The sequence below is a fragment of the Pygocentrus nattereri genome, chromosome 26 (assembly GCF_015220715.1).
Source record: "Pygocentrus nattereri isolate fPygNat1 chromosome 26, fPygNat1.pri, whole genome shotgun sequence".
Taxonomy (NCBI): domain Eukaryota; kingdom Metazoa; phylum Chordata; class Actinopteri; order Characiformes; family Serrasalmidae; genus Pygocentrus; species Pygocentrus nattereri.
Genome location: NC_051236.1, coordinates 8,572,456 through 8,643,446, shown reverse-complemented (window position 1 = coordinate 8,643,446; position 70,991 = coordinate 8,572,456). Strand labels below are relative to the sequence as shown.

At 41.0% G+C, this 70,991-nt stretch overlaps 6 protein-coding genes across 7 annotated transcripts; all 6 read right to left on the bottom strand.

Moving 5' to 3' along the window:
• Positions 1 to 1,060: 1,060 nt before the first annotated feature.
• Positions 1,061 to 8,057, bottom strand: LOC119262489 (adenosine receptor A1-like). The gene is made up of 4 exons (XM_037534751.1): positions 8,000 to 8,057; positions 3,280 to 3,556; positions 2,859 to 3,120; positions 1,061 to 1,276 (listed from the first exon to the last, which is right to left on the bottom strand). The coding sequence occupies exons 1-4, from the start codon at positions 8,055 to 8,057 to the stop codon at positions 1,061 to 1,063; spliced, it is 813 nt and encodes a 270-aa protein (XP_037390648.1).
• A 4,559-nt stretch (positions 8,058 to 12,616) lies between these two features.
• Positions 12,617 to 21,789, bottom strand: LOC108415695 (adenosine receptor A1-like). Its single transcript, XM_017688744.1, has 2 exons — positions 21,458 to 21,789; positions 12,617 to 14,935 (listed from the first exon to the last, which is right to left on the bottom strand). Exons 1-2 carry the CDS (start codon positions 21,787 to 21,789, stop codon positions 14,350 to 14,352), a joined length of 918 nt encoding a protein of 305 aa, XP_017544233.1. The 3' UTR covers positions 12,617 to 14,349.
• Positions 21,790 to 29,778: 7,989 nt separating this feature from the next.
• Positions 29,779 to 31,517, bottom strand: LOC108433660 (adenosine receptor A1-like). The gene is made up of 2 exons (XM_017708375.1): positions 31,102 to 31,517; positions 29,779 to 30,873 (listed from the first exon to the last, which is right to left on the bottom strand). The coding sequence occupies exons 1-2, from the start codon at positions 31,431 to 31,433 to the stop codon at positions 30,261 to 30,263; spliced, it is 945 nt and encodes a 314-aa protein (XP_017563864.1). The 5' UTR covers positions 31,434 to 31,517; the 3' UTR covers positions 29,779 to 30,260.
• Positions 31,518 to 40,997: 9,480 nt separating this feature from the next.
• Positions 40,998 to 47,999, bottom strand: LOC119262498 (adenosine receptor A1-like). Its single transcript, XM_037534781.1, has 2 exons — positions 45,937 to 47,999; positions 40,998 to 45,738 (listed from the first exon to the last, which is right to left on the bottom strand). The coding sequence occupies exons 1-2, from the start codon at positions 46,266 to 46,268 to the stop codon at positions 45,063 to 45,065; spliced, it is 1,008 nt and encodes a 335-aa protein (XP_037390678.1). The 5' UTR covers positions 46,269 to 47,999; the 3' UTR covers positions 40,998 to 45,062.
• A 1,837-nt stretch (positions 48,000 to 49,836) lies between these two features.
• On the bottom strand, positions 49,837 to 52,576 carry LOC108433674 (adenosine receptor A1-like). 2 transcript variants are annotated; one of them, XM_017708392.2, is made up of 2 exons: positions 52,160 to 52,576; positions 49,837 to 51,961 (listed from the first exon to the last, which is right to left on the bottom strand). In XM_017708392.2, exons 1-2 carry the CDS (start codon positions 52,489 to 52,491, stop codon positions 51,286 to 51,288), a joined length of 1,008 nt encoding a protein of 335 aa, XP_017563881.1. In that variant the 5' UTR covers positions 52,492 to 52,576; the 3' UTR covers positions 49,837 to 51,285. The 2 variants fall into 2 exon arrangements, with proteins under 2 accessions (XP_017563881.1, XP_037390679.1); XM_037534782.1 differs by having other exon boundaries at positions 49,837 to 50,190.
• A 9,880-nt stretch (positions 52,577 to 62,456) lies between these two features.
• On the bottom strand, positions 62,457 to 64,175 carry LOC108433661 (adenosine receptor A1-like). The gene is made up of 2 exons (XM_017708376.2): positions 63,786 to 64,175; positions 62,457 to 63,188 (listed from the first exon to the last, which is right to left on the bottom strand). The coding sequence occupies exons 1-2, from the start codon at positions 64,115 to 64,117 to the stop codon at positions 62,543 to 62,545; spliced, it is 978 nt and encodes a 325-aa protein (XP_017563865.1). The 5' UTR covers positions 64,118 to 64,175; the 3' UTR covers positions 62,457 to 62,542.
• Between the last annotated feature and the right edge of the window lie 6,816 nt (positions 64,176 to 70,991).

Sequence of the window (70,991 nt, the reverse complement as noted above, 5' to 3'; positions counted from 1 at the left end):
CTATCACGTCATGACTCGCCAGTGAGCCAGAGGATTAAACAATCGGATTGAAGGACTACTACAAACATCAGCTGGTACCAGCCATAGGCAACTGTATTGCAAGACAAACTATGTCTATCTCTCAATGTAATTAATTGCATTTCATTTTCACATGTTTGGGGAAAAAAAGGATGGATGCTCTACAACTTCAGCAGCACACCGTCTATCAACTGTTGAGCCCTGATGTGCACAGAGTCTTAAAAACCGTATTTTCAACTCTGAAGCTATATTTAGCAACATCTGAGGCCATCCCATTTTAATGCAGGACTCCTAGATGTGACAGCACTATACTGAAACTACTTTGTACACAGAATCAAAATATGGTTGCAAGAAAGAGAATTTGTATAATTAAGATAATTGTTTTTAAAGTAAAGATTTTTCTTTCCGGTAATTATTCATTTTTATGATTTGATTACTGTTAAACATTCAGCAGCAACTCTGATGTTCAGTACACATGTTATTAATTAATAAACAATAGGTGAGGCTTAGAGCGCACATATAAAGAATTCCAAAAATGTTGAAAATGGGGCAAATTCACAAATTCTGAAACAAACTCCCATGAATTTAATGAGTTTTCACAAGAGTTTTTTTTTTTTCAAGAAAATCCATAAAATGAACGGGAAGGGATGAGTTCATATGAAGTGACACAAAATTCATGATCTTGTTACTCAGTATAAAACTTATTTTGGTAGAGGACAGCACATAAATGACCTAGACTGTGTGTCTGTACAGCAGGGGCCACTCTGGACTCAGACGTGTCTGAAAATTACAATGGCTATAAAAGCAATTCTCCCACAGGTCAATAATGTTAATGCAGAGCAGATCAAGACTGACAGACATTTACTGCTGTAGCCTTAATTACGGTCAGTGCAGATCTCTCCCAGACCTTTCAAAATTACATTACACCCTAAAGAAAAGGGATGAGAGCGCACAGCCCTGTGGAAATCCAGTATTGAGGGTCCGGGGGTCTGATGTGTGCTTTCCAATCCACACCTGCTGTCTGTCAGGAAGGCCGTGACCACTAACAGATGGGATCTGGCACAGACAGTTTGATCTGCAGCAGCTCTGGTGCTGTGGTGTTGAAAACTGAGCTGAAGTCCACAAACAGAACTCTAATGTAGGTTCCAGGACTGTTGAGATGCTGTAGCATGAAGTGCAGGGCCATGTTGACCACATCAACAGACCTGTTAGCTCTGTATACGAACTGCGGAGGATCCAGCAGAAAGTTTGTAATGGCCTTCAGGTTTGCAAGGACAAGGGGTTCAAAGATCTTCACAGACTACAGAGAGGTCAGGGCTACTGCAGATCTCATCATCAGACCTTTCAAAATTCCATTTCACCTTCATTGCAGCTCTTTTGATGTATTAGTTAATTTTGTTTTCTCCCTTTTGACCATTTCATCTCAACATTCTAACTGACTAGTTAGGTCCTAACAAATTCTCACACATCGCTTCCACTGTATGAAGCAGGATTGAAAGAGTCATTGTTTTTATATCAAAATCACAATTTGAAAGATTATTATATCCTATATTATGAACAGTGGTTGTCTTAACAAATGAAAAAACAACCTAATAACAAGTATACCCATATGCAGAGTGCACAAATCGATGTGCTGGTTTTCTTGGCCAAATATAAAATAAACAGACCTGGATCTCAATTTATATAAAATATAATGGCAGTTAAAGTCAGAATGTTGCAATTGGATATTTTACCTAAATCTTTCAGTCCTAACATGAAGAATGTCATTAATTTACATGTAATGAAATAATATAGAATAAAGAATAACAGAATGTCACAAGGATTATTGTTCTGTTGACTTACTGTTTGATGTTCAATTAAAATATAAGCAGCTAAAGTGTGAAAAGTTGTGACATTTCATAAAATGCAATAAAATCAAGAATCTATGATTTCTTAAGTCTCTTATATCTTTATTTAACTGACAAACCTACAAAGAGAAGACTTCCAATATTTTAGAACTTAATTGTATTTTGTAAGCATAAAGAAATGTAGAATTTGATGTCTGCAACACACTCAAAAAAGTTAGGACAGAGGCATGTTTACTACTGTGTAATATCACCTTTTCCTTTCATTACAGTTTTAACTGGAACTGAAGATACTGATTTTGCAGTTTTGCAAGTAGAATTTTGGCCAATTCTTGCTTGATTCAAGACTCCGCTGCAAACAGTCTGCGGTCGTCATCTGATTCTCCTCTTCATTATTCATGACATACATTCCACACATTTTCAACAGTGGTGAGCTACAACTGGTCTTTGCTTGCTGAGACTGAGCCTTTCGTGGATGCTACTTCTATACCCAGTCATGATACACTCAGCTGTTACCAGCCTGCTAATTGTGGAATGTTTAAAGACTGTGTAACTTCAATATTCTTTAAACTTTTTGCTATTAATTTGCCCTGTCCCAATTTAAAATTTTACACTCAGTGACTGAAGGGACGCACAGACCCCACCAAACACAGAGTATCTTCCCTGGTGGCACTCCACCGACCTGAAATGCAGCTGTTTTCACTCCCTGCTTCTTAATTTGCCCTGTCTGTATTTAAAATGTGTTTGTATTTACAAAATATGATTAAGTTGATCAGCCAAAATATTAAACCTTGATTTCTATGTACTTTTTTCAGTTTAATAAAGGTTCAAAATAATGAACAAATCACAGATTCTTGTATTTATTGCATTTTAAAAAATGTTCCAATTTTCTGCATTGCTTTTTGTGTTTTTGTTTGTAATATTCTGTGTGTTGTTCTGTTCAATCTGCTGCTGTTCTCTGTCATGATAAACTCTTCTCCACAGATTTCTACACGCCTCTTTTATCTTGGGGATCTTAAACGCATAAACTATGGGGTTAACTACTGGATTAGCATGAGACAGGAGGACACCCATGTCAATGGCAACAGAGGACACCTCAATGTTATGACCATATAATCTTACAGTAACCGTGAGGAACAGAGGGAGCCAACAGACAACAAACAGAACCAAGACCAGAACCAGTGAAGCAGCCAGTCTGTGTTCTCTTTGGTAGTATGTGTTGGACACAGCAGCCACACCTATATTTGCTCTTAACAGCCTTCGAGTGGTCAGGAAGATGTAACAGTACAAGCCTGTCATGAGAGCCAATGGACGAAGGAGTTGTTAAGGTGTAGCACAGTATGAAACGGAAATCTGAAGTTATTTATCTGCAGAATGGTTAAATCTCCTTCAGATATAAGGATATAAAACTACTCACGTCAGAGGGATGTGCACACGCAGAAAACGGTCCACTGCGATGGCCAGGAGTAAGACGACAGAAGCCACCTCTAGCATTATGATGACACAGCACATGAAAAGGCAGCCATAAAAGGAGGTGGTCATACCAATGTCCACCAACACAGTTATGGGGATGGCCACCAATCCCACAAGGAAATCAGCCACAGCGAGGGACACAATGAAGCAGAAGGTGGGCTGCCTGAGGGCTCCACATGTCCATACTGCCCAGATCACCAGCGCATTGCCCAGACAACAAGCTGTTATGTTAATGGCAGACAGTGAGTGAGCACGAAGGAGACCAGTACTCGGGTTAGCAGTTTAGTAACTCACGGGTGATTTATTTCCCTCCAGAACAGGCAGTCTGTTACCCATAACATAGTCCGTGCTACAACTCTCTGCTGTGCCTTACACTATTCCGCTTTACAGAACACCTCCCCCTTTTAGTAAGACCCCCCTCTCATTCTTCACAATAACTCAACTTAGAACTCTGCTGAACTTTAACAGCTTAAAGGCATTCTAACCTTTCAATTACTCTTATTTACAGATAACAATTTCTTTTCTTTTATTTTCTGTTACAAGTCCAGCCTGTCGGGAGGACGTGACACGCGTCCCACTCTTGTCACGTATGGCACATCAGTCCCACATGTCTGTTCTCGGTTGTCTGTATGTGTTGTGACTGTGTTACCTGGATTAATAGGTGTGCTAAGTGTAACTGGTGGTGTTGGCTGTTGTGGCGGATCAACTATGCGAACATGTGTGCGGTTTCTTCTAACCTGACCTTCATCAGTGTCAATAATGTAAGATCTAGGTGTTGTTGCCTGTTGCACTACAGTCCCTGATTTCCTCTCCTTTGCCAGCCAGACGTTTTGGCCAGCCTGAAGTGGTGGTAGATTTCGTGCCCTGTGTCTCAGGTTGTAGTTGCGCTGCTGTTTCTCCTTAGCTCGAGTCTCAGCCTTTCGGAGTCCTCGGATGTTTGGCCAGTGTGGACGAAGATTTGCAGGCAGCTGTGGTATGGTGGTGCGCAGCTGTCTCCCCATGAGGAGTTGTGCAGGGGAGTAACCACACTCCAGAGGTGTTGCTCGATAAGTCATCAACGCTTTCTGTTTCTCCTCTCCTCCTTTCCACAAGCCTTTCACAGTTGCTACAGCACGTTCAGCCTCTCCGTTCGCCTGCGGATATCTCGGGCTGCTGGTGCAGTGTGTGAACCCATACTCTTCAGCAAAGTCCCTGAAAAGTTTGCAACTGTATTGTGGCCCATTGTCTGATATTACCGTCTCGGGTATGCCATGCCGGCTGAACACATCCTTCAACGCTGCTATAACTGTCCCAGCTGTGGCAACACTGAGGTGGGCTACTTCAATGTAGCGTGAAAAATAGTCCACTAGCAGGAGGTATGTCTTCTTCTCCCAGAAGAATAGATCTGTACCCACTCTTTGCCAAGGTCTATCTTGGACTGGTGTAGGAATCAGCGGCTCTCTGTGTTCTGCCCGGTGTTGTGAGCAGATACTACAATTGTCCACCAGCTGACTTATATGGACAGACAAACCTGGCCACCAGACCGACTGTCTGGCTCTCGCTCTGCACTTGACTATCCCCTGGTGGCCGCTATGAAGGTTCCGGAGAATGTCTTTTCTCATGCTTTGAGGAATCACAATTCTCTGACCTCTCAGTAGCAGCTCTCCCGCCATAGACAGGTTCTCTCTCTCTGGCCAGTATGGACCCAGATCTGGATGGAGTGCATGTCTTTCTGGCCACGCTGTTTGACAGTACTGGATTAGCTTTGCACAGATGGGGTCTGTTTTCTGCTTCTCTTGGATCACCTTCAGTCTTGCTTCTGTAGCAGGAAGGCTCTGGACAACTGCATCCACAAACACTTTAACATCTGCCTCATTGTCTTTCTCCTCTCGTGTGAGAGTGTGCTTCACAGGAGCTCTCGACAGTGCATCTGCTGTTATCAAACACTTTCCCGGCACATGGACAATGTCATAAGTGAATTTTAACAGTCTCAGCCGAAATCTCAGCACTCTGGGTGGGAGCTCGTCTAGTGCCTTGGAGCTCAGTAGCGGCACTAGCGGCTTATGATCAGTCTCTATCTTGAACTGTAGACCCAGCAGGTAAGGTGACAGACGTTCACATGCCCACGTCACTGCCAAAGCCTCCTTTTCAATTTGGGCATAGTGTTTCTCAGCCTCGGTGAGACCCCTAGAGATGAACACGGTCGGTCTCCACGTTCCATCTTCCTGCTGCTGACTCAAGACGCCACCTAAGCCAAAGGAAGATGCATCTGCTGATACACACGTTTCTGCCGTTGGTGAGTATTGCGCCAGCACACGTGGTGAACTCAATTCATTTTTCAACCTCTGGAATGCCTCTATCTGTGGCTTTTCCCAGCTCCACTCATTCTTCTCGCTGAGTAGCTCTTTAATTGGGCGTGTGTAGGATGCCAAGTTAGGTAAAAACTTCCCCAGGTAGTTGGCCATACCCATCACTCTCCTCACCCCTTCTACGTTTTGTGGTTCTGGCATCTCCATGATGGTTCTGATTTTGTCCGGATCTGGTGTCACCCCGTCTGCTGTGACTCTGTGGCCCACAAACATAATGCTGTTTTTTGCAAACTCGCATTTTTCGTTCAGAGTGAATCCCTCTTCTCGTAGTCGCTGTAGGACCTTGTGCAGTCTTGCATTGTGTTGCTGCATGTCCTCACCATACACGACAATGTCATCTGCATGACATACGGCACCTTCACAACCCTCCAGCATCTGTGACATCCGACGCTGGAAGTGCTCTGGGGCTGAGGAAATCCCAAAAGGAAGACGATTAAACGAATATCTTCCGAAGGGTGTAATAAACGTTGTGAGAAGTGAGCTCTCCTCAGACAATGGGATTTGCCAGAAACCAGATGTGGCATCCAGCTTCGTGAAAACTTTTGCCCCCGCCAACATGGCCAATGTATGGTCAGCTGCAGGAAGAATGTGTCTCTCTCGCCGCACCCACTTGTTCAGGTGTGTGAGGTCAACACAGAGTCTTAACTTTCCTGGCTGTGCTTTTGGTGCAACAACTAGTCCTGCGCACCATGGTGTAGGTTTCGTCACCTTCGAAATCACCCCCATGCTCTCCATGCGATTCAGTTCAGCTCTCACTTTGTCTCGCAAGGGCAGTGGTACTCGGCGTGGTGTTGACAGAGCGTATGGAACCGCCCCTGGCTCCAACTCTATTTTGTAGGGCTCCTTTAATTTCCCCAAGCCAGAAAACACTGTGGGGTACAGTGCCTTAAAATCTTCTTGCTGGCCCTGCACTGCATGGACCCGCTTTATCAAGGCTAGAGCTTTTAATGCTGGTAGGCCCAGTAATGGTTTGGCTAGACCTCCAACAACATAAATGTCCTGTTCAGTCACTTTATTATCAAAGCTCAACTTGCCTTTAAACAGTCCTTCGACTTCTAGCTTGTGGTTTCCAGGACCATACAGCACTTTTCTGGACGACTGCAGTGTACCGTGACTTTTGGCAGAGTAGGAGCTGCTTGGAATTGCTGTGACAGTAGCTCCTGTATCCAGCTTGAACACAACTTTTCCACTGTTTAGTTGCACCATTTCGCACCACTCCTCCTCCCCGTCAGAGCACATTTCTCCCAGGAAAGCAAAATCCTCCTCACTGCTCTCTTGTGCTGCCTCTGTGATATTATGGACACGCCCACTTGACCTACATTTCTTGGCGAAGTGTCCTTTTTTATGGCATTTTCTACACTCAGCTTCACGAGCAGGACAGTCCTTCCAAAGGTGCTTTTTCGTGTGTCCACACCTGCTGCATCCAAATGGCTGTGTGTCACTTTTCCCCTTTTCTGCTTTCGGCCGTTCACTGCTCTTCTTAAACACTGTTTCAACTCGCCCCGGCTGCTGCTCTGTCCCCCGTAACACCGGCTGTTGCCTTTTCACTGCTGCACTCTGTCTCACTCTCGTCATAGCTTTCTCTAAAGTCAACTCACTGTCCAGCTGTAAACTTTCCGACAGCTTAGCATCTCTTATGCCGACTACTATTCTGATAAGCTGGTCTCTCAGAGGCCCGAACTCACAGTGCTCTGCCAGCGTGTGCACCGCTGTGATAAAAGATTCCACACTCTCACCTGGCTCTTGGCTCCTCCGGTTGAAGCGTGCTCTTTCGAAAATCACATTCCTCTTGCTCACACAATGCACTGTGAACGCATCCGTGACTGCCTTATATGACTTTTTCTGTTCCTCCGTTAGCGGCAGCACGTTTAAAATGTCCTCGGCCTCATCCCCGACAGCATACATGAAAGCATTCACTTGAAATTCGTCTGATTTCTTGTCCAATTCAGTCGCTATTCTATAGCGCTCATAGCGTTTTAGCCATCTCGGCCATTCATTAGCATTGGTAAAGTCGAACTTGCGCGGTGGTGCTAACTGCGGTAGCGTCACTCCTCCGTCTCTGTTTGCATCCATTTTCCGCCGTTTATTTGCCTTTAGTTTGTCTTTACTTCTTCTTTGTTACTTCTTTTTACTTCTGACACCATGTTATGTTAATGGCAGACTGTGAGTGAGCACGAAGGAGACCAGTACTCGGGTTAGCAGTTTAGTAACTCACGGGTGATTTATTTCCCTCCAGAACAGGCAGTCTGTTACCCATAACATAGTCCGTGCTACAACTCTCTGCTGTGCCTTACACTATTCCGCTTTACAGAACACAAGCTACAGCAATGATCATCTCAAGAGCCAAGAAGACCCACACAGCACTGCTACCCATTGGACGAGAAAGAGACCAACCAGTACAGATGGTGATGGCAGAGTATGAAGAAGCTGGCTGGGGCTAGACCTCCTTGCGAGCTTGAATAAAAACTTGCATGTCATGTATTCTACGTTAATTTGTTACACAATGCAAAACCACACCAGCATTACGAAACATGCCTCAGTCTATTAAAGACATCCGCTAAATAATAATTTTTGTGGTGTTCTCCCCCCCAGGCCACACTGCTCTGAGTAGCTTAGGAGGTGTAGACATGCAAGGTGGCTTCTGGCTTAAAAGGTTATCGCTTTGATTTGCTCATTTCTAATCTTGTCCATCCTTGTCACTCCCAACGAAAATCTCATCATCTTCATCTCCGCCACTTCCAGCTCAGCCTCCTGTCTTTTAGACAGAGCCACAGTCTCCAAACCATACATCATAGCAGGACACACTACTGTCTTGTAAACCTTCCTGCTGCGATTACTGTTGTTGTTGATTTTATTAGTGTAGTTGCATGGCTTGGAGTAATTGTGACCGAGGAGGGTGGGTTTATATGGAGTAAGATTACTGTCAAAAAAACTTGTACAGAATAAATCACACAACATAAAGCTGTGTGTGGTTTGTAAGAATACAACTGTGAAATTTACAACTATAACAATTCATGCATACAACCTAAATGATTATGGTGCATGCACCCTCTCCAGCGTCCTGTTCTCAACTGTTTGTGGGCAGCAAGATGAGTCTGTGAGGAGTCTGTGGAAACTCAGCTGTGTCTCAGGTAAGTTTCAGCATTTGTTCTTCTCACTGATAAGCACATCTGTTTTAACAATGATTTCTTTCAAAAAGTCAAATCAAATTGTTATAGTGTAATAGTGTAAAGTACATTGTTGTAATCTTTGAGGGCAGCAGCATTATATGGAGCTGGCTTAACACAGTGGTGTCATTTGGTTTCTGTTAACCTCTTAATTTGTATTGACATATAAAGCCCTACATGGCCTTGCTCCTGAGTACCTGCAAGACCTTATTTCCTATTACGAGCCATCACGACTACTCAGATCACAGAGTGCTGGCTTATAAATAGTTCCTAGAATTCATAATTCATAAGGCTGCAGCTGGGGGAAGAGCCTTTTCTTATAAAGCCCCCAAACTCTGGAATGATCTTTCAAAGAAAGTTCGGGACTCAGACACAGTCTCAATCTTTAAGACTAGGCTTAAAACTCACTTGTTCAGTTTAGCTTTTGGTAGGTAAGGTTCCCCCTTAGATAAAGGCAGCAGATCCAGGGGTCCATGGACACAGGGAATTATAGTAAACTGAGACGCTGGTGCTGTCGCCCCGCTGCTCGCACGTGGTCACTCAGGTTTGTGGACGGTGGAGCGGAGGGATGCCAAACTGTTTCAGAGTGCTCTCGTGTCTGTGTGTCCTTCTGGTTCTCGCCTTTTAGTTAAGATCTGCTGGAGTCGTTAGCCACACTCTGGAAACGTTCACATTCCCTGTTTTACGTACAAACAGACAGAATAAAACTAATTCCCTCTCCCTGCTTTTTTTCAGAGTATATGACCGCCCACATGTCCGGCCGGACACTGAAGGACGACTGACTTTCGAGCCCTCCTGCTACCTACTTCAGACCAGCTGCCCACACCCCAGCTACCGCCACCTACCTTGGACTAGCTGCCCACCCTACACTGATGTTTTCATAGACTCCTAGCTATTACTACTACTAATACTACTGCTATTAATATTAGTAGTATAATCACTTGTAGGTAGTTTGACCAGAGGAGGATGGGTCCTCCCCTGCTGAGCCTCGTTCCTCCCCTGGTTTCTTCCTGAGCTCTGAGGGAGTTTTTCCTTGCCACTGTTGCCCCTGGCTTGCTCACTAGGGGGTTTTTACATTCTTGTTAAAATTTTGTCTTTTCTGAATTCTGTGAAGCTGCTTTGTGACAACATCCATTGTAAAAAGCGCAAAACAAATAAATTTGATTTGAATTTGATTAATTTATGGATTTGGTATTGAGAGATTCCCATAATCTGCTTGTTGATCATATACTTTACTGCTTATCCCGTAATTTGTTTTGGACTTTTTTTTCGGTTAACTGTCATTAGTGATAATGCAAATATTCATTACTTTAATGTTATGCCAGCATCAAGCTAGTGGTGGCCCTTCACTGTTTATTTTAACTTAGCTTTAACACGGACATTTGAAGCCGGTAGCCATGGATTGTAAAATGGGGAAATTTAACTAATATAGTAATGACTAAAACGTCCTATTATAACCGAGTTTCTGCGTAGTACGTGTGTCGTTACCTTTAACGTTTAAATGAATATTTTAGTGGTTCCAGAAGGCTTAACACCTTTTGTCCTTGGCTGATCAGTTAAATCAGGTGTCTTGGTGCACAGAAAACACTAAAATGTACAGGGCAGGCCTTCATTTTTTCTCAAAGCAGTTCAGAACCACGGCTGGCCATCAAGGTGTGTAAAACTGTGGTACACGCTTCTCTTCTAACCCCTTTTTTAACCCCTTTGCTCAATGTTTTTAAAAGGAAAGTTGTTTAAACTTTTTTAAAGCCCTTTTATATAAGAAGGCTATCAGTTGCTTAAGCTACATGCTGCTGTTCTCCCTTCTCTGGATCTTCACACCCTCACAGAGGGCTGGAACAATCATCCATTACAATCTGAAGGTCAACTCACCCCTAACCAGCTGTGGGTTCTGGAGCACATGCAGAATTCTTCTGGTGACTCTGATTTGCAGATTTGTATTAAATCACGTCAGCCTGTTATCTAGTACATTTTCAATATTTCTAGAACGGTATGGAACAGACTGGAAGTCATTTGATGGTGCAAATGAAGAACTTTTGGAAATCAGGTCCCACAAATTGAGAGCCCACTGACTTCAGCTGAGATGGAAACAGTAAAATCGATGATCGTCCTCTTGCAACATCTGAATGAAATGGCAGGGACAGTTACATATCAATGGTTCGGTAAGTTGAAAGCCTATGGAGAACAGAAGGAACCCTCTGATGTCGAATATGCAAATACAGCTCCTTGTAAATATTTATTTTAAATGTATTGTACAGACTTGCATGTACATTGTACTTTGGGTAACACAGCAAGTGAATTTTACAAGAGAAAGTCTGACATCATGAAAACTGAAATATAAGTATAATATTTCATTTTTATATTTCAACAAAGTTGTCAAATGAAAAAGTGTGCATAAAAAAATAAAATGGGGAAGAACTACAGTCAATCATTTTCTTTACTAGTGACTAGCACCCTATAAAAAGACTCCCCATGACATACAGCCAAGGTGATGACTGCTAATAAAAGCGGCAATGACGTGACGACTCTAATAAAAACGGCAGCGACGTGACGCAGCTGCTAATAAAAGTAGTTGCAAAGTGACTGCAATGTGGTGGCCACTAATAAAAATAGTTTCAGAGTGACCGCAATGTGATGGCTGCTAATACTGATAATGCTGCTTTCAAGTGCACGTGTGATGGTTGTTTTCTCTGAGGAGAACCCTGTTTACCCAGCATGCACATTCATGTGGTTTATGAGATAAACAGAACACTGGTTTTTGTAATGAATATTGCAGTTTATTAGCTTGCTGGCTTCCATTGATTTAGCCCTATTTTACTGATAAAACGTGTAATTAAAATTTAATCCAACTGCCTGCAGCCTATAGTAGCTGAAGGCTGCCTCACCTTGTTTTAATTCTGGTTTTAGGCACTGACCAAACTCAGTGATTCAAGATGCTGGGGGGAGGGTATCCTGGACTGGTAAAAGGGACCCTCCATGACTGGCAACTTGTTATATCCTTTAAAACTATTTGATAAAATGAATGCCCTCACACAAAGTGACCACCTTCCTTTCTACGTTTTTATTATGTTCAACATTAGATTCCTCCCACTGGATGAACTGTAAACTGAAGTCCTAACGTAACTGTTCAACCCAGTGCACTGAGCTGAGTCACTCTGGTTTAAAACTGGGGAAGATTAAATTGCAAACTGCTGAGAAACATTAGGTTCTTTTGATGTTAGCAGTAGCCATCAAGATGCAGAGAAAATGATCAGGCAAAAACCTTCTTGACTATTAATGGAAGTAAAGGGACCTACTTTTTTCCACTGTATTTTTTGACCATATCTGCTTGGTCTGTTCATCATGAAATTATTACAATGTAAGGGGTGGCTGGAGTTTCTTTTTACTTCTCATGGGATTCTAATGTCCAATAGATTTTTGAATGAGGTCAGTAAAGAGGCCCTTACAATAATCTAGCCTGCTGTAGGTATACATGTGACTGAGTTTCTCTTGACCGTGTAAAGTCATAAACTCTCTAAAATTTGGAGTCTTTTTGAGGTGATACAAACGTCTAGCTTTGATTTTTGTTGAGGCATTTCTATTTGGCTTCCATTTGATTCTGCATTCTCTTTACATGAGCACCACAAATGTGTCAATACTAGTAAAGGAGGCCTTCACGAGGCTAAGACATCATTAAATCAATATATCAAACAACTGTTTAATACATTGCTGTGAAGCAACAACACAATAGTGAGCTGATAACTATAAAAAGCAACTTGACAGAGTCTGGAAGACCACAGAAAACCTTTATTCACAAAAATAATCAAACCACCTCCTCTTTGAAACATGGTGCCATGGCCATGTATGGCTATCACTGGATCAGTCTTTCCTGGCGATGTGGGTACTGACAGCAGCAGGATGTATTATGACATGATTAAAAAAGAAAAAACATGGCCGAGTTAAAAAAAAATTACATATAAAAATTTGATTGAACAGCAAATGAATAAGCTAACAGAATGCAAGACTGATTATTGTTCTGGTAACTTACTATATCATGTTGGAATGAGACATTTTTAGCATCTCTGGTTACTTTTTATTTTAGGATTAAACAATAAATGGTTTTGACAGTGCTGAAGGTTTAAACACCAGGAAATCAGCCACATCTGATAGATGGCAGAATATGATCGTTTTCTTGGTCATAGTTTAGAAGCCAAAATATGAATATTGCTACATGCATTTTTTTAAAGTATGTATGTGTGTGTATATATGTACAGTTGTGTGTATGGATGAGAAGGCTACAAATGAGTCGCTCTTTTTGGGACTAATACAGTATTCTGAACTGAACTGAACTGAACTGCAATTAACTCTGCTGTGTGCTTAACTGGCATCCATAGCAAAATACATCACACAAGCCAAGAGCCACTTAAGTCAATGAGGTACACACCTGAATGGGGCACCTGAATGGTTTGTCTTGGGAGGATCAGGATCTGTGCTACTACATTTTGTGCAAGTTGTAAGGGATGTACTGATTTCTCAGTAAAGAGCGTAATAATAATGAATTCTACATTTAACAGTCGCAAGTTTTCTGCCAAGTCTCACTGTATTTTAATACTTACATCTAAGTGAATATAAATATTAAATGAAACTGCACCCATGCTTTCTAATTAATCTTATTAATATTCATTCATTATTAGGGGCCAACGCAGGTCACAAACTTAAAAAAGTGACATGCAAATCATCAAGACCTACAGATGAGCAGGATGTTTATTTGAACAAATGTTTACGACAATAGAAAATGTGAAGCTGGTCTTCAGTGACTCCACCAAACAGCTATGAACCACTGATTACAGGTACAATCATTTTAATTAACAATACAACTTGATACAATTCATTCATATTTAACTTAATGTTTAAAATTCATATAAAAAAAACATGCTTTGTGATGTTTGCGTTTGAACAACAACTTTAAATCTACAGTACAATCAATACATACTGACTCAACTACTATCCAACCTTGTTGAGATCATCACTTTCTTGCTCTCTAACAGATTGATTTAATGTAAAATGGCTCACTATAAAGAAACTAGTCAGTATGGATTTCTTTGGTGCTGGTGATGGGAACCAGGGGTTACAATGTGTTTGGAATATAGATAAAGATGAAAGAAGGAAATGAAGTGAAGGAAAATGTGAAAAAAAAAACTAAATGAAAGTGAAATCAAGTGAAAAATACTATGAAAACTATCACAGAACAATGTCTCATGCATCCGGCAGCATATTAATAAACAATTTATATAACAACTTATCTAACAGCTTTTAGAGACACTAAAATAGTCGTCTGGTTTCTGTCATCACTGTGAACAAATCAGACTCAGTAAGTTTCTCTACAATCAAGACTTTCCAAATAAGTTTACACCCTAACTAGGCAGAAGTTTTGAAAAATCAGTGGAAATATTGAGGTTTATTGTTCTACCAGGACTGGATTCTAACACATGATTTAGACCTATGGTCTGCTGTGTCTCCCTAGTGCTGTTGTCCGTCATGGTAAACTCTCATGTACAGCTTCTTAAACTCCTCTTTTATCTTGGGGATCCTAAATGCATACACTATGGGGTTAACTGCTAAATTAACATGAGACAGGAGGACACCTATATGAACGAAGAGAGAGGACACCTCGATTTTAGGACCATATAATTTTATAGTCTGCATGAGGAACAGAGGCAGCCAACAGACAACAAATAGACCCAAGACCAGAACCAGTGAAGCAGCCAGCCTTTGCTCTTTTTGGTAATATGTGTGGGACTCAGTAGCTGCACCTATATTTAGTCTTAACTGCCTTCTAGTGGTCAGGAAGATGTAACAGTACAAGCCTGTCATGACAGCCAATAGAGGAAGGAAGAAGCCAAAGAATATAAAGTTTACAACATATGAACGGCTGCTAGCAGTGAAGAATCTACACTCAAAACTGGTGGAGTTTGCTTGTGTTGTGCCATTCCAAGTGTTATAGTTGTGCCATCCGAACATGGGGATAAAACTCAACAGTGCAGCAGTGAACCAGCAGATCGCCACCACCATCCAAGAGCGTTTTTGAGTAACTGTAGACTTATACCTGGAAAACAAGAAGAAAACTATTTGTTTAGATTTTTTAAATACATTTAAATCAGGGGTGTCAAACTGGATCCAGAAAGGGCCAGTGTGGGTGCAGGTTTTCATTTCAACCAAGCAGAAGCTGTACATGATAGTCTTTTTAAAGCCAGGATCAACTAATTAACCAGGTGGAATCAGGTGTGGCTTCTGCTTGGTTGGAATGAAAACCTGCACCCACACCGGCCCTTTCTGGATCCAATTTGACACCCCTGCTTTAAATGATTGAAAGGAGCAGCTAATGTATTGTATTTGTTTCACTTCATAATTTAAAATGTACATCCAGAACAAGCACAAGTTCATAATTTAGTGTCAAAAAAGCAAAAAACAAGTATTTAACAGAAAATCACATAAAGGTTCGGAGCCCCGCTGGTAACATGCTGTATAAATAAAAATAATGTGTGGTCATGACTTACACACACACGTGGGAACCGGATCCTAATGTTTTTCCAGATCTTAGTAAGGCATGGAAATGAGATTATTAAGTCATACCCATGACTTAGTAAGGCATGGGAATGAGATCACGGCTTACTAAGTCGTGGCCACGCATTAGGATCTCATTCCCACACTAAGTCACGGCTACGTATTATTTTTATTCATACAGGATGTCACCAGCGGGGCTCTGTACAAAAGCCTCAACAGCTAACGAATATTTTTTTCAGTATTTAGCATGTTCTGTTATAGATGTTCTTTTTAGGAGACTTACTTTCAGCCTGCTTTTTAAAATAGAAATCTGCAGGACTATTTTTCAACACCTCCAAAGTTCAGTCTTAAAGGTTGTTTTGCATTTTCCAAGAAATCCCAATGACAAATCTAGACTCATTAGTCCATGTGTAACGGGGAGCAAGGAGGCAGACGCACGTGCTGAGATAAGCAAGATTTAATAAGGGCAAATCCAGGGTCATAGTCGTAACAGTCCAGGTTCAGAGATCCAACACGGATTGATCGGGGGACAGACATGACAGACACAAGAATCCAAGAAGTAGAACAGTACAAAGACCAATACAAACAACACAACCAAAATACACCAAACAGAGATTCAAACAAAGACCAGTCACCAGACAGGGGAAAACACAGGGCTTAAACACATAAGGGTAACGAGGGACAGGTGCAAACACAGGTGGAGACAATCAGGGGTGGAGTCATGAAACAAGGGGGCAGGACTAGAAAACCAAAACAAATACACATGGGCCAAACCAAAACAAACACACATAGACTGGGAGGGGCCAATTGTGACACCATGAAACCTTACTCCGCATGTCAGATGTCCAGTTTTGTATTCTTGTGCAAATTGATTTAGATACACATGAGAAAAATGTGTGAGGCAACTAATGTGTAGGTAGTTGTGTTCGTGAATGTGGGACCAGACATCATTGACCGTCTCTGCTGGTCCACAAATAGATCTTCCTTAGTGAAGAACGTACAACAGCACCTCTACTTCATAAGGAGACTGAAGAAGCCTGGCCTGTGGCCTACCATCCTTTACCTTCTGCACACAGTCAGTTTACTTTAATGTGAAACTTGCAGTCACTTTAAATATTCTATAAATTCTTGTTGTTGTGCTATTAAAAGCCTATTATTAATTATCAGTGCACTGACAATAAATCACACACAACTATTAGTGCTGCTGCAGACCAACAGATTTTCTTTCACCCCTTTGTTCGAGGGCTAATCTCTATTGTCCTGTGCTTAATGTTTGCATAGTTTATCTGTACTCATTGTCTGTCTGCAGTGTTGTCTGTTCTTGTTCTATATTAAATGGAGTCCCAAAATATCTGTGATGAGAGGAAATGACAAAGCTGACACCTTATAGAAGAGCACGTCAGTGACTTCTCTGTGAAGCTTCTGTTGAGAGGACACAGCTGCAACTGGTTGATATTAAGATTAGAAGGATGGAAGATTTAAAGTGGCAGAGTGAACAAAAGGAAATGGACAAGGAGTGGACAATGTATATGTATAAACATTTTTGATGTCTTTCAGTATTTAATATAATTTAAAATTTGCTGTAGCTTTTTAAGGGGCCGAGCCCAACTCCTGAAAAATACCCCCACACCATAATCCCCCCTCCACCAAACTTTACATTTGGCACAAAGCAGTCAGACAAGTACTGTTCTCCTGGCAACCGCCAAGCCCAGACTCATCCACTAGATTGCCAGATGCAGAAGCGTGATTGGTCACTCCAGAGAACATGTCTCCACTGCTCTAGAGTCTAGTGGTGGCTCTTCACACTACTGCATTCAATGCTTTGCATTGTGTTTAGTGATGTAAGACTTGGATGCAGCTGCTCAGCCATGGATTCCATGAAGCTCTCTATGCTGCATGATGTTTGGAGGTCTGTAGTGATTGACTATACAAGGGGCAAACACAGGGCTTAAATATCACAGTAATGACAAGGGACAGGTGGAAAACAGGTGGAAACAATCAGGGGTGGAGTCACAAAACAAGGGGGCTAGACTAGGAATCAAAACAAAGAGAGCATGTGGACTAGACCAAAACAGAAAAGCACATGGAGGAATGGGAGGAGCCAATCATGACAGTCCCCCCCCACCAAGGTGCCCGCTCTGAAGTGCGTCAAACAAAACCAAACACAAGAGACCAAAAACAGAACTAATCAAGGACAGGAGCGGGGGGTGAAAAGAGCAGGGACAGGACAGGAAGAACAGGAGACGGAACAGGCACAGGAGTAGACACAGGACATGGAACAGGACCCGAAGGCACAGGAACAGAAGCGAGAGCAGAAACGGGGACAGAAGCAAGCACAGGAATGGAAACAGGCACAGAACACGAGACAACAGGACCCGAAGGCACAGAAACAGGAGAAGAAACAGACACAGCACCAGACACAGGAACAGACACCGATGGAGAAAACAGAATGGAAGCCGAAGACACAGACACAGAAGAAGAAGCAGAAGACGCAACACCAGACACGGGAACAGATGAAACATGAACAGAACAAGGATGAAACACAGGCCAGGAGGGAGGACGAGGAGGCACAACAAACCAACACTGAACAAGGGATGACAGAAGGCACAACAGGACAAGGAAAAGAGCGTAAAACAGACCATGCAAAAGACAGGGGAACAGGAACCAAAACCGACACAGGCACAGACACTGGGACAGAAACAGAAGGAGAGACAGGAACCACAACAGGAATGGGAGCGGGCACAGACAACAGAAGGGAACAAGACAAGACCAGGGACCGAGGAGGGCAAAAACACAGGAAAAGGCAAAACAGGGGACACAGCAGACTAAGGCAGAACAAGAGGCCCGTGGGGAGCAGACACAGGAAAAACAGGAGGCCCGTGTGGAGCAGACACAGGAAAAACAGGAGGCCCATGGGGAGCAGCAGACACAGGCAAGGACGGGATGGGTGAGAACAAAGGGGCTGCGATGTCCATGGAGGCGAGCCTGCAGAGGCGACTGCCAGCAAGTCCGGAGGCGGATGACTGGGGACATGGGTGACTTGGACTGCGTAGAAACAGCTGGAGTTTTGTCCCATCGGAACAGCCACAAACCAGAATCTCACTTTCTTGCTGTGTCTTTTGGTGGCTGGTCTTTCTGTGACATGGAGCGATGAGGCGGATGCACGTGCTGAGAAGTTTTATTGTTGAGTTTTATTGAGGGAAAATCCAGGGTCATGGTCAAAACGGTCCAGGTTCATATAGCCAACATGGAGATAATGAGGGTCAGACATGACAAAAGAACACAGGCAAAAGCCAATGGTGGCAAGAAGAACAAAAACACTCCAATCAGTACATAAAACACACAAACATTCAGCACATACAAAGAACAGCGAACACAAGGGGCTTAAATAAACAAAGGGATGACGAGGAAAAGGCGGAAAACAGGTGGAAACAATCAGGGGTGTAATCATGAAACGAGGGGGCTGGACTGGGAATCAAAAAGAAAGCATGTGGACTAGACCAAAACAGAAAAATCTCATGGAGAATTGGGAGGAGCCATTTGTGACACATGCTCTACAGTGGTGTGAAAAAGTGTTTGCCCCCTTCCTCATTTCCTGTTTTTTTGCATGTTTGTCACACTTAAATGTTTCGGAACATCAAACCAATTTAAACAATAGTCAAGGACAACACAAGTAAACACAAAATGCAATTTGTAAATGAAGGTGTTTATTATTAAAGGAGAAAAAAAATCCAAACCATCATGGCCCTGTGTGAAAAAGTGATTGCCCCCCTCGTTAAAACATACTATAACTGTGGTTTTTAACACCTGAGTTCAATTTCTCTAGCCACACCCAGGCCTGATTATTGCCACACCTGTTCTCAATCAAGACATCACTTAAATAGGAGCTGCCTGACACAGTAAAGTCCACCAAAAGATCCTTAAAAGCTACACATCATGCCGAGATCCAAAGAAATTCAGGAACAATTGAGAAAGAAAGTAATTGAGATCTATCAGTCTGGAAAGGGTTATAAAGCCATTTCCAAAGCTTTGGGAATCCAGCGAACCACAGTGAGAGCCATTATCCACAAATGGCGAAGACATGGAACAGTGGTGAACCTTCCCAGGAGTGGCCGGCTGCCCAAAATTACCCCAAGAGCGCAGCGACGACTCATCCAAGAGGTCACAAAAGACCCCACAACAACGTCCAAAGAACTGCAGGCCTCACTTGCCTCAGTTAAGGTCCGCGTTCATGCCTCCACCATCAGAAAAGGACTGGGCAAAAATGGCCTGCATGGCAGAGTTCCAAGAAGAAAACCACTGCTGAGCAAAAAGAACATTAAAGCTCGTCTCAATTTTTCCAAAACACATCTTGATGATCCCCAACACTTTTGGGAAAACATTCTGTGGACCGATGAGACAAAAGTGGAACTCTTTGGAAGGTGTGTGTCCCATTACATCTGGCGTAAAAGGAACACTGCATTTCAGAAAAAGAACATTATATCAACAGTAAAATATGGTGGTGGTAGTGTGATGGTCTGGGGCTGTTTTGCTGCGTCAGGACCTGGAAGACTTGCTGTGATAAATGGAACTATGAATTCTGCTGTCTACCAAAAGATCCTGAAGGAGAATGTCCGACCATCTGTTCGTGAACTCAAGCTGAAACGAACTTGGGTTCTGCAGCAGGACAATGATCCTAAACACACCAGCAAGTCCACCACTGAATGGCTGAAGAAAAACAAAATGAAGACTTTGGAGTGGCCTAGCCAAAGTCCTGACCTGAATCCTATTGAGATGTTGTGGTATGACCTTAAAAAGGCCGTTCATGCTCGAAAACCCTCTAACGTAACTGAATTAGAACAATTCTGCAAAGATGAGTGGGCCAAAATTCCTCCAGAATGCTGTAAAAGACTCATTGCAAGTTATCGCAAACGCTTGGTTGCAGTTGTTGCTGCTAAGGGTGGCCCAACCAGTTATTAGGTTTAGGGGGCAATCACTTTTTCACACAGGGCCATGATGGTTTGGATTTTTTTTCTCCTTTAATAATAAACACCTTCATTTACAAATTGCATTTTGTGTTTACTTGTGTTTACTTGTGTTGTCCTTGACTATTGTTTAAATTGGTTTGATGTTCCGAAACACTTAAGTGTGACAAACATGCAAAAAAACAGGAAATGAGGAAGGGGGCAAACACTTTTTCACACCACTGTGTATATGTATATATATATATATATAAATAAAGTGTGTGTGTGTGTATTAAACTTGATTATATTTGTTACACACAAACAAATCCAGGAAAATAGCAAAAAAGTAACAAATAAATTATAAATAATTCAAGTATAGATTCAGAGCTGCTACCAGTATTAGTAGTGGTGCAGCACCTTTCTTGAGGTTTCTAAACCTAAGTATTGTATGTTTCCTGCTTTTTTATGAATTGAAAAACACACTGGCATACACAAAATAAATACTACTTAATACCACTTTTTTGTAATATTACTGTTTTTGTTAGCAAACTAAAATACTTACTGCGCACACAGAGCCTTTTTCTGAGACATATCGGTACATCTTTTTCCGTTCTGATATATATAATTGATCCGTATTTTCAGTAGCTCTATCAAACTCTAACTGTCTAACCTCAGTATGTATATGTCCTGATATTTATACATTGTCTTTTTTTAAACATTTTATTTATCTGTGTTTTGTCTCAGCAATGAAACAAACCTGCCTGAATTGTTTGTGCATGTTTGAATGAAAAATGTTTATTTACTCTAATATTATTGAAATTGAATTAAAATTATAAATAAATATATATATATATATATATATATATATATAACAACATTACATTTATAGCATTATTTTGTTGCTTAAACATTTCAAATATGCCATGCTTAAAGGAAAAAAAATGCTATGTTAGTTTATTTAATTTACTTTTTTTATATTAATTATGTTTAAATATATGCTATGTTTGTTCTTTGGTTGTGTGTTTTAATTGATCTTCACGGTACAGCATGGTGCTAAAACAAAGTCTGAAGTCTGAATTATCTGCAGTGTAGCTATGGGTCTTTTAGATAGGACAACTCACGTCACAGGGATGCGCACACGGAGGAAACGGTCCACTGCAATGGCCAGAAGTGAAGAACCAGAAGCCAACTGTAGCATCATGACAACGCAGCACATGAAAAGGCAGCCGTAAAAGCGGATCTTCATACGGATGTTCACCAGCACTGACATGGGGATGGCAACAGATCCCACCAGGAAATCAGCCACAGCGAGGGACACAATGAAGCAGAAGGTGGGCTGCCTTAGAGCACCACATTTCCACACTGCCCAGATCACCAGCGCATTGCCCAGACAACATATTACAGCAATGATCACCTCAAAAGGCCAGAAGACCCAAACAGCACTGCTATCCATTGGAAGAGATGGTGATGATGGAGTGTAAGAAGCTGGCTGTGACTAGACGTCTCTGTGAACTCTGTGAACAAAGTTGATTCCTGAAATACCTTCAGGTTTGCAATGACAAACAGAAACAGACACAGCAATAGTCTAGAGGAAGTGGGCCGAGAATGTGACTGGCCATCAGAAAAGGCCTCAGTTTTTCATTAGATTATAGATTTAAAAATGTAATGTTCTTACAAATCTGGTGACCTAAAATGACTTCATGTGGTAACAAGAAAACGGACTGTTTTTATTTAACTCATAAATATTTGAATGAAATAACTAGGACTAGCAATATTGAGAATTGTTCAAAAAAAGGTTTTAAGCAGGTAATACAATCATGCTTAAAAAGAGCATCTAGGTCTAGCGGAGTTGAGACTCACTGCTTCGCCAAAAAATGCCTCAACGAATAATCCAACATTTTAAAAACAATGTTGGTCAATGAGCGACTGCAAGGATTTTAGGCATTCCACTCTCTATGTTGAATAATACATTCTGATTTGTCTCCCATTGAAAACGTATCTCACATTATGAAGCGAAAATACAGTAACGAAGCCTTAAGTAAAGGAAGAATGGTCAAGACTTCCACTTTCAAAACTGGATCGCTTTGTGTCTTCAGTCGTCAAACTTTTATTAAGCCTCATTAAAAAGAAAAGTGATGTAACACAGCAGTAAACACACTCCTGACTTTTTTTGGAACAGAGTTTGGTATAAGGGTCATTCTATACCAACTCACCTAGACCTCCCACTTTATATCATGGATTTTCTTGGAAAAAAAAATCATGTGAAGACCTCTGTGTAGAAATTCATGAAGACTGAAGAATTTTTACCCAATTTTCTCCCCAATTTAGTCATTTCCAATTCCACCCGTTACTTAGGACTCCCCCAATCACACGATACTACCAATGCTAGGAGGGTGAAGGCAGCACAGGCTTCCTCTGAGACCTGTGAAACCAGCCACCACTTCTCTTCTAACTGCCGCTCATGCAACATCACTGGACAGCTGAACACGCTCGGAGGAAAGCGTCTTTGTTACCCTGAAAAAGAGGCTCAGTTGTAATATGAGGTTTTTTGTTAAAGTTAGCAGAACATATTTTAGTAGTCCAGAAACTTATTTTGGTAGAGGACAGCATGTAAATGACGTAGACTCAGGCCGGTTGAGTGAACGCTGGCGTGTCTGGCTGCCGCTGCTCACCGGTTCCTATTTGCTGTGACTTTCTAAGTTTGTGTAGAGTTTTTGTACTGTTGACGTCGGCGGGATTACGATGTGGATCCACAGAGTGTGTGTCTGGTCGGTGCTCACCTGGGCTGTTTTATCCGTTGTTTATCACCCGGTGATGGCCCTCCTTCAGTACACTGCTGCAGAGCTTCTTCGACTCCGCTTCCACCCGGCTGGCCCTCCACCTGTGGCGCTTCATATCCATCCGGACATCGCTTTCAATCCCCGTCGCAAATACATTCACCGTGGGTCACGGCTAAACTTCACTACCAGTGACAGTGACTCTATACAATCCTTCTGGTCTAGAACTCGTCGTCCTCCCCGCAATACTGACCGGGGTGTCAACCGCGATGTATTAGCCCACCTGGCAAGGTCGGCTAACTCTTCCATCAAGCATCGCAGTTCCAACGTGAACTTCGGTCTTCTAAACGTCCGCTCTCTTACTGGTAAGGGTCATCTCATCCAGGATGTCCTTCGCGACTGTAAGTTGGACTTTCTTTGTTTGACTGAAACTTGGCAACATCCCAACGACTTTGTTTCTCTTAACGAGTCAACTCCATCCGAGTTTGTTTACATTTATCAGCCCCGCAATTCGGGTAGGGGCGGCGGTCTCGCGATAATTCACCGAAAGCACTGGAAAGTCCTCCCTGTCTCTGCTCCACTCTTCCACTCATTTGAATACACTGCAGTACATCTCCCTGGATCTGCTCCTACTATTTTATGTACTGTTTATCGACCACCTAAACCTAACAAGGATTTCTTATATGACTTTGCTGCTCTTCTCACGCATCTCTCTGTTCTCTCTCCCAATATGATTATTGTTGGTGATTTTAATATCCACATGGACAATGGCAATAACCTTCTCTCCAGAGACTTCACCTCCTGTTTGGATAGTTTTGGTTTGCAACAATACATCAATTTTCCGACACATTCTAAAGGTCATATTCTGGATTTGGTTTGTTGTTCTGGTGTCACCCCTACTCACTGTAAAGCTGATCTGTTTTCCCTTTCTGATCATAAGCTCATTTCTTTTAATGTTAATATAATAGCCTCGAAGATCTGTGTACCTCGTGTCATTACATTTAGGAAAATTAATGATATTGATCCTGTCATTTTCTCTTCTGCTATATCTGACCTTCCGTTTGTTCACAGTCTGTCAACTCTTGATGAACTCATTTCCCACTATAATGTCAATCTTCAAAACCTTCTAAATGCATTTGCTCCACTCAAACACAGATCTGTTTCATTTGCTCGCTCAGCTCCATGGTTTACTTCTAACCTGCGGCTTCTCAAAGCCAAAGGACGCCAACTGGAACGTCTGTTTAGAAAAACTGGACTTACAATACATAGAGAAATGTATGACAACCATATTTTATATTATAAGGACTGTATTGTCTCAGCAAAATCTGCATATTATTCTGGTTTAGTTAGCTCTAATGAAGGTTCCTCCAAGTCTCCGTTTTCTCTGTTTGCCAGTCTAACTAAGCCTCCTGACCCATTTCCCTCTCACATGCACTCTCCTGATTTTTGCAATTCTCTCCTGTCTTTCTTTTCTGATAAAATCTCTAATATCCACCAACAACTTAGCTCTGTAAGAGCTCTCTATACTGAAGCTGATTCCCTGTTCTCCTCGTTGTCCGTCTGTCATTCCTTTTCAACTTTCACTCTTCCGTCTTTATCTGATGTAATAAATATTATTCATAAATCGAACTCATCCACCTGCCAGCTTGACCCTCTTCCCACAAAGTTGGTTAAAGCTTGTCTACCTACCTTGGCTCCTCTCATTACCACTATCATTTGCTCTTCCCTTAATAATGGAACTGTTCCGTTATCTTTGAAAACAGCTTCCGTCACTCCAATTCTAAAAAAGCCTGGATTAGATCCTAACAACTTTGATAATCTTCGCCCAATTTCTAATCTTCCTTTTCTTGCAAAAATTCTGGAGAAAGTCGTTGCTTCTCAGCTCCATTCATACCTCAGTACACATAATCTCTATGAACAATTCCAATCTGGTTTCCGCCCCCACCACAGTACTGAAACAGCTTTGTTAAGGATCACCAATGACCTTTTGATGGCAGCTGATTCTGGTTTTGTCACTATTCTCATCCTGCTGGATCTCAGCGCAGCATTTGATACTATTTCTCATGATATCCTTCTGAACAGATTAGCATCCATCGGTATTAGTCAAACTCCGCTTGCATGGTTTAGTTCATATCTTTCTGGCCGCACTCAGTTTCTTCAGTTTAAATCTCATTCCTCTAGTTTGTTTCCTGTTGCTGCTGGTGTGCCCCAGGGTTCCGTACTAGGGCCCCTTTTATTTATTATTTATTTGCTCCCCCTTGGCTACATATTTCGCAAATATAATATCAATTTTCATTGTTATGCTGATGACACCCAGCTCTACATTTCCTCTAAACCTACTTCATCTCTACCACCTTCCTCCATTTCGCACTGTCTGATGGAAATTCAGTCATGGTTTTCCTTTAATTTTCTTAAACTCAATAGTAAGAAAACAGAAGTTTTACTTGTTGGCACTCCTTCCACTTTAACCAAATCTCCGAATTTTCCCATTATTATTGATAATTCTCATGTATATCCTTCCCCTCAGGTAAAGAGTCTGGGTGTCATACTTGATAGTACGCTTTCTTTTTCATCTCATATTAATTCTATCACCCGTTCTGCCTACTTTCACTTGCGTAACATTAACCGACTTCGTCCCTTTCTTACTTCTCATGCTGCTGCTGTCCTTGTCCATAGCCTTATCACATCCAAGTTAGATTACTGCAACTCTCTTCTGTTTGGTCTCCCGAATAAGACTCTCCACAAACTGAAACTTCTCCAGAACTCTGCTGCCCGGGTCATTACTCGTACTCCACCCAGAAAACACATCACACCGGTTCTGCAACAGCTCCACTGGTTACCCATTGAAGCTAGAATTAATTTTAAAATTTTAACTCTCACATTCAAATCCATTCATAACCTTGCTCCTCCTTACCTGTCTGAACTGTTACACATCTCTACTCCATCCCGTTCCCTCAGATCCTCATCCTCCACCCATCTTTTTGTTCCTTCTGCCCGTCTTGTTACTATGGGCAACAGAGCCTTTAGTCGCTGTGCCCCTCAGCTTTGGAATTCCCTCCCCCCAGTTATTAGGAATGCAGAATCTCTTCTCTCTTTTAAATCTCTATTGAAAACATACCTGTTTAAGCAAGCATATTCTCTTTAAACTGGTTTGTTGTTTTACCGTGACTCTTTTAGTGTTGTTTTATTTTGACGTATTCAAATGATTGTTGACTCACATGTATTATTATTGTTGCTTTTTCCTGTTTTGTAAGGTGACCTTGGGTTTTTGAAAGGCGCCATGAAATAAAATGTATTATTATTATTATTATTATTATTACTGTGTGTCTGATTTGTTGCTTACCAGATGATGTCATCTTGCTGGTGTATGAAAAATTTTAGTTACACACAGGAAAAGATGGTAAGGTGTCTTCCCACGGTGGCTAAACCTCTTGCTGACTAAAAGTACCCATCTCTAACAACCTAGCCTAAGTATAACCCAGCAGAGTGCGCAATGACCACCACACTGGTGCTTAGCAACTTAGCAACAGTAACAAACAGGGGCGTCATGCATGGCAAAACTCTTTGGGGGGTGGGGAAGTGTTACAGTTAGAGCAGGGGGCATGGGGAGCATGGGGATGTGTGGCATATATTCACATAAAAACACTACATCCAAAATAATTTAGAAAACAATAGATAATAAGGTGAAGGGTCCTGCCATGGCTGTATTTTTAAACACAGTGCACAGGAAGCAGCACGAGTACAGAGAAGACTGCTCAGTGCTGTAAGATTTACATGGCTCTCCTTTACCAAGATTAAATAGGATGCTATGCTATCACGTCATGACTCGCCAGTGAGCCAGAGGATTAAACAATCGGATTGAAGGACTACTACAAACATCAGCTGGTACCATGATGTGCACAGTGTCTTAAAAAACGTATTTTCAACTCTGAAGCTATATTTAGCAATATCTGAGGCCATCCAATTTTAATGCAGGACTCCTAGATGTGACAGCACTATACTAAAACTACTTTGTACACAGAATCAAAATATGGTTGCAAGAAAGAGAATTTGTATAATTAAGATAATTGTTTTTAAAGTAAAGATTTTTCTTTCCGGTAATTATTCATTTTTATGATTTGATTACTGTTAAACATTCAGCAGCAACTCATTGATGTTCAGTACACATGTTATTAATTAATAAACAATAGGTGAGGCTTAGAGCGCACATATAAAGAATTCCAAAAATGTTGAAAATGGGGCAAATTCAAAAATTCTGAAACTGAAACTCCCATGAATTTAATGAGTTTTCACAAGAGTTTTTTTTTTTTTCAAGAAAATCCATAAAATGAACGGGAAGGGATGAGTTCATATGAAGTGACACAAAATTCATGATCTTGTTACTCAGTATAAAACCATTCAACCCTGAATGGATCATAAACACTAAACACAACTCATTACACAGGAAAGGTGTTGAGGATTAAAAGTCACGCTTGAATGAAGGTCTTTGTTACCCTGAAAAAGAGGCTCAGTTGTAATATGAGGTTTTTGTTAAAGTTAGCAGAACATTTTTTTTCTAATAGTCCAGAAACTTATTTTGGTAGAGGACAGCACATAAATGACCTAGACTGTGTGTCTGTACAGCAGGGGCCACTCTGGACTCAGACGTGTCTGAAAATTACAATGGCTATAAAAGCAATTCTCCCACAGGTCAATAATGTTAATGCAGAGCAGATCAAGACTGACAGACATTTACTGCTGTAGCCTTAATTACGGTCAGTGCAGATCTCTCCCAGACCTTTCAAAATTACATTACACCCTAAAGAAAAGGGATGAGAGCGCACAGCCCTGTGGAAATCCAGTATTGAGGGTCCGGGGGTCTGATGTGTGCTTTCCAATCCACACCTGCTGTCTGTCAGGAAGGTCGTGACCACTAACAGATGGGATCTGGCACAGACAGTTTGACAGTTGTCTGCAGCAGCTCTGGTGCTGTGGTGTTGAAAACTGAGCTGAAGTCCACAAACAGAACTCTAGCTTATGTTCGAGGAATGTTGAGATGCTGTAGCATGAAGTGCAGGGCCATGTTGACCACATCACCAGACCTGTTAGCTCTGTATGTGAATTGCAGGGGATCCAGCAGAGGGTTTGTAATGGTCTTCAGGTTTGCAAGGACAAGGTGTTCAAAGACCTTGATGACTATAGAGGTCAGAGTAACTGGCCTGTAGTCATTAAATCCAGTGCAGTTAAGTCCAGTAAAGTCACTTTGAAGAAGTGTCTTTGTTAACCCTACAAAGATGTTCACCTGTAACACAAGGCTTTTATACAGAGTACACATTTACTAAAATCCAGGTTCCTTATTTTGGTAAAGAACAGTGCTTATCTAGTGATTATCTAGACTATCGATTATCTACAGTAGGGGGCACTCTGAATTTCCATATTCACAGCACAGTAACAGAGGCAAATTTCTGTTAGGTCAATAATCTTTATGCAGAGCAGATCAAGACTGACAGACATTCATCACTGGCCTTAATTACTGCCCATGCAGATCTCTCCCTCAGACCTTTCACATTTACATTACATCTTCATTGCTGCTCTCAATTCTTATCAACGTTTTACTGTATTAGTTAATCTTATTTTCTCCCTTTTCACCATTTCAACTGAACCTTCTAACTGACCAGGTAGGGCACATCAAATCCTCACATGTGCCTTTCACTGTATTAAGCAGGATTGAAGGACTCATTGGTTTTATATCAAAATCATAATTTGAAAGAATATTATATATTTTATTATCAACAACAAATAAAGAAATATAACTTAACATGAACACCCATGTTCAGAATAAAAGGATGTGCTGGCCAAATAAATAAATAAATAAATAAAAACAGGCCTGGATCTCAATTTATATAAAATAATTTCAATTGAAAACAATACTGGTAAGAAAAATTGCAATTAGATGTTTTACCCAAATCATTCAGTCCTAACATGAAGAAGGTGATTAATTTCCATGTAAACATGTAAAACAATGAAAGTAAACATTAAACATTAAAATACAGAATATAAGCTTTGACTGACAGTATTTATATTGATATATATTGAAATTAAAGATGTTTTATTCATATTCTGCTCATTTCAGAAAACTTTAAGTAGATGGATGAATTCACACAATCTTAAATAAAATTGTTTAGAACTTTTACACTCGGTGACTGTCTGAAGGGACCCGTAGACACCACCAAACACAAAATATCTTCCCTGGTGAAACTCCACAAACCTGAAATGCAGCCGTTTTCACTCCCTGTGTTTTTGCTCTTTTGTTAAATACGTCACAGTTTGCACCTTAAAATTTTGGCAAAAGTAATTCTTTTGTAGGCTGTGGGGTTTAGTCAGGTAGTCAGGTCAACTTCATAAGGCAGATTTCTTCACAGCATGTTATGAGTAATGCCAGCTTGAAAGCAAAGGGGGGGGGGGGGGGGGGCGCTCCTGATATTACTAAACTACCTAAATTGTACAAAAAAAATATAGATTTAATACATTTATAATGTATTTATAGATGTATAGATTTGTTTTGTAACTTAATTTGATATTTGACTAAAGTTTTAGTTTATAAAATTTATTTCCAAATTAGTTTAGAACTTAATTCTATTTTATAAAAACAGTAAAAAATGTAGAATTTGATGTCTGCACCACACTCAAAAAAGTTGGGACAGAGGCATGTTTACCACCGTGTAATATCACCTTTTTCTTTTCATTACAGTTTTCACTGGAACTACGAACGTTACATTTTTGCCCATTCTTTAAAGATGAAGATACAAGACTCAGCTGCTCCGGAGTCTATGGGCATCGTCTGATTCTCCTCTTCATGATATGATATTCAAAAATCAAGTTGTCCAGCCGAAATAAAAACATAATAATATCTATGTACTTTTGTCAGTTAAATGAAAGTTTAAATTGCAAAAAGTTTTGATTGCATTTTATAAATTGGCCCAAATTTTCTAGGAATGGCATTAAAATTATTATGGAAGAAGGAACATTTAGAGACAACTGTGGTGGCTGCAAAGGGTCAATTACAGACTTTGTGCATCTCATATGTCATTTGCTGTAGGGTTTTTACAAATCTGACTCCTGTGTAGTGTTTCGGTTTTCTGTACTGCTGCTTTTGTTCTGGTGTTTTCTACCTGGCAGGTTTTGTGTTTGTATTATTCTGTCTATTGTTCTGTTCAATCTGCTGCTGTTCACTGTTATGAGAACATCTTCTCCACAGCTTCATACACGCCTCTTTTATCTTGGGGATCTTAAACGCATAAACTATGGGGTTAACTGCTGAATGAGCATGAGTGAGGAGGACACCTAATTCAATGGCGACAGAGGGCACCTCAATGTTATGACCATATGATCGTACAGTAACCATGAGGAACAGAGGGAGCCAACAGACAACAAACAGAACCAAGACCAGAACCAGTGAAGCAGCCAGTCTGTGTTCTTTTTGGTAATATGTGCTGGACTTGGCACCCACACCTATATTTGCTCTTAACTGCCTCCGAGTGGTCAGGAAGATGTAACAGTACAAGCCTGTCATTATAGCCAGTGGAGGAAGGTATAAGCTGAAGAATATGAAGTAAACTAGATATGAATAGGAGATAACATTAAAGAATCTGCATTCAGTGCTGTCCGCACCCAAAGACCTGTGCCATCCAAACATGGGGATAAAACTCAGCAGTGCAGCAGTGACCCAGCAGAGTGCCACCACGATCCATAAGCGTTTTTTAGAGACTGTAGACCTATACCTGTGGAAATAAATAGTATCAGTTTCTCTGTTATGATTCTTAAATAGTTGAAAAAGATTGAAAGGAGTGACTAATGTATCAGTTTTACAGCATATCAAAGAAATAACAAAAAAAAAACAACATTTCTCTAGTAGTCAAAGTGTAGCACAGCACAAAACTGAAATCTGAAGTTATTTATCTGCAGGATGGTTAAAGCTCCTTCAGATATAAGGATGAAAAACTACTCACGTCAGAGGGATGCGCACACGGAGAAAGCGGTCCACTGCGATGGCCAGGAGTAAAGCGACAGAAGCCACCTCTAGCATTATGATGATACCACACATGAAAAGGCAGCCATGAAAAGAGGTGTTTATACCAATATCCACAAGCACAGACACAGGGATGACCACAGACCCCACCAGGAAATCAGCCACAGCGAGGGACACAATGAAGCAGAAGGTGGGCTGCCTGAGGGCTCCACATGTCCACACTGCCCAGATCACCAGTGCATTGCCCAGACAACATGTTACACCAATGATTGTCTCAAGAGGCAAGAAGACCCACAGAGCACTGCTACCCATCGGAGGAGAAAGAGATCAACCAGTAGTACAGATGGTGATGATGGAGTGTAAGAATCTGTGACTAGACCTTCCTGAGAGCTCTGATAAAACTTACATGTTGCTGTGTTTTATGTTTACTTGTTACACAATGCAAAACCACACTGGCATGGACACCAACTTAAGACTTGAGTCACATGTTGTCTCGCGACACGACTCCACTCAGACTCATGACTCAAAAAGGGAACCGTCTGAATGATTTTTAGTTTCAATACATAACAGAATCACGCTTCCTGTATTTCCACCCTGGGTGACACCATTTCCATGAAAATACAAATAATGTCACTCTTTGTGGAGGTCCCAGAGTGTGAACATGAGTAGAAACCTGAAAGCCTTTAAATAACAAAGTTTTTTGCAAGCATGATATGTCAAATTTAAACTAGAATGGCCCTAAAATATTCATGTGAATTGGAGTCAGATTACTACTAACACACTACTACAGTCGTTTGAGATAACCACAATTTGTGCCATTCACAGAGTTTGCTGCCTCAGTTTTTTTTGGAACCTTTTGTCAGATGTTTATATGGTGTAATGAAGTACAATTATAAGCATTCTGTACATGTGTTAACTTTTAATACATCCAGTTTAAGCAAAGACTTAATAATTAGTGTTGATCCTTCTTCTTTAAGACTTCTGCAATTCTCCTCGGCATGCTGGATATCAGCTTCTGGGCAAAATCTTTATGATGGCACCCCATTCTTGCCTAATCAGTGCGTGGAGTTGATCACAGTTTCTGGGTTTTTGTTTGTCCACAGGTTCTCAATGGGATTGAAATCTGGGGAGTTTCCTGGCCATGGGCCATGGACCCAAAATTTCAATGTTTTGTTCACCAAGCCACTTGGTTATAACTTTTGCCTTGTGACATGGTGCTCCATGCTGGAAAAAGCATTGTTCATCTCCAAATTGCTCCTGGGTTGTTGGGAGAAGCTGCTCTTGGAGGATGTTTTGATCCCATCCAAAGTCTTAAAGAAGAAGGGTCAACACTGTAAAAATGAAGTCTTTGCTTAAACTGGATGTATTTGTCAATAAAAATTTAACGCACATATGGAATGATTATAATTGTACTTCATTATATCATATAAACATCTGACAAAAGGTTTTAAAAAAAAAAAAAACTGAGGCCACAAACTTTGTGAAAACCAAAATTTAATTTTCACTCAAAACTTTTGGCCACGACTGTAGAATCAGCAGGCCGAAATCAGCATTTTCTTTCCTCGTTTTAAACAGTTTTTACATTTATGACCCAGAACTGAAGGCGTAGCTCTAGTAGTTATGATTTGCCACAGAACAATTCTGAATTTTTAGCTTGAGTAAAGAAACACAAACAAAATTGATTAGTAGTAATACCTTTTGTTTCCACCCTCAGGTGTGTCAGCTTTCATCTTTACATTTCTTGGTTTTGATGATAATGTGAAGTCAATGCTGTTTACCCATGTGTACTTTAACACATCTAAGGGAAACATGGATAGACAGAACAAAGTGCTACGTGCAGTTGATGCATGTAGTTTGGTTGGCAAAGCTGGCACAATAGCCAATTTAGTTTTTCAGTTAGTCTTGCTTTAATAAGTTTTAGATCACAATCCTTTTAATAAAACCTCAACTGGTTCTTACTATGGATGAACAGTAATGCAGAGAAAATGATGCAGAGAAACAGGTAGACTTCAATCTGTTACTGCATCATTACAAAGTGTCCCTATTTGGTAAGTAGACATAGAAAAAAGGGCAATAGGTATAGATAAAAGGTACCTAATAAAAGTGACCAATACAGTGCTAGAGTATAGATTACTGAGCTGAAGTGCTCAGTAAAGGAGTGAAATCTGTTATACAGTGTGATTTGGGCTGTTTGTACAGTGGGTGGCACTCTGAAGCCATTCATTTCTCAGAATTGCAACAGCAGCAAAATCTGTCCAACAGGAAAATATGGAGGCCTTTTTGCAAAGCAGATTCACACACACACACAGTTACTGATCTTTCTCTTCTTTCTGTGGGTCGTCTTGCTTCTTGAGGTGATTGCTGATGAGCAGAGATGCTTTTAGTCTGCGTTTCAACATGTTTTAAGTCTGTAACGTATTTTACAGTTTCTGGGAGTTTAATTCAACTGACTGCAGCCTATAGCGGCCAAAGGCTGCCTCACCATGCTTTAATTCTGGGGAGGGTATCCTGGACTTCTCAAAAGTGAAAGGGACCCTCCATGACTGACCACTTATGTCCTTACATAAAATCATTTGATATAATGAATGCCCTCACACAAAGTGACCATCTTCTTTCCTAAGTTGATCATGTTCAACAGATTAGATTCCTCCTCCTGGATAAACTGTAGACTTGTTTTCATTATTTGATTTTTCTAGCATAGTTTTTTAACTGTGAATTAGATTTTCATCAGTGTGTGGTTTTGTCACGCTGCCCTTCAGCTCCCAAGCCGACCAGGACTCCATTTCCCAGAATGCTCCTGACTCTCACATGACTCCTAACCAGAATCACATGACTTACCCTTGTTCTCAGTCTCCTGATTACTGAATGTCACCTGTGCCTCAGCCTATATGTACACTCACCCTTATGTTCAGTTCTTTGCCAGGTTTTGACTAGCATTACAAAGCGTTCCTTGTCTGTATGCTTTCTCGTGTTTTGACCTTTGCTCGTTTTTCGACTCTGTGTTTTGCCTCTCCCCTTTTGACTCTGTTTTCCGGTTTTGGATCTTTGCCTGGTTTACCTACTTCATATTCTAGTACGCCCCCTTACTACTTGGATTTTTTGCTGTTGCTGACTAGGAATGTTTTTGACCATCCCTTTTTGTCTAAGCCCTTTATTAAAACTCCTTTTTATAATCTGTGAGTGTCTGACTTCTGTCCAGTCCTGGCAGTTTTACAGGTCTGACTGTGTGTGTGTGTGTGTGTATATGAGGGAGTGATGGTAGGAATACGTTTTATTTTATTGACTACATGCATACATGGCCATAAAGCTCGATTCTGAACTCTAATTCCTAGCATAACTGTTCAGTCCAGTGCACTCAAACTGTTGAGCAGCAGCCATTAAGATGCAGAGAAAACTGATAGTCATGCCATATGCCAAATAATGTATTTGTTCCAAGAGATTCGTTTTTTGAGAATGTGTGTTGGGCAGTGTTCAGACTAGTCCATTGCTTCAGTCTTACTTTGTGCAAAATCAGAAACTATATCATCACTGTCCGAGCAAAAATCTCCAAAATGGCAACTTTAGAAGAGAATGAAAAAACTTTGACTAATAATGGAGCAACTATTTTATTCAAAGTAATTTTAGACTATATCTGGTCTTTTCATCATGAAAAGAAAGTCATGTAAAGAGTAGCGGGGGTTTTCAATCTATGCAATCTTTGTCCAGCAAACCGAATCGCAATTTTATTTTATTTCTTATGGAATCCATCAAACCTGTCTGCTGAAGATTAAACCTATTATTACTACCTAACTATTTTAATTAAGTGAGAATTAAAAATATTTGATCTAGTTAGTGTGTTTTCTCATCAGCTTCCAAGAGGATGAATCACTGATTATAGATATGAAGATAAATGAATATTGGAGTGATGTGTTTGTACCTCTTTGTCTTGGTTAATATTCTGGCAGCAGCATTCTGACTGAGCAGCCGCTGTCCAATAGATTTTTTGAGGAGGCCAGTAAAGAGGCCTTTACAATAATCAGGCCTGCTGGAGAAATAAGCATGGATGAGTGTTTCTTGATCTTTTTTAAAATCATACATGCTCTGAAATTGGCTGTTTTGAGGTGATACAAAAGCCTAGCTTTGATTTTAGATGAGGCATTTCTATTTGGCTTCCATTTGATACTGCATTCCTTTTACATGAGCATCACAAAAGTGTCAATAGTAGTAAAGGACGACGACAGACCTGACAGAGCCTGGAAGACCACAGAATACTTTTAAATCACAAAGAGAAATCAAACCACCTCCTCTTTGATATCCTCTTTACTGATATGATGTGGGCACTGACAGCAGCAGGATGCATTACGAAATAAACCGAAGCATTGTAATTGCTCAGATCTGACAAAATACTTATTTGACAGTGCTTACCTTGCCATAGGACAGTGATCTAAAACCTTCTAAAGCAACTATACATTTTTTCAGCAGCAAAAATGTGGAATATTTATGAATGGACAAGTCATTCACCCAACTTGAGATTCACAGAGCATGCAGTTCACATACTGACAACAAGGTTAAAAGGCAGAAAGCCCCCAAAAGAAATAACACCTGGAAACAGTGGCATTAGGCTTCGCAGAACATCATTAGGGAAGATGCTCAGATTCTGTTGATATCTGTAGGTTGCGGTGTCCAGGCAGTCACAACTACATGAGATTTGTATTCAAGTACTACGGACTTGAGTTTAAGTAAATTAAAAATAATAATAATTTAATTAATTGACATGCATTCAACAATATTACTCATACTCTTCTGAAATGGGGAGCCAATATACAAAAAGATGTGATTATGGTTCACCTACCATGTGGGGTCATGCGGTTCAAAGTAACGTGTTACAGTAATGCCATTACTTTGTCCTGTAATGTAAAACATTACTGTATACATTCTTATCACATTACTGACATGCCTTTAAGCATTTAAAAGGCCCAAATCTTGGTTTAAAGCTGGACCCAATCCAATAAAAAATATGTAATTGGTGAGAATGTATAAATAAAAAGATATTTGGAGTAGAGCTTTAGGATTTTGGAAGATTCCATGAATTTACCAGATGTTTTGACATGACATGAACTGGGAGGGCTAGGCGAGTTGGTACGGAACAACCTATAAATGTTCCATTTTTTGACTATTTTCTGCATTATCTTGTTACTCCCTATAAAACCACACTGGCACTGTCAAACATATTTCAATCTCGTCTGTACAGCAGGGGGCACACTGTACTCAGATATGTCTGAACATTGCCAAGGCAAATCTCCCACAGGTAAATAATCTTAATGCAGAGCAGATCAAGACTGACAGACATTTGTCATTGTAGCCTTAAATCAGTTCACTTTGTTTCCTCTCTTGTGACCCTTTAAACTTTTAGGCCTGGATCTCAATTTAAACTTAAAAATAAGTTCAATTTAGTCAGAATAATGGTAAGAAAAATGACATCTTACCCACATCGTTCAGCCCTAATGAAAGTAAATGGAATATTGAAATGAAACAGTGATTAAAATTAATATACAGAATGTAAACTTTTTAAAGTTTCCACTGACTTGCATGGAAAGTAAAGTAGGTTTTTTTCCTTCTCTTGTAAAGTTCTTGTTTTGGAGATACGAGGTTGTCTTCCAAGAACAGTGATATACAAGATGAAATAGAGGCAAAATTGCTCAAATCAGGAAATGGTTACAAGACTATATCTAGTTGAAAACGCCCATTTCCACTATTGGGGCAATAATTAAGAATGAAAAAACAACTGGAGATTAAGAATCTGCCGGCAAGAGGATATACGTCTGTACTGACCCCACACACAGTGAGGAGGATGGTGTCAATAACCAACAACTTAAGCTCCTTCAGTTTGTCTAACGTTACTGGAACCTTCAGTGGAAGCATGTTCTATGATTGAGCGTTTTTAACAAGGTTTTTGACAACAAACATCTGTTACGGGACGGCAGGGAGTTAGACCCAAGTACCGAGAGGAAAACCCATGAGAAAGTGTCTTAAATGAATTTACTGAGGTGATGGAGTGTGAATTTGGTGACTGAACATTGGATTTGAGGTGGCTCAGAGCCAGGCTTGAAATGCTGATGTACTGATTAGCGGTTTGAGGACAGGAAAGACACCTCACTGAACAGAAAGTAAAAAAGGCAGCAAAAAGGCAAAACAAAGAGGACGCTGAAAGCAGCGTGCTCAAAGAAAAGCTGAAGTAGAAAAGTGAAAAAATAATCAGAAAACAAAAAAAACTTCCTCTGTGATTAAGAGAAAGGTAGGCTTTGTTTCTACTGTTTGCTCTGTGTGGAGCAAACAGTTTTGTATGACTTAGAGCGGTTTCTTGCTCAAGCCATTTTTTTTGGTTTTCAAGTAGATTTGCAGCAATTTCCTTCTTTTGTTTTTTTTTTTTTTTCAGACCGCTTCCCTTTTCATTTAAATGCCCACCTGGGCCAATTACTGTACCAGTCACACCTCTAAGGTGTGACAAAGGGCTGCTGTTTGCCAGAGCCTTAAGTAGAGGAGTCCACAGGTGTGCCAGATTGGGTCTAATCAGCCCGAGTGCTTCTGGCATTTGGAGTTCCCTGAACTTATGGCACCTCACCGCTGTCGCCCTCTGCTGGTGGCTGGCGGCACAGGCTGGGCCCTTGTAACAGAAGGAATGAGTTTGGTGTGGACACAGAGATGGCCATGCAGAAAAATACCTCATCCTCACTGTGAAATATGGTGGTGAATCTGTGACATTGTAGGGCTGTTTTTCTTCCAAAGGCACTGGAAAGTTTATTCAGATACAGATACATGATACCACAGACTCCATCAAGTACCAGCAGAAAGTTCTCCCGTCTCGCCCTAAGGAACAGAGGCAGCCAACAGACAGCAGAGAGAACCAGTGAAGCAACTAAAGGAGGAAGAAATAAGCTGAAGAGAATAAAGTTTGCTACATAGGAAATGAAAATAACAGTAAAGCACTGAGTGTAACAGGATGCGCACATGGAGGAAACGGTCCGCTGCGATGGCCAGGAGTATAATGAAAAAAACACCTCTAGCATTATGACGACACAGCACATGAAAAGAGAGCCAAGAAAGGTGTTGTTCATACCAATATCCACCCACACCGCTATGGGGATGATAACAGACCCCACCAGGAATTCGGCCACAATGAGGGACACAATGAAGCAGAAGGTGGGCTGCCTGAGGGCTCCACATGTCCACTCTGCCCAGATCACCAGCGCATTGCTGTAGCTTGCTATCTGGGCAATGATCATCTCAAGAGGCAAGAAGACCCACACAGCACTGCTACCCATTAGAGGAGAAAGAGATCAACCAGTACATGTGGTGATTATCAGGGGTGTCACTGGAAGTTCATGGATAGTGAAGCAAAGCATGTACCAGGGGTCTGGTGGCATGGTCCCCAAAGAGAATTTTAAATAACCCCAAAATGTTTATAATGCACATTTAGAATAACAAAAGCTAGAAAATGTCAAGTACATCAGCCATGTTATTTATATCAAAAAACAGTTACTTGGTCAAATTGGCACACAGTAGGTCTGTCGCTTTGTAGTTTGTATTAAGCACAGAGCCAGAACAATGAATGCTATATCCATCCACTTACAACAGGCACAAATCAAGCAAAGGTACTGAAGTTAATCAATGTCCTCTCCTCCCTCTTAAATAATCTACAAATTCCTAATTATTTTATTCAAACCCAGATTACAGATCATTTCAGTCTCAGTTGGAGTGTGATTTTGCTCTGTAGGCATGTTTAATAAGCTACCTGACAGAATTTTTTTGGTCATGGTGACATCTTGTATTTCCTCAGTTAAGTTAAAATAAATTCAGAATTAATTTTAACCAAAAGCCAAAAACATTTCCTCTCTCATTTTCTTTTTGATCACTAATCTCCATCAGATCTGCTTCTTTAGTCCTGTCAGTCTCCTTCAGCTTCCTTCCTCCCCTCTTTTCCTGTCTTAAGTAATACATTAATTTTATTAAAAACTCAGATATAGAAGAAACTAAGGAAATAATTATTAATCCGTTACATTTTTTTAGTTTTAACTGGTAAAAATCTTTTCAACTGACTGGCCTTTGACAGAGCTATCACCGCCTCTTAATTTTCTAATCTACAGATTTAGGGATTGAGGGATATAAAACTGTTATGATGACCTATTCACCCAAAGATGTATCAGCATCTTGTTTGAATTTTCTGTTGCACCTTAAATGTTCTAGCCTTTACATTCAGGCACCTCATAGCAGGGAAATTCGTATAAGTGTGTGGCAAATAGGAAGCAACTTCTGCCTCGTCCTTTTCACTGACATTAACTTACTGTAAACAGCAACATAAGGCTAAAACTACTGTCATTCTTCTCAAATACTGAAGAGAAAACTACAAATACAATATAATGAGCTGTCAATGATGTCATTTCTATTTCTCTTGTTCTTTCACTCTCACATTCACTATGAAGTGAGGTTAAACTATAGATTCATTGTTAAACTAGCTGGCTTGTCTAGCTACTGTTAATGTTAGCCTGAACCTCTTTTCTTTACCTCACTTAATTAGCTAAAGTTAACAAGTAACCAAGTAAAACAAACACATATCCACCTATACTGACCAGAATTTGCAACAAATCAACTGTAGGTAGGCATATTCACTCTAATACTTTCACTCTTTATATTACAGACTTTGAATAAGGTCTAATGTTTGTTTTAGAGAGCCTTTAGCCAAAATCCTGTCTTCTGCTTGGTCACCAGTTATTTTGCAGCACGTAAACAGAGCCGCTCCCCCAGGCCTGATATGATTGACCTACAACATATGAGCTCTGATATGATTGGCTTAATGTTACCTTAGTCAATCTCTGGTAAAACGGCAGAGGCAGGGTTGCATTAGAGCAGCAACAGCAGCACCAACACAGAAGATTGAGTGAAAAGTTATAGATGATTTGGACTTGTATTGTACATTTACTTAGGAAGTGGAGGGGTAAATAACATTGGCCTAGCACCATCCATGATGATTGAGTGTAAGAAGCTGGCTGTGCCTAGACTTCCCTGTGAGTTCCAGTGAAAACTTAAAATGTTCATGTGTTCTACAAAAAGTTGTTATACAAAACACATCTGTAATTTGTAGTTGATTTTTTGATTTAATAAAATCTGTGAGTTTTGTATTTAAAATCCACAAGTATTTTCATAATACTCTTAACAGGATGATTCTTATTTAACAGGTGAGTGGCAGTGACCATCAGAAACTCTGATCCCCTCTTTTAATTGGTATGTGATTGGTTCCTGATTGGTTCCTAGGTGCCTCATGGTTGTAAAAAATGTTGCTTTGAAATCAGACAAGTCTTTTTAAATCACCCTGTATTCTTAGGGTTAAAGGGTTGCATTTTTTAAATGGAAAATTATCCAAATCAGGACTTTCATTGTGGAATTTAGCTAGATACAGCTAACTGAGCTCGCCCATTGGTTAGGACTTCTAGGGCTGACTTTTCAGAATAACTAGTAACAATGAATTTAGAGTGAAATGCACCATTCCCATACCATGCTTGATTTACAATGGTCTGGGCCAATTTGTTGAGAATGTCATTTTTGGCCTTCTGGAAGATGTGACTGACTGTGAGCACAAGTGCCAGCCTAAAGAACTCGTTTCAATAAGCTGATAGAAACAGAAAACAGTGGCAGCTCTATGCCAGGACATTCCACTGAAAATGTGGCTGTAAAAGTGCTATAAGGTGAAATGTTAATGTTACATGTTCAATTAATGCATGGAATGTATTTTATAAGATGGAAATGACTGCTTTAGACTGGCCCAAAATGTTCATATGAAACACTGTTAATGCTAGCATACTACTAGATTCCCATAGGCATAAAACAGCATTGATGTGTCGGTGCATTTTCAATCCTGATTTTTTTATTAAGTTTAGACATCTACATGAATTAGAACCAACATGAGATAAATTAAAAGTGGCGGCAGAAATCTACCACCATCTCTACAGTCTTTCAGGTTCAGCAGTAGGTTGTTGCTGCTGCACCAGGAGGCCAGCTGCTCGATTCATCACTGCTGTCTGTGGGGCCCACCATAGTGCTGTGGTCTGCCAACTTAAAGATCTTCACAGTTGGTTCCTTGACACAGTTGTAGGTGCACAGAATGAAGAAAAGGGGTGAGGGCGCACAACCTTGTGAAACTCCAGTATTTGGGGTCCGGAGGTCCGATGTGTGTTTTCCTGTCTCCTGTTTGTCACAAAATCCATGATCCATGACAGACTGCAGCAGCAGTTTGATCTGCAGCAGCTCTGGTGCTATGACGTTGCTGAGCTGAAATCCACAAATGGAACACTTGAATAGGTTCCAGCACTGTTGAGATGCTGTAGCATGAAGTGCAGGGCCATGTTGACCAAATGAATAGAACTGATAGCTCTGTATGTGGACTGCAGAGCCTGCATGCTTGTATATCAGGGGGTGCTCTGGGGGGCATTCCTGAAAACTGACACAGTAACGGAAGCAACTTCCCTTCAGGTAAATAATTTGACAGACATTTGTCACTGTGGCTTTAATTGCTGTCTTTGCAGATCTCTTACCCCTAGACCATTCACAGTTACATTACATCTTCATTGCTGCTCTGCACATTTCTTAAATATTACCTTATAGTATGAACACCCATGTGCAGCATGTAGAAAAAATGGACACGGTCTTCTTGGACTAAATAAATAAATTAATTAATAAATAATAAAAATAATAAACAATGATAAAAAGGAAAAAAAGGCTGCATCTCAATTTATATAAAAACAATCAATTGATGTCAGAATATTTGTAAGAAATCAACATTAGATACTTTACCCAAATTATTCAGTCCTACCGTGAAGAATTTATTTAAAAGGGAATGTATGTCAACTTACTATAGTTATAAGTGAACCAATGACATTAAAATACAGAATGTAAGCTTTAACTGAGCATTCATATTGACACTGGGTGAACTATGAAATCAGATGTGTTTATAATGTATGTGTTTATACGTATTCTGCTCATTTCAAAAGTGATTGGGTGAATGAAAAAAAATCTGGAATACAATTGTTTAGGACTGTTGCTGTCTGAAGGGACCCATAGATGCCACCAAACAATTTTCCCTGGTGAAAAGACTTGAAATGCAGCCGTTTTCAATCCCTGCTTCAATCTGGGCTTTTTGTGTCTGTGTACTTTGTGTTCAGCCTTCATGAAATCTTCACATAAGAACTTGAGTTTGTTCAGGTTGCACAGTGAAATACTGGAAACGGTAAAAATGAAGTTTTTTTACTTCTTCATACTTTTCAGTTGAGTCTGTCTTTAATTGGGAAGTGTGTAGTTGCTTGTAAAAAAAAAAAACCCTTAAAATGATCATTTATTTCTTTAACTGAATGCTTAGGGATGCTTAAGTCCTTAATCCCAGATATACTTTGATTATGAGACCTATTTTTAAAAGATTATCTAGGTACCAATTAGGCTTATTTGCAAACTTGTGCATTTGCTGCGTGGCAAAGAAAATTGATTTCTCTGCTTTCTTTGTTCCTACTGCCTCTAACGAGGCGTTCATAGTCTGTAATTTACTCAACAGCTCATCATCTGTTAAATCTCTGCTGTAAATCATGTAGTTTTAATTCCAGTTTCCTTTGCTCTACTCTGCTCCTCCTACTCTGATTGGCTGCATATGCTATAACCATACCCCGAATGTAAGCCTTCGCTGTATCCCACAAGAGATTAGGTATGACACCCGGCGTACTATTCTCTTTGAGAAAGTGCCCAAGCTCTTCATTCATATATTTCTTGAAATTAAAGTCATGTAACAAAAAATGGGTTAAATTTGTTCTGACTAATCATTTTATAGAGATGAACATTTCTAATAACAGATGCATAATCTGGAATAAGAACGACCCTATAGTACAGCTATGAACCTTTTGCAGTGAGACCTTAGGTGTTAACATGAAATCAATTCTACTACTGGACCTATGAACAGCTGAGGAAAATGTAAACTCTATCGTTTGGGTGCAACACTCGCCAGGTCCTGCTTCAGCTTTAAATGTTTATAAGCAGAGAGATGAGTTTCCTGTAAGAGAGCTGTGAATCCCTTTTCTTAAGAAAAGGCAGTATCTTTTTTCTCTTAATTGGGTTGTGTATACCTCTTTCATTCCAAGAACAAAAAGTAAGTCTTGGCTCATCATCCACTAGTTATAACTTTGTCTAACAAATATATCGACTTCTCCTGTTCAATTTTAAAATCAGTGACACAAGCTCCCGTGTAAAGAAAGTAAACACAAAACAATGTTAGAGCACAATACAGAGTAAGAAACAAAACACGTTGTTTGCCATAATATATGAACAAAAACATAGCGAGTGCCTCACAGCTGCAATAATACAAACTAAAACATTTCACTAAGCAAAATACAAAGTAAGAGAGAACAAATAACCAACAGCACAGTACCTGGTAACCTTGTTTTCAACCCATATAGAGCCCCATTTAACTCCCACAGGCATTTAAAAGCTAAGAATACCAACTTTGAAGGTAACAACATAGCCATTAACAACAAATTTACTACTGCATCAAAAGTTATACTAAACTTTAGCCTTCAAACATTACATTGACTATTGGCAGCTTCTCGTCCACCTCAATTAGAAGTCGACAGCTCCCCTGGAGGACGAGACAACGTAGGTGAAGCCTTCACCTGCAAGCTGTTCAGGAGAGCCTTAACATTCCATGGTTGGTTGAAAAATTTCACCGCCACGGAGGACCGCTGGGTAGAACATGGCAAAGGGAATCCTTCTGGCTCACAACCTAACCAGGTAGAATTCCTGAGATTAATACGTGAGCATCTGCTTCAGTCATTCGTTATTCAATTTTTGAGATGTCAGCAGCACACGCCTCTAGCCTTTGCAAAAGGTGGATCAGTCTTTTTTGTCGAACAGCGCCTCCAGTCTTTTGAGAACCTCAGTTGTAATCCTGCTGTCCATTCTGTCAGTGCTATCGCCCCATGTGGCTTGAAGCTCGGCCTCATCGCCTTTATCCACTTTAGTATTAGCTTCTTCTGACAGGGATTCCACTTCACTCCTCCGTGTTTTGGGCACAAGCATAAGCTTCCTCTGTCCAACCGGCATTATAAATGCACCGTCTTAGAATTTCCAGCCTCTTATCAAATTTTCTTAATATTCCATTGGGCTGCGAGAGCATGTTCGCCAAACTGCTATTCCAACATTTCCAAATTGTGACCCCCAAATCTGTCATTTTTAAATTCTCTTGAAATTCTATTTAACTGATAAAAGTACAAAGATTTCCAATGTTCTAGAACTTAAAAATGTAGAATTGGATGTCTGCAACACACCCAGAGACAGATGTTTACCACTGTATAATATCACCTTTTCTTTTCATTAAAGTTTTTACTGGAACTGAGGACATTAAATTTTGCCCATTCTTGCCTGACAAGACTCAGCTGCTCAGGAATCTATGGAGTCCGTCTTTGCTTGCTGAGACCAAGCCTTTAGTGGACACTCCTTCTATGCCCAGTCATGATACACTCAGCTGTTACCAATTGACCTGCTTGTTGTGGAAGGATCCAAACGGTTTGGTTTAACTTCAATATTCTGTATACTCTTTGCTCTCTTTTTGCCCTGTCCCAATTCAAAATGTGTTTTTATTAACAAATTACAATCAAGCTGGTCAATCAAAACATTAAGTGATTTCTATGTACTTGTGCCAGTTAAAAAGATTCAAAAGAATTTCACAAAATCACACTAAATGGTTTTATTGCATTTTACAAAGTGCCTTAACTTTCACACAAATGGGGTTTGAATTTTTAAGATAAAACAACAAATCGTTCCAACAGTGCCAAAGGTTTTCCTTTGATAGCTGAGAGGTCAATCATAATTTTGTAAACAGCAACTATAGTCTTTGCGTCTCATATACTGTAAGTCAGCAGTTGCAGTAGGTTATTACAACACCGGCGGCTGTGTAGCACTTCTGTTTTCTGTACTGTTGTATTTTGTTCCGGTGTTTTCTGTGAAGATCATGTTTCTGTCTGTATTATTCTGGGTCTCACGCTGGCCACTCTGCTGTTCTCTGTCATGACAGACTCTTCTCCATAGCTTCTTACACGCCTCTTTTATCTTGGGGATCTTAAACGCATAAACTATGGGGTTAACTGCTGAATTAGCATGAGAGAGGACGACACCTATGTCAATGGCAACAGTGGGCACTGTAATGTTATGACCATATAATCTTACAATAAACATGAGGAACAGAGGGAGCCAACAGACAACAAACAGAACCAAGACCAGAACCAGTGAAGCAGCCAGTCTGTGTTCTCTTTGGTAGTATGTGCTGGACATGGCAGCCACACCTATATTTGCTCTTAACTGCCTTCGAGTGGTGAGGAAGATGTAACAGTACAAGCCTGTCACTATAGCCAGTGGAGGAAGGTATAAGCTGAAGAATATGAAGTAAACTACGTATGAATAGGAGATAACATTAAAGAATCTGCATTCAGTGCTGTCCGCACCCAAAGATCTGTGCCATCCAAATATGGAGATAAAACTCAGCAGCGCAGCAGTGACCCAGCAGAGTGCCACCACGATCCAAGAACGTTTTTTAGAGACTGTAGACCTATACCTGTAAAAGAAATAAATGTTCTATTTCTTAAACAGTTTAATAAGATTAGAAGGAGGTGCCAACATCAGTTTTACAACAATTTCAACTTCATATTGCTCAAGTAGCCAAAACGTAGCACAGCACAAAACTGAAATCTGAAGTTATTTATCTGCAGGATGCTTAAAGCTCCTTCAGATATAAGGATGAAAAACTACTCACGTCAGAGGGATTCGCACACGGAGAAAGCGGTCCACTGCGATGGCCAGGAGTAAAGCGACAGAAGCCACTTGTAGCATTATGATGACACCACACATGAAAAGGCAGCCATGAAAAGAGGTGTTTATACCAATATCCACAAGCACAGACACAGGGATGACCACAGACCCCACCAGGAAATCAGCCACAGCGAGGGACACAATGAAGCAGAAAGTGGGCTGACTGAGGGCTCCACATGTCCACACTGCCCAGATCACCAGCGCATTGCCCAGACAACAAGTTACAGCAATGATCATTTCAAAAGTCAAGAAGATCCATAGAGTACCGGGACCCATTGGAGGAGAAAGATCAACAAGCGATGATAGAGTTTAAGGAGCTGGCTGTGGCTAGACTTCCTTGTGTATTCTGATGAAAACTTGCATGTTCCTGTGTTTTACGTTTACATGTGACACAACAGAACCATGCTGGCGTTGTGAAACATGCCCGAATCTATTAAAGCACATCCTCTAAATAGTTAATATTTTGTTGTCCTCCATGGGCTGCACTGCAAGTGGCACCTGGGTTAAAAGGTACTGCTGCTGCTGTTACTGTTATTGATATTATTAGTGTAGTTCTGGTGCTTGGAGTAATTGTGACTGAGGAAGGTCAGTTTGCAGTGCGTTGAAGTGTCCACCTTCCACAGATGCTGTGTACTTGTCTGTTACCCTCTGCCTTGTCTGGGCATGTCTTGTTGCCTGTTCAAAATAAAACAACGTTTGCCTATACACTGTGGTTTTTCACATTTTCTTCTATGCCAACACTACAATATACACAGAAACAAACACAAGTACTGAGCGTACAGATTTACAAAAACAGTTTTCATGAAAAAATTGTTCTGTTAAATCCAGAGTTGGGTACTCAAGTCAGCAACTTAGACTTGAGTCATATGTTGACTCAAGACTTGACAAAAGAGGAACCCTCAGGTTGTTCCAGGCCTTTAGAGAAGGCCTAATGATTTTGCAAAACAAAAACATGCATGTGTATTTATCCCACTTTTAAACCAGAGTGACTCAGCTCAGTGCACTGGATTGAACAGTTGTGTTAGGGATTTGAGTTTACAGTTCATCCATTGGGAGGAATCTAAAGTTAAACATGATGAAAACTTTGTGTGAGAGTATTAATCTTAATTTTATGAAAGGACATAAGTTGCCATTTTGCAGGGTCCCTTTTTTATGGCAGGTCCAGTACCCTCTCCCCCTAGCATGCGAACCAGAGGTATACATGGTGAGGCAGCCTTAAGCCACTATAGGGGAACCCTCAGGGGGTTTCAGGCCTTTGGAGAAGGCCTAATTTTGCAAAACAAAACAGGCATGCAGGTTGTTGCTGCTGCACCAGGAGGCCAGCTGCTCGATTCATCACTGCTGTCTATGGGGCCCACCATAGTGCTGTGGTCTGCCAACTTAAAGATCTTCACAGTTGGTTCCTTGACACAGTTGTAGGTGCACAGACTTTAGAAAAGGGGTGAGGGCGCACAACCTTGTGAAACTCCAGTATTTCAGGTCCGGAGGTCCGACGTGTGTTTTCCTGTCTCCTGTTTGTCACAAAATCCATGATCCATGACAGACTGCAGCAGCAGTTTGATCTGCAGCAGCTCTGGTGCTATGACGTTGCTGAGCTGAAATCCACAAATGGAACACTTGAATAGGTTCCAGCACTGTTGAGATGCTGTAGCATGAAGTGCAGGGCCGTGTTGACCAAATGAATAGAACTGATAGCTCTGTATGTGGACTGCAGAGCCTGCATGCTTGTATATCAGGGGGTGCTCTGGGGGGCATTCCTGAAAACTGACACAGTAACGGAAGCAACTTCCCTTCAGGTAAATAATTTGACAGACATTTGTCACTGTGGCTTTAATTGCTGTCTTTGCAGATCTCTTACCCCTAGACCATTCACAGTTACATTACATCTTCATTGCTGCTCTGCACATTTCTTAAATATTACCTTATAGTATGAACACCCATGTGCAGCATGTAGAAAAAATGGACACGGTCTTCTTGGACTAAATAAATAAATGAATAAATAAATAATAAAAATAATAAACAATGATAAAAAGGAAAAAAAGGCTGCATCTCAATTTATATAAACACAATCAATTGATGTCAGAATATTTGTAAGAAATCAACATTAGATACTTTACTCAAATTATTCAGTCCTACCGTGAAGAATGTATTTAAAAGGGAATGTATGTCAACTTACTATAGTTATAAGTGAACCAATGACATTAAAATACAGAATGTAAGCTTTAACTGAGCATTCATATTGACACTGGGTGAACTATGAAATCAGATGTGTTTATAATGTATGTGTTTATATGTATTCTGCTCATTTCAGAAGTGATTGGGTGAATGAAAAAAAATCTGGAATACAATTGTTTAGGACTGTTGCTGTCTGAAGGGACCCATAGATGCCACTAAACAATTTTCCCTGGTGAAAAGACTTGAAATGCAGCCGTTTTCAATCCCTGCTTCAATCTGGGCTTTTTGTGTCTGTGTACTTTGTGTTCAGCCTTCATGAAATCTTCACATAAGAACTTGAGTTTGTTCAGGTTGCACACTGAAATACTGGAAACGGTAAAAAAGAAGTTGGTCATACTTTTCAGTTGAGTCAGTCTTTGATTGGGAAGTGTGTAATTGCTTGTAAAAAAAAACACCTTAAAATGATCATTTATTTCTTTAACTGAATGCTTAGGGATGCTTAAGTCCTTAATCCCAGATATACTTTGATTATGAGATCTATTTTTAAAAGATTATCTAGGTACCAATTAGGCTTATTTGCAAACTTGTGCATTCGCTGCGTGGCAAAGAAAATTGATTTCTCTGCTTTCTTTGTCCATACTGCCTCTAACGAGGCGTTCATAGTCTGTAATTTACTCAACAGCTCATCATCTGTTAAATCTCTGCTGTAAATCATGTAGTTTTAATTCCAGTTTCCTTTGCTCTACTCTGCTCCTCCTACTCTGATTGGCTGCATATGCTATAACCATACCCCGAATGTAAGCCTTCGCTGTATCCCACAAGAGATTAGGTATGACACCCGGCGTACTATTCTCTTTGAGAAAGTGCCCAAGCTCTTCATTCATATATTTCTTGAAATTAAAGTCATGTAACAAAAAATGGGTTAAATTTGTTCTGACTAATCATTTTATAGAGATGAACATTTCTAATAACAGATGCATAATCTGGAATAAGAACGACCCTATAGTACAGCTATGAACCTTTTGCAGTGAGACCTTAGGTGTTAACATGAAATCAATTCTACTACTGGACCTATGAACAGCTGAGGAAAATGTAAACTCTATCGTTTGGGTGCAACACTCGCCAGGTCCTGCTTCAGCTTTAAATGTTTATAAGCAGAGAGATGAGTTTCCTGTAAGAGAGCTGTGAATCCCTTTTCTTAAGAAAAGGCAGTATCTTTTTTCTCTTAATTGGGTTGTGTATACCTCTTTCATTCCAAGAACAAAAAGTAAGTCTTGGCTCATCATCCACTAGTTATAACTTTGTCTAACAAATATATCGACTTCTCCTGTTCAATTTTAAAATCAGTGACACAAGCTCCCGTGTAAAGAAAGTAAACACGAAACAATGTTAGAGCACAATACAGAGTAAGAAACAAAACACGTTGTTTGCCATAATATATGAACAAAAACATTCATAAGGGTCTGACTGTGGTCTTTTTTATCCACCAAAGGCAAAAAGCTACCCTCACCAGAATTAATGGAAAGGATGCTGAACCAGAATAGACTTTGGCAGAGATGGACATGCTACAGCAAAACATAGCGAGTGCCTCACAGCTGCAATAATACAAACTAAAACATTTCACTAAGCAAAATACAAAGTAAGAGGGAACAAATAACCAACAGCACAGTACCTGGTAACCTTGTTTTCAACCCATATAGAGCCTCATTTAACTCCAACAGGCATTTAAAAGCTAAAAATACCAACTTTGAAGGTAACAACATAGCCATTAACAACAAATTTACTACTGCATCAAAAGTTATACTAAACTTTAGCCTTCAAACATTACATTGACTATTGGCAGCTTCTCGTCCACCTCAATTAGAGGTCAACAGCTCCCCTGGAGGACGAGACAATGTAGGTGAAGCCTTCACCTGCAAGCTGTTCAGGAGAGCCTCAACATTCCACGGTTGGTTGAAAAATTTCACCGCCACGGAGGACCGCTGGGTAGAACATGGCAATGGGAATCCTTCTGGCCCACAACCTAACCAGGTAGAATTCCTGAAATTAATACGTGAGCATCTGCTTCAGTCATTCGTGATTCAATTTTTGAGATGTCAGCAGCACACGCCTCTAGCCTTTGCAAAAGGTGGATCAGTCTTTTTTGTCGAACAGCGCCTCCAGACTTTTGAGAACCTCAGTTGTAATCCTGCTGTCCATTCTGTCAGTGCTATCGCCCCATGTGGCTTGAAGCTCGGCCTCATCGCCTTTATCCACTTTAGTATTAGCTTCTTCTGACAGGGATTCCACTTCACTCCTCCGTGTTTTGGGCACAAGCATAAGCTTCCTCTGTCCAACCGGCATTATAAATGCACCGTCTTAGAATTTCCAGCCTCTTATCAAATTTTCTTAATATTCCATTGGGCTGCGAGAGCATGTTCGCCAAACTGCTATTCCAACATTTCCAAATTGTGACCCCCAAATCTGTCATTTTTAAATTCTCTTGAAATTCTATTTAACTGATAAAAGTACAAAGATTTCCAATGTTCTAGAACTTAAAAATGTAGAATTGGATGTCTGCAACACACCCAGAGACAGATGTTTACCACTGTATAATATCACCTTTTCTTTTCATTAAAGTTTTTACTGGAACTGAGGACACTAAATTTTGCCCATTCTTGCCTGAACCAAGACTCAGCTGCTCAGGAATCTATGGAGTCCGTCTTTGCTTGCTGAGACCAAGCCTTTAGTGGACACTCCTTCTATACCCAGTCATGATAACTTGAATATTCTGTATACTCTTTGCTCTCTTTTTGCCCTGTCCCAATTCAAAATGTGTTTTTATTAACAAATTACAATCAAGCTGGTCAATCAAAACATTAAGTGATTTCTATGTACTTGTGCCAGTTAAAAAGATTCAAAAGAATTTCACAAAATCACACTAAATGGTTTTATTGCATTTTACAAAGTGCCTTAACTTTCACACAAATGGGGTTTGAATTTTTAAGATAAAACAACAAATCGTTCCAACAGTGCCAAAGGTTTTCCTTTGATAGCTGAGAGGTCAATCATAATTTTGTAAACAGCAATTATAGTCTTTGCGTCTCATATACTGTAAGTCAGCAGTTGCAGTAGGTTATTACAACACCGGCGGCTGTGTAGCACTTCTGTTTTCTGTACTGTTGTATTTTGTTCCGGTGTTTTCTGTGAAGATCATGTTTCTGTCTGTATTATTCTGGGTCTCAGGCTGGCCACTCTGCTGTTCTCTGTCAGGACAGACTCTTCTCCACAGCTTCTTACACGCCTCTTTTATCTTGGGGATCTTAAACGCATAAACTATGGGGTTAACTGCTGAATTAGCATGAGAGAGGACGACACCCATGTCAATGGCAACAGAGGGCACCATAATGTTATGACCATATAATCTTACAGTAACCATGAGGAACAGAGGGAGCCAACAGACAACAAACAGAACCAAGACCAGAACCAGTGAAGCAGCCAGTCTATGTTCTCTTTGGTAGTATGTGCTGGACATGGCAGCCACACATATATTTGCTCTTAACTGCCTTCGAGTGGTGAGGAAGATGTAACAGTACAAGCCTGTCACTATAGCCAGTGGAGGAAGGTATAAGCTGAAGAATATGAAGTAAACTACGTATGAATAGGAGATAACATTAAAGAATCTGCATTCAGTGCTGTCCGCACCCAAAGATCTGTGCCATCCAAATATGGAGATAAAACTCAGCAGCGCAGCAGTGACCCAGCAGAGTGCCACCACGATCCAAGAACGTTTTTTAGAGACTGTAGACCTATACCTGTAAAAGAAATAAATGTTCTATTTCTTAAACAGTTTAATAAGATTAGAAGGAGGTGCCAACATCAGTTTTACAACAATTTCAACTTCATATTGCTCAAGTAGCCAAAACGTAGCACAGTACAAAACTGAAATCTGAAGTTATTTATCTGCAGGATGCTTAAAGCTCCTTCAGATATAAGGATGAAAAACCACTCACGTCAGAGGGATTCGCACACGGAGAAAACGGTCCACTGCGATGGCCAGGAGTAAAGCGACAGAAGCCACTTGTAGCATTATGATGACACCACACATGAAAAGGCAGCCATGAAAAGAGGTGTTTATACCAATATCCACAAGCACAGACACAGGGATGACCACAGACCCCACCAGGAAATCAGCCACAGCGAGGGACACAATGAAGCAGAAGGTGGGCTGACTGAGGGCTCCACATGTCCACACTGCCCAGATCACCAGCGCATTGCCCAGACAACAAGTTACAGCAATGATCATTTCAAAAGTCAAGAAGATCCATAGAGTACCGGGACCCATTGGAGGAGAAAGATCAACAAGCGATGATAGAGTTTAAGGAGCTGGCTGTGGCTAGACTTCCTTGTGTATTCTGATGAAAACTTGCATGTTCCTGTGTTTTATGTTTACATGTGACGCAGCAGAACTACGGTGGCGTTGTGAAACATGCCCGAATCTATTAAAGCACATCCTCTAAATAGTTAATATTTTGTTGTCCTCCATGGGCTGCACTGCAAGTGGCACCTGGGTTAAAAGGTACTGCTGCTGCTGTTACTGTTATTGATATTATTAGTGTAGTTCTGGTGCTTGGAGTAATTGTGACTGAGGAAGGTCAGTTTGCAGTGCGTTGAAGTGTCCACCTTCCACAGATGCTGTGTACTTGTCTGTTACCTTCTGCCTTGTCTGGGCATGTCTTGTTGCCTGTTCAAAATAAAACAACGTTTGCCTATACACTGTGGTTTTTCACATTTTCTTCTATGCCAACACTACAATATACACAGAAACAAACACAAGTACTGAGCGTACAGTTTTACAAAAACAGTTTTCATGAAAAAATTGTTCTGTTAAATCCAGAGTTGGGGACTCAAGTCAGCAACTTAGACTTGAGTCATATGTTGACTCAAGACTTGAAAAAAGAGGAACCCTCAGGTTGTTCCAGGCCTTTGGAGAAGGCCTAATGATTTTGCAAAACAAAAACATGCATGTGTATTTATCCCACTTTTAAACCAGAGTGACTCAGCTCAGTGCACTGGACTGAACAGTTGTTTACAGTTCATCCAGTGGGAGGAATCTAAAGTTAAACATGATGAAAACTTAGGAAAGAGCATGGTCACTTTGTGTGAGAGTATTAATCTTAATTTTATGAAAGGACATAAGTTGCCATTTTGCAGGGTCCCTTTAATTTTATGGCAGGTCCAGTACCCTCTCCTCCTAGCATGCGAACCAGAGGTATACATGGTGAGGCAGCCTTAAGCCACTATGCCACTATAGGGGAACCCTCAGGGGGTTTCAGGCCTTTGGAGAAGGCCTAATTTTGCAAAACAAAACATGCATGCATGTAATTTGTAGTTCAGTGTTCATATATTATGCATAATCTTCCTTCTTTTATTTCAGCTCTGCAAGTATTATAGTAATACTCTCATTTCTGCTTCTATCCAAGATGGCGCCACGTACGGCTGCCCTGGCGTTCGGGTGCTCTTTGTTTTGTTTGTTTTTGTGCGTTATTCGTGTGTCTTCGTGCTCCTACAGCCGCGAGGAGCTACTAAACATCAGAACAACAACCCCTGCAGACATTTCACCAGTTTTTCTGGTGCCTGCTGCATTATTAGTGCACTTTATAAACAAAAAAGTGAGACGCCGCCGAAGAGGGAAGCGAGCTGGTTTACTCGTGTGCCTTCGCACACGGGGGACGCGCACGCCCCTACCTGGGATTTTCCTCTCCAACGTCCGCTCACTCTCCAATAAAATGGACGAGATAGCGCTGCTGATGAGAAGAAATAGCGACTTTTCCTCCTCTAGTGTGTTGTGCTTCACCGAGACATGGTTGAACACACAGACCCCGGACTGTGCGCTCCATCTTGAGGGATTCCAGCTCCTCCGCACGGACAGACAACGGGAACTTGCCGGAGGTAAAACGAAAGGTGGAGGAGTCTGTTTCTATATCAACAACGCCTGGTGCTCCAATGTGACAGTGATTTCCCAACACTGCTCTCCTTCTCTGGAATACATTTTCATTAACTGTAAGCCGTTCTACGCTCCATGTGAGTTTTCCTCATTTATTCTGGCCACTATTTACATTCCACCAAGCGCCGATGTGCACGAAGCTGAGCGCGCTCTGGCGGACCAGATTATGGACGTGGATCGGTTTTTACCAGACTCCCTTGTTATAATCCTCGGAGATTTTAACAAAGGGAAACTTAGTCATGAACTACCGAAATACAAACAGTTTGTCACATGCCCGACCAGAGAGGGGAACACGTTGGATCACTGTTACACTACAGTGAGTGGTGCTTACTGTGCTGTGCCCTGTGCGGCTTTAGGACTCTCAGATCATGTCATGGTTCACCTGATCCCTGCGTACAGACAGAGACTAAAGCTCTCTAAACCTGTCGTGAGGACATATAAAAAGTGGACCAGTGAAGCTGTGGAGGAGCTACGCACGTGTTTGGACACCACAGACTGGGACATGTTCAAGGCTTCTACAGGCAGCTTAGATGAATACACAGATACCATGACGTCATATATACATTTCTGTGAAGACAGCATCATCCCATCACGCTCCAGAATCACTTTTAATAATGATAAACCCTGGTTCACGCCAAAACTCAGACAACTTCGCCAGCAGAAAGAGGTTGCTTTCAGAGAGGGAGACAGTGTCAGCTACAGAGGTGCAAAGTATGAATTTAGCAGGGAGGTGTTAAAGGCTAAATCCAAGTACAATGCTCGTCTGAAGCAGCGGTTCTATGCTAACGACTCTGCCACTGTATGGAGGGGGCTGAAAGAGATCACCAACTATAGGCCCAGAGCACCTCATTGTTCAGAAGATTTCAAACTGGCTAACGACCTTAATGACTTCTATTCACATTTTGAAGTCTCTTCTCCCTGTACACCAACTGTTGCACCTCCATCCATGACTTTGTCAAACTGATTAAGTTTGCGGACGACACCACCCTCATTGGACTCATCTCAGACAGTGATGAGTCTGCCTACAGGAAGGAGGTGGACCGGCTGGTGACCTGGTGCAGCAACAGCAACTTGGTGCTCAATGCCCAGAAGACAGTGGAGATGACTGTGGACTTCAGGAAAGCCACAAGCCCCCTGCCCCCCCTTATCCTTACCGACATCCCCATCACCACTGTGGACTGTTACCGGTTCCTTGGCACCACCATCACCCAGGACCTCAGGTGGGAGCTGAACATCAGCTCCCTCATCAAGAAGGCCCAGCAGAGGATGTACTTTCTGCGGCAGCTGAGGAAAGCCAAACTGCCGGCCCAGCTGATGGTACAGTTCTACACGCCCATCATCGAGTCCATCCTCAGCTCCTCCATCACAGTGTGGTATACTGGGGCCACTGCCAGGGACAGACAAATGCTGCAGCGCATTGTGCACTCCGCTGAGTAGGTGATAGGCTGCAGCCTCCCATCTCTCCAAGACCTGTACATCTCCAGGACTGTGGGGAGAGCGGATCGGATTATAGCAGACCCTTCTCACCCCACACGCGGACTATTTGATCCACTCCCCTCGGGCAGGAGGCGTCGGTCCATTCGGACCAGAACCTACCGCCACAGGAACAGTTTCTTCCCCTCTGCCATTGGACTCAAGAACAATATATAATCACGTCACCTACCTCTTTATAACCCTGCCTTGGTTACTTTACTTGAATTGCACTACTCCACGTGCACTGTTGTATATAGTACGTTGTACATGCCTTTTGTATTTTTATTCATTCTATATTTTATTTTTGCATAGAATATTTATTTATGTGGACTTAATTTTGCATGCCTATTACTACTTGTTTTTATGTTGCACCTTCACGCCGAAGCAAATTCCTAGTCTGTGAATCCTGTTCATTGAATAAAATGAATAAAACTTCTGATTTCATTGTTTTGGTGGGGAAAAAAAAAATGGTCAAAATCTTGATCTTGAAATGATCCACTCAGGATTTTTTCATATAGATACAGCCAAGTGAGCAGTCACGCCTACTGGACGTTCCTTCATTCAGTGAGCAGCTTCTCCGGAATATTGAGAAGCTGACTCCTCCCACACTCACACACCTGCCTACGATCTGCTAATCAGCCACCCTTTATAACCCAGACTATCACACTGCCTCCTTGCGGGAGGTATTGACACTCTCAGTGTCTCAGTGTCCTGGTGGACATCTTTAACGCCTCCCTCATCCAGGCAGCAGTCCCCACCTGCATGAAGACTGCCACCATCATCCCCAAGAGCCCCAAGAGCTCTGCAGTGACGGGTCTGAATGACTACCGGCCAGTAGCCCTCACGCCGATAGTAACAAAGTGCTTTGAAAGACTGGTTCAGACCCACATCAAAGCCACCATCAACGTCACTGTGGATCCACACCAGTATGCGTACAGGAGGAATCGATCCACAGAGGATGCCATCTCCTCTGTGGTCCACACTGCCCTCACCCACCTGGATCAGAAGGATTCCTATGTTCGTATGCTCTTTGTGGATTTCACATCTGCTTTCAACACCATGATTCCTCAGACCCTGATAACAAAACTCTCCTCACTTGGACTGAGCTCTTCCATGTGCAACTGGGTCCTAGACTTCCTGACCAACAGGCCGCAGTCTGTGAGGATTCACAACATCTCCCCCACCATAATCCTCAGCACTGGCTCCCCTCAGGGCTGTGTGTTGAGCCCCCTCCTGTTTACACTGCTTACATATGACTGCTCACCTATCCATCCAGGCTGTCATATTGTGAAGTTTGCGGACGACACAGCAGTGGTTGGATGCATCACAAACAGGGATGAGTCCAACTACAGGCAGGAGGTGGAACACCTGGAGGGTTGGTGCAGAGAGAACAACCTCTGCATCAACGTAAAGAAGACGAAGGAGATGATTGTGGACTTCAGAAGGGGCCATCATGACCACCTCCCTCTGCACATTGGAGGTTCTGAGGTGGAAGTGGTCGACAGCTACAGGTACTTGGGTGTGCACCTGAGCAGCAACCTCACCTGGAGCAACAACACTTCCACTCTGGTCAGGAAGGCACATCAGCGGCTCTACTTCCTCAGGAGGCTGAGACGAGCTGGACTCAGGAGGGCAGTCCTCACCTCCTTCTACAGATGTGTGGTGGAGAGCGTCGTGTGCTCCAGCATCAACGTGTGGCATGGAAGCTGCTCTGCTGCAGATAGGAAATCTCTGCAGAGGGTGGTGAAGGCTGCACAGAGAATTGTTGGAGTCAGCCTCCCCAGCACCACAGACATTTACACCTCCAGATGCAGGAAAAGGGCTACCTGCATCGGGAAGGATCCCACCCACCCAGCACACGCACTTTTTGTCCCGCTCCCCTCAGGCAGGAGGCTGCGGAGCATCAAGTGCAAAACAACCAGACTCAAACAGCTTCATACCAGAAGCTGTAAGGCTCTTAAATTCCAATTACTGTTACAAACACTCACTTTAAACCATACTGAGACACTTTATCTAGACACTTTATCTACTGCTCAATTCAATATCATGCTGCTATAGCAAACTTGCACTCTGGACTTCATATTGCTGCTAACTGCCTACTCTCCCTCTCTTGTGTATTTACCTTATATTTATCTATTTTAATAACAGCTCTTGGATGTAAACTGGACCATGAGATCTTAATTTCATTTCACCTCATGTACCATGTGATGCGAATGACAAAATCTCCTTGAATCCTTTACTGAGCTGGTCTTTCCTGTTTTTTTTTTTTTTGGACTCTTTGCCTGTCTGTACTCCAATTTTTGCTCTGTGGATTTTTGTGCATTAAAGATTCTCTGCTTTTGCATCTCACTACCCTGTCTGAGTGTTACATGAGATATCCCACTCACTTTAAAAAACTACAGCGATTGGTCTCCTCAGTGCCCAAACACTTACAGAGTTTTGTTAAAAGAAGGTGATTAAACGGTGGTAAACATGTCCCCGTTCCAACTTTTTGGAATATGCTGTTGGCATCAAATTCAAAATGGGCATATATTGAAGAGAAAAAAAAAAATCTAATCAACATTTATATGTTGTATTTGTAGTATTTTCCATAAATTATGATTTTCTGGACAAAATGGGTAAATGTTTATTTTTTATATAATTTGAAAACTCAAGGTACCCATAATATTGTCTTAATTTTATGAAGAACAGAGAACAGATATGGTCTAAAAACTTTGAAAACAAAACTGGTACCTTAACTTCCATTATTAGTCATTAATGTTTTTCCTTCTTTTCTAAAGTTTGCTCTGACAACAACGATATGGCCTTAAAATCACAAAGCAATGGGCTAGTGTGAACTACACCCAATGGCATCTCAAATTAATCTTTTGGAAATATAGTGTATTTGTTGGAAAAGTATTCGCTATTCTGCCTTTACACGCATATGAAACAGATCCATTCTTAATCCACAGGGTTTAATATGATGTCAGCCCATCCTTTGCAGCTCTAACAGCTTCAACACTTCTGGAAAGGCTTTCCACAAGGTTTAGGAGTACGTTCATGGGAATTTTTGACCAGTCTTTCAGAAGTGCATTTGTGAGGTCAGACACTGATGTTGGGCGAGAAGACCTGGCTCGCAGTCTACGCAAGTCATCCCAAAAGGTGTTCTACCAGGTTGAGGTCAGCACTCTGTGTAGGCCAGTCAAGTTCTTCCACACCAAACTCATTCATCCATGTGTTTATGGACCTTGCTCTGTGCACTGGTGCACAGTCATGTTGGAACAGGAAGGGGCCGTCCCCAAACTGTTCCCCCAAAGTTGAAGTGAAAAGTTGTCCACAATTTTTTGGTCTGTTTAAGCATTAAGAGCTCCTTTCACTGGAACTAAGGGGCCGAGGCCAACTCCTGAAAAACAACCCCACACCATAATCCCCCACTCCACCAAACTTTACACTTGCCACAATGCAGTCAGACAAGTACTGCTCTCCTCGCAACTGCCAAAACCAGACTTGTCCATTGTATTGCCAGATGGAGAAGTGTGATTGGTCACTCCAAAGAACACATCTCCACTGCTCTAGAGTCCAGTGGCGGTGCTTTACACCACTCCATTCAACGCTTTGCATTGCACTTGGTGATGCAAGGCTTTGATCCAGCTGCTTGGCCATGGATACCCATTCCATGAAGCTCTATGCTGTTCTTGAGCTGATCTGGAGGCCTGTAGCGATTGACTACAGAAAGTTGGCGACCTCTTCACACTATGTGCCTCAGCATCTGCTGACCCCGCTCTGTCATTTTATGTCATATTATAAAGTTGCTGTAGTTCCCAATCTCTCCAGTTGACTGGAATATTTAGTAGTGAGGAAATTTTTCAACTAGAGTTGCATCCGATCACGGTACCACGCTGGAATTCACTGACTTCCTGAGAGCAACCCATTCTTTCACGAATGTGTGTAGAAGCAGTCTGCAGGCCTAGGTGCTTGGTTTTATACACCTGTGGCCATGGAAATGATTGGAACACCTTAATTCAATGATTTGGGTGGATAAGTGAATACTTTTGGAAATAGTGAACTTTAGCTGGTGTATGGCATGACTGATAGCATTCATTTTCTCTACATTTTGATAGCTGCTGTTAACTAAAAGCCAATAGTACATAAACTTTCTCAGGAACTTGAGTTTTAAATCTTCCCCCAGTTCTAAATCAGAGTGACTCAACTGTTTAATCCAGTGCACTAAGCTATGTTAGGGATTCAAGGTCATCCAGGGGGAGGAATCTAAATGTTAAACATGATGAAAGCTTAGGAAAGAAGGTGGTCACTTTGTGTGATGCCATTAATTTTACCAAATCATTTTATGAAAGGACATAAGTTGTCAGTTATGCAGGGTCCCTTTACTTTCATGGCAAGTCCAGGACCCTCTGTCCATAGTATTTGAACTCTAGCCCTATTAAGCATCTCAGATCACTAGAGTCTGGTCAGTGCCTTGAACCCAGAAATATATATGAAAGTGGTTCGAGTCCTATCTGGAAGATTGCTCTCATCAGGTACCATGGAGAGGGTTCACATCCTCTCCATGCAGTTTCTCCACTGGTGTCCCACAAGGCTCGGTGCTGGGTCCTCTTTTTTCTCTTTACACTAGCTCTCTTGGTGATGTAATATCTTCTCATGGTTTCTCTCATCACTGTTATGCTGATGACACTCAACTAATGCTTTCTCTCTCATCCTCTGACAAACTGGTTTCCAGGCGCATCTCGGCATGTCTGTCAGACATCTCTTTATGGATGGCAGCTCACCACCTGAAGTTCAATCCCAGTAAAGCTGAGCTGATATTCATCCCTGCAACCACAGGTCCTCATCATGATCATGATCTCATCATGATGCTTGACTAGTCTTCCCATGCAGACCACCAAGCCTCTGCAACTCATCCAGAATGCGGCAACACGGCTGGTCTTCAATCTCCCCAAGTTCAGCCACATCACCCCACTTCTGCGCTCCCTTCACTGGCTTCCTGTAGCTGCATGCATCAGATTTAAAACCCTAATGCTTGCCTACAAAGCCAAAAATGGACCAGACCCTACCTTCTTGATGGCAATGGTGAAATCTCAAACTGTACCACGAGCCCTTCGACCTTTGAGTACAGCTCAGCTTGACCCGCCCTCCTTCAAGGCACATAGATGACAAGCATCAAGAATGTTCCCAAGTGGTGGAATGAACTCCCGTCTCTGTCTTCAAACATAGACTGAAGACATCTCTTTACACAGCACTTGAATGAGCATTGAATTATGTATTGATTGCATTATATCGTGCTGCACTTACATAATGTATTGTAATGCACTGTGTATTGTAGTTTATTGTATTGTATTGTTGATTGTGAGTTCTGTGTTCAACTCTGCTCCTTTTCTTTGGGTATCAACAGTGACTTTCTAGCAGTACCCGAGCTCAAGACTCTCTCTCTAGCTTATTGATAACTAGGAAAGATACTTTCTCTAGATTGACAAAGCACTTCTTGTAAGTCGCTCTGGATAAGAGTGTCTGCTAAATGCTGTAAATGTATGTGGTGAGGCAGCCTTCAGGCACTGTAGGCTGCATTTAGTTGCTCCCAGAAGCTATCAAATATGCACAGACATGTCTAAAAGCTGACAAACATCTGCGCCCCTCAGACTCATTAAGCTACTGCACTTTGCTGACAAATGAATTAAGACAAAAATGAAAATAAGAGAATAAAACAGTAAAAGATGCAATCTCCTTCTGGCCACCAGAGGTCTTCCTCTCCCGAGTTCTAACACCATCACCATGACAAACCCTAATGAGCCCCACCTGATCCTCATTTCCACCCTACTCTGCTATTAAAACCTCAGTTGCACTCACACTTTGAAGTATTACCAGTTCCTCACTATCTCTTTTTTTTTTCTTTTTTTTTGGGGTGTTTTGGACTGTTGCCTGCTCTTTGGACAGATTTTTGCTCTTGCCCTTTTGGATATTTTTGCTTTTTTTTTTGCTGACTGCTTTTTGGCTTTTGACCTCCTTTTCTGTCCTTGACCTTGCCCCTTGGATTTCCCTGTTTTATTAAACCACCTTTAACCTGCACATGGATCCTTCTCACATTCCTGAGAATCAACTGTTACAATTTTTCATTTTAATCTTTTAATTATAAAAAAGTTAAATATTTCAAAATGCCTGTAAAATAGGCCAAAATGGATAGGAGCCAGCAAGATAAACTGCAATACTCATTACAAAACCTCAGGTGTTCTGTTCATCTCCGACATAAACCACATGAATGTGCATGCTGGGTGAACTTCTCAGAGAAAACCACACTTGCACTTGAAAGCAGCAAGAGACCATCTTCAAGCTGAAGCAGCATTAGCTCACTTTTATTGATTACATACCTTTGACTATATGAAGGGGATCATTTGTTTTTTTACAACAATTTCTTCACAATCCTGCACCAAAATGTACACCTCAGATCTGAGTTTCACAACGTGCCACATTTGCTTGATAAAAACCTTTAACAAAATATTCAGATTGTGCTGTCAATGCACAGATATGATAAAGTCAGACATCTTTACCTGATTTTGTGTACCAACATCATAATTCAGGTGCAACTTGCAATAAAAATATGCTATGTCTAGTACCACATTGAAAGAAATCAAACTGTAGTTGGAAAACTATGCTTCCTACTCTGAATAAGGAAGTACTTGGCTACAAAACAAACAAAAACTACAGTAAAAAATGTTTTAAGTTGTAGTCAGAATATTGGCAAGAAAAACGTCAGATACTATACTGTATACCCAGAACGTAATTCATTTACACCTAATAAGGCAATGGGGCTGGATTTGAAATGAAACAAATCACTCAAATTAAAATAGAGTGTAAACTTTAATCTGAGATACATTCCAAATACTGGAAACAGCAATTCTTGTGTAGGTGGTGTGGTTAAGTCAGATCAGCTCAAGTTAGTACTCCTGTTTTCTGTACTGTTGTCTTTTGTACCAGTGTTTTCTGCATTATTCTGTGTGTTGTTCTGTTCACTCTGCTGTTCTCGGTCATGATAAACTCTTCTCCACAGCTTCTTACAAGCTTCTTTTATCTTGGGGATCTTAAACGCATAAACTATGGGGTTAACTGCTGAATTAGCATGGGAGAGGAGGACACCTATGTCAATGGCAACAGAGGGCACCTCAATATTAGGACTATATAATTTTACAGTGACTGTGAGGAAAACTGGGAGCCAACAGACAACAAACAGAACCAAGACCAGAACCAGTGAAGCAGCCAGTCTGTGTTCTTTTTGGTAATATGTGCTGGACACGGCAGCCACACCGATATTTGCTCTTAACTGCCTTCGAGTGGTCAGAAAGATGTAACAGTACAAGCCTGTCATGAGAGCCAAAGGAGGAAGAAAGAAGCTGAAGAAAATAAAGTTTACTACATAGGAAGTGGAAATAACAGTTAAGAAGCTGCATTGAATTCTGTCTGCACCCAAAGATCTGTGCCATCCAAACATGGGGATAAAACTCAGCAACGCAGCACTGACCCAGCAGAGTGCCACCACGATCCATAAGCGTTTCTTAGAGACTGTGGCCTTATACCTGTGAAGGAAATAAATAGTATCAGTTTTTGTTCTGCGTCTTAAATAGTTTATTAGGTGCAACTTTCAACGTATCAGTGTTAATACATAAAATAAACACCACAGAGCACCACATTGCTCTACAAGTAACACGGCTGTCACACGGTCACAGTACTAATCAAAATCTGAAGTTATGTGCAGGATGGTTAAAGCTGTAACAAGGAGCGATAAGGAGACGGATACATGTGCGGAGTCCAGCAAGTTTTATTTTGGGCAAATCCAGGGTCATGGCCATGGCAGTCCAGGTTCAAAAGATCCAACACTGATAGAATGAGGGACATGAAGAAATACAACCAAACAAACAAATCCAAAACTATACAAAACAGCACATCAAGACAGGCTTACACACAAAAACTCCTCAAAACAATACATACACTACGAACTCAAGCCTTACATCAAACAAAGGGCAAACACAGGGATAACAAGAGACAGGTGGAAAAGAAAAAAAAAAAAAAAAAAAAAAAAGAAGCGCCTGACAGGACTAAAAGGTAAAAGCACATGAGGAGACTGGGAGGGGCCCATCGGGACAAAAGCTCCTTCAGATATAAGGACAACTCACGTCAGTGGGATGTGCACTCTGAGAAAACGGTCCACTGCGATGGCCAGGAGTAAGACGACAGAAGCCACTTGTAGCATTATGATGACACAGCACATGAAAAGGCAGCCATAAAAGGAGGTGGTCATGCGAATGTCGACCAGCACAGCAATGGGGATGGCCACCAATCCCACCAGGAAATCAGCCACAGCGAGGGACACAATGAAGCAGAAGGTGGGCTGCCTGAGGGCTCCACATGTCCACACTGCCCAGATCACCAGCGTGTTGCCCAGACAACAAGCTACAGCAATGATCATCTCAAGAGGCAAGAAGACCCACACAGCACTGCTACCCATTGGAGGAGAAAGAGATCAACCAGTACAGATGGTTGAATGTGAGGTCTAGCCACAGCCAGCTTCTTCTTGTGAACTGAAATGAGTGTCAAGAAGCTCTGAGATGCCTTCATGCTTGCAACCACACACACACACACACACACACACACTACAGATAATGTGCAAGATGACCACAAAAAGATTAGAGGAAGTGAGCTGAGCTGCAGGGCAAGGTTTAAATTAAAGATGACACATTTACCTAGCACAAGAACTTTACAAACCATCATAATTTTCCTGTTGTAGCATTGGTGCAGACACCAGGAAACTGACAACACAGCAGCTGTGGCAGAGTGTGACTTGTGGCGGACACCACAATATATTTTTTAAAAAGTCTCTTTTTTTAGAAATGATTAAAAAACTACAAAAAATATTTCAACTGAAAAAGGATCATTCAGACTGTTACCAGGTCCAAGAGCCAGTGTCTATAGTGATATGGGGTTGTGTCTGTGCCTTTGACAAAGGCAATGTACACCATTTTACACCAATTTTGGATCAACATGCTGACTAAGACATTTTTTTCAGAGAACACACAGTGCAAGTATAAATGTATTATAAATGTTTGGCTACAGCAAGAAGGATGCAGGTGCTGGACTAGCCTGCCAGGAGTCAAACTTTGATGCCTTTGTTCCCTAAACATATTGAGTGGTGTTGCTATTTCTTTCAACATTACAAAGAGGTAAATGCTTTTTTTTTTCTTTTTTTTTTTTTATGTTGCAAGAATCAGTATGAAAACAAATCCAAAATGTAGTGCATTGTATTGTTTTCAATGTACTACAAAAATACAAATTGCTATTTTAAATTTTTTTAATCTCAACAGTCTCAACTCTGTGACCTGGAGTTGTACAATGGCTACAGCTCATAATGAAACTAAGCTAAAGCCATCCACTGAAGACTCAGACGTAGACACTCGAGTTTCTCAAGTTTACTTGACACCATTTGAAATTTAGGTGACCCCTGGGGGTTTCTGGCAATGCTGAGAAAGTGATACAGAGAAACAGTACGTCCCTATTAGGGAAGCTGACCTGAAAAGAACAGATGGATAGAATTTGATGAAAAAAAAAAAAGACCAGTAAGTATATATTATGAGCAGTGGTAGACGAAGTACACAAATCATGTACTTGAGTTAAAGTAGAGATACCCAAGGTAAAAATGTTACTCCAATAAAGTAGAAGTCCTTACTCCTTAGACCTCAACTTGAGTAAAAGTACTAAAGTATTTACCTTCAAATGTACTCAAGTATTGAAAGTAAAAGTACTAAAAGATTATGACTAACGTCCTATTATTTTTGTAACAAGACTCTCCATGAACTCATTTCATGTGAAAGTCCTCCAGCATCTCTCTTGGTAAACCAGTCTTTTAATAGAACGTCATTCATTAGTGATGCTGACGTCTATTAAAATGATCAGAAGCACAAAACACTGAAGGTAAACAGTTTCCATCAGGGAGAACCGACTAGCTCTGAAATCACTTTTTACACACAAGCAAAGTTTCAGTTTAAGATTACTTTGTAAATTAGTTACAAGTTGAATAAAAACTGGCTTTAAACTCAGAATCACAAAGAAGTTTTCCTTTACTGTGTTGATCTGTAGGCCTCTGTTCATAAACAAACTAACCCAAACTAATTTACTATAAAATGAAATGGTGTTTGTATAAATTCAGAAAAAAGCTGCGTCAGTCACGACTGCATATGTGGACATATTTCTATATTGTGCTCTATTTACACAAAGTTAGGTTAGTTCATCATTTCGGTGACGTTTGTGCTCCCAAATTTTTACGCTGCTGCACTGATGTTGAACCGTGTGCTGCACTGGGTCGGTATGACCAACAGGTCAAAACAAGCTCAAGAACAAAGTGACCGCTGTGTCCTGATTGGTGCTCTTGCTTTGCACCGTTTTGACAAGTTACATTTTTATACACAAAAACCAAAAGGAACGACAGACTTCTCACAATGTAGTGGAGTCAAAAGTAAGATATTTTACTTTAAAATGTAGTGGAGTGAAAGTAAAAGTCACTCAAAATGTAAATGCTCAAGTACAGATACATGAAAAAACTACTTAAGTACAGTAATGAATCACATTCACTTAGTTACTGTCCACCACTGATGAGTCATCCAGTACTTTGTTTGGGTAGAGAACTGAGCTGAAGTGCCCTGTGAAATCTGCTATACAATGGGATGGTTTGGGCTGTTTGTACAGCAGGTGGCACTCTGAAGACATTCATCTTTCAGAATCGCAACAGCAGCTGCAACTGTCCAACAGGTACATATGGATAACTTTTTTGGAAAGCAGATCAGGACACACGTAGTAGCCCTTACTGTTCTCCCTCTTGGCAAATCTCTTCCTTCAACAAAAATTCCATTTTATCTTTATTGCTCTTAGTTCTTATTAGCTCTTTAACTGCATTAAAAGACATTGGGTTCTCACCTGTGACTAGTTTAACATTTCAGCTAACCAGGTAGGTCTTAACAGTTGGCGTCACTTTTGCCCTCCACAGTATAAAAGGTTGTATTTTATTTAAATATCGCTGTTGGAACAAAACCTTGTACCTCCAAAATGATAACTTTACAGGGGAAAAAATAAAAAATAAAAAAAACCCAACCTACTTTTACTTTTAATGCAAGTCAATGGAACAACGCCGCCCCCCAAAGTAATCTTCGATAATTTGTCCATTTATCATGAAATTTAAATAGAACGTAAAGGCCAAGAGGCATTTTCAAAATTGTCAAAAACAAAAACAAAAAAAAAAAAAACACACAACAAAAAGGGGACAAAATGGAGAGATTTAGTTGTGTTGCCCCAAAGTGCTGAAATGTTATACACAGTGTTGGGGCAGATCCGTTACAAATGACTCATTACTTCTCTCAAACTGGAATGGTGATTGCTTTACTAATTTTTTTTCCTGCTAAAGGACTTTCACTATTCTTTTCTTTACATCTGTGTTATTGCTTAACCTCACAACTGCAGTATCTGTACAATGAAAGAATCAAGTGAAATCTTACAGCTAATCCATATATCTAATATTTATGTTGATATTGTTAAACTTATTACAATATTATGCTTTTATAGTAATCTTAGTTTTGCTTGTTTTTAAACCGCCCATGTCACGGCTCATTATTCAGTGACTACAGGTAATGGAAATAGTTATAAACAGATGTAATAAAACCAGGGTTGTAGATGTGTGGAATAAAACTAGGCCTGTTGGTGGGCCCTGGCCATTTAAGGGAAATTATTTGTAGTCTTGGTTGTAGTATTTAAACTGATGAAGTTTCAAACTGTGCCATTCACTCCACAATCCATATATACATATACATATATATATAAATAATACAAGGAAACTAAGCTGCAAAAAAGCCTGATGTGTTTAGATTGTTTTTGTGATGACAGTTTAGCTCCACCCATGTCAGTAATGCAATTCTTATTCAGTCAGTAACTAACATTTGACATGAATGTGATAAAGTAATTTACATCACTAACATTTCTTTGTCCTGTGTGGCCCAAGACCGGTCAAGCACCTGTACTAAGTGAACCAAGATGTTAGGGATGGCATGGAGGCAGACCCAAGTGCAGAAATGAAGGCCAGTGGAAAGAAAAGGAGTAAGGAGATTGATTGAGGCAATGCAGTGCGTGGTTGTGATGTTGAAAATGAGGTGACCTGGAGCCAGGTTCGCACCAGGTGTGTCGAGTTGAGCCTAATTAGTCTGCAGCTCCTTACCACTGTCGCCCTCTGCTGGCAGCAGGGGGGGCCAGCTAGACCCTTACACAAGAATGTATCACAGCTCCTTTTATCATAGTCTCCCCACTCAAGTAAAGTCAAATCAAATCAAATCAAATTTATTTGTATAGCGCTTTTTACAACGGATGTTGTCACAAAGCAGCTTTACAGGATTTCAGAAAAGACAAAGTTTCCACAGGACTGAAAGAATGTACAGAATGTACAGAAACCCCCCAGTGGGCAAGCCAGGGGCAACAGTGGCAAGATAAAACTCCCTCAGAACTGAGGAAGAAACCTTGGGAGGAACCAGGCTCACCAGGGGGGACCCATCCTCCTCTGGTCAAACTACCTACAAGTGATTATACTACTAATATTAACAGCAGTAATATTGATATTAGGAATATCTAGGAGTCTATGAGAACATCAGTGTAGGGTGGGCAGCTCATCCAAGGTGGTTGGTGGTAGGCGTGGGCAGCTGGTCTGAAGTGGGTAGCAGGGGGGCTCGGCAGTCAGTCGTCCTTCAGTGTCCAGCCGGACATGTGGGCAGTTGTATACTCGGAAAAAAAGCAGGTAAATGGGATTAGTTTTGTTCTATCCGTTTGTATATAAACAGGGAATGTAAACATTTACAGAGTGTGGCTAACGACTCCGGCAGATCTGACTATGACAGCTTAACTAAAAGGAGAGAACCAGAAGGACACACAGACACGGCAGCACTCTGAGACAGTTCGGCATCCCTCCACTCCACCGTCCACAAACTTGAGTGACCGTGTTTGAGCAGCGGGACGACAGCACCAGCGTCTCAGTTTACTATAATTCCCTGTGTCCATGGACCCCTGGATCTGCTGCCTTTATCTAGGGGGGAACATTACCTACCAAAAGCTAAACTGAACAAGTGAGTTTTCAGCCTAGTCTTAAAGATTGAGACTGTGTCTGAGTCCCGAACAGTTTCTGGAAGATCATTCCAGAGTTTGGGGGCTTTATAAGAAAAAGCTCTTCCCCCAGCTGAAACCTTCTGAATTCTAGGAACTATTAATAAGCCAGCACTCTGGGATCTGAGTGGTCGTGATGGCTCATAATGAGAAATAAGGTCTTGCAGGTATTCAGGAGCAAGACCATGTAGGGCTTTATAAGTCAGTAAAAGGATTTTATAATCAATACGGAATTTAATAGGTAGCCAATGAAGTGATGATAGCACTGGACTAATATGCTCAAATTTTCTAGTTTTAGTGAGGACCCTGGCTGCGGCGTTTTGGACTAGTTGGAGTTTGTTTAAATTCCTGCTCGTGCATCCTGACAGTAGCGCGTTACAGTAGTCTAGCCTAGAAGTAATAAAGGCGTGTACTAGTGTTTCTGCATCACGCAGGGACAGGGCATTTCTGATCTTGGCGATGTTGCGAAGATGTAGAAAAGCTGTCCTAGTGATGCTGCCTATGTGTTGATCGAATGATAAATCTGAATCTATTATAACGCCAAGAATTTTTGCTGCTGAGCCAGGTGTGGCTGGAAAGTCGGCGAGATTTAAGATTAAATCTGGTGATTTACTTCTTGCTAATTTTGGACCCAGAAGGAGAACCTCTGTTTTGTTACTGTTTAATAGGAGGAAGTTGCGTGACATCCAGCCTTTCACGTCTTTTACACAGTCCTCCATATTCTTTAACCTGTGTTGGTCATCAGGCTTGGCTGATATGTACAGTTGAGTATCGTCTGCATAACAATGAAAGTTTACGCCATGATTACTTATAACTGTGCCTAACGGTAACATGTATAGTGTAAATAGTAATGGTCCTAATATAGACCCCTGCGGAATTCCAAATCTCACTTTTGAATAATTGGAAGATAAATTGTTTACCCTAACGAACTGATAACGTTCTGATAGGTAAGATCTGAACCATGATAGGGCCATCCCTGTGACTCCAACCATGTTTTCTAACCTTTCTAGGAGAATATTGTGGTCTATTGTATCGAAAGCCACGCTGAGGTCAAGTAGCACTAAGAGAGATATGTAACCTTGATCAGAGGCAAGAAGAAGATCATTAGTTATCTTAACTAGAGCCGTCTCAGTGCTATGGTGTGGCCTGAATCCAGACAGAAATTTTTCATATATATGGTTCTTGTGTAGATATGAACTAAGTTGTTGGGCCACAGCTTTTTCTAAGATCTTAGATATAAACGGTAAGTTAGAAACAGGCCTGTAATTGGACAAAACGGCGACATCAAGATTTGGTTTCTTGATCAGAGGTTTGATAACAGCAAGTTTAAAAGCTTTGGGTACATGGCCCAGACTAAGGGATGAGTTTACAATAGTTGAGATAGGGTTTATAATAACTGGCAGTACTTCTTTGAGTAATTTTGATGGAATTGCTTCGAGTGTGCAGGTTGTGCAATTTGCAGAAGAGATAATCTTCTCTAGCTCTAGCTGTGGGAGGGGGTGAAAGGTTTCCAGACTCTTTTCTACAGCTGTGTTTTGTTCTATATCAGCCAAGTCAGATGGCAGCAAAGCTGGATTTGAATTTGATACTGTGGGTTGAATTTGTTGTCTAATATTATCAATTTTATTATTAAAGAAGTCCATAAAAACTTCACTGGTGAGAGTTGCTGGGATTTCTGGTTCATTACCTGCCTGATTTTGTGTGATTTGGGAAATCACATTAAACAGAACTCTAGGATTATACTTATTATTCTCGATCAGCAAGGCCAGATATGCTGAGCGAGCTTCAGTGAGAGCATTTCTATACTCTATAAGGCTGTCCTTCCAGGCAGTGTGGAACACTTCTAGTTTGGTATGACGCCATTTCCGCTCTAATTTCCGAGCTGTTTGTTTTAAGGTCCGGGTTTTATCGTTGTACCACGGGGCGAACTTTTTCTGCCTTATTCTTTTTATTTTAAGTGGGGCCACATTTTCTAAGGTGGATCGTAAGGTATTTTCTAAATAATCGGATAGTAAATCTAGTTCAATTGGATCTGATGGAGTGGAGACTGGGGTTGATAACTCTGGGAGATTTTCTGTAAATTGTAGGGCGGTAGATGGTTTTATTGTGCGCTTTGTTGAATAACGAGGGGACGTATATTTATTATGGCTAAATCGTAGCTCATATGAAATTAAGTAATGGTCGGAGATTGCTGT

What these genes read in the sequence shown, in the direction of transcription:
- LOC108433674 (XM_017708392.2), bottom strand. Translation starts at nt 52,491, where the DNA reads ATGGGTCCCGGTACTCTATGGATCTTCTTGACTTTTGAAATGATCATT. An exon ending in CGTGTGCGAATCCCTCTGAC is followed by an intron (nt 51,962 to 52,159) that starts GTGAGTGGTTTT and finishes TTTCTTTTACAG; the next exon opens with GTATAGGTCTACAGTCTCTA.
- LOC108433660 (XM_017708375.1), bottom strand. Translation starts at nt 31,433, where the DNA reads ATGGGTAGCAGTGCTCTGTGGGTCTTCTTGCCTCTTGAGACAATCATT. An exon ending in CGTGTGCGCATCCCTCTGAC is followed by an intron (nt 30,874 to 31,101) that starts GTGAGTAGTTTT and finishes TTATTTCCACAG; the next exon opens with GTATAGGTCTACAGTCTCTA.
- LOC119262498 (XM_037534781.1), bottom strand. Translation starts at nt 46,268, where the DNA reads ATGGGTCCCGGTACTCTATGGATCTTCTTGACTTTTGAAATGATCATT. An exon ending in CGTGTGCGAATCCCTCTGAC is followed by an intron (nt 45,739 to 45,936) that starts GTGAGTAGTTTT and finishes TTTCTTTTACAG; the next exon opens with GTATAGGTCTACAGTCTCTA.
- LOC108433661 (XM_017708376.2), bottom strand. Translation starts at nt 64,117, where the DNA reads ATGGGTAGCAGTGCTGTGTGGGTCTTCTTGCCTCTTGAGATGATCATT. An exon ending in AGAGTGCACATCCCACTGAC is followed by an intron (nt 63,189 to 63,785) that starts GTGAGTTGTCCT and finishes TTTCCTTCACAG; the next exon opens with GTATAAGGCCACAGTCTCTA.
- LOC119262489 (XM_037534751.1), bottom strand. Translation starts at nt 8,057, where the DNA reads ATGGGTAGCAGTGCTGTGTGGGTCTTCTTGGCTCTTGAGATGATCATT. An exon ending in CGTGTGCACATCCCTCTGAC is followed by an intron (nt 3,121 to 3,279) that starts GTGAGTAGTTTT and finishes GACCACTCGAAG; the next exon opens with GCTGTTAAGAGCAAATATAG. An exon ending in AGATCCCCAAGATAAAAGAG is followed by an intron (nt 1,277 to 2,858) that starts GCGTGTAGAAAT and finishes GCAAACCTGAAG; the next exon opens with GCCATTACAAACTTTCTGCT.
- LOC108415695 (XM_017688744.1), bottom strand. Translation starts at nt 21,789, where the DNA reads ATGGATAGCAGTGCTGTTTGGGTCTTCTGGCCTTTTGAGGTGATCATT. An exon ending in CGTGTGCGCATCCCTGTGAC is followed by an intron (nt 14,936 to 21,457) that starts GTGAGTTGTCCT and finishes CTTGTTTTCCAG; the next exon opens with GTATAAGTCTACAGTTACTC.